Source organism: Apus apus, chromosome 3 (assembly GCF_020740795.1).
Source record: "Apus apus isolate bApuApu2 chromosome 3, bApuApu2.pri.cur, whole genome shotgun sequence".
Taxonomy (NCBI): Eukaryota; Metazoa; Chordata; class Aves; order Apodiformes; family Apodidae; genus Apus; species Apus apus.
Window position 1 is genome coordinate 85,742,891 of NC_067284.1, and position 60,948 is coordinate 85,803,838.

Consider the following 60,948-nt stretch of genomic DNA (forward strand, 5'->3'; position numbering starts at 1 on the left):
TGTTCAGATCCCTGTGCTGGCTTTGGGCATGTAGTAGATTTTGAGGTGGGACTATGAGTTAACAACTCTCCTGGTTTCGGGCTATGGCACGGGTAAGGTAGTGATTGCCTGTGCAGAGGATGTTACCTGAAGCTGTTTCCCATAAGATGCAGGTAAGAGGCATCTGACCAAATGCAGATGTCTGTATCTTAGTATTCATCTTTGTTCCCTTTATAGTCAGTGGAGAAACATAAGCACTTCTCTGGTGTGATTCATCGTAGTCTAAAGGAGACACACAAAGTAAATCAGATGATTCACACCCCAGACATGCCTATTTTTCTTCATTGAATATGAAAGGTGACTGGCTCAGATGTAGATATCTAAAGCAGGGTGAGACAAATCCCACTCAAACCATCATGTTTGGTGGAAAATATGCAGAAATAATGTCCTCCTAGCTAAGCAGTGTGCAGAAAGTACCTTATCCACCTTTTCTACAGCTTTTCTCTACACTTGCCATTTTAAGAACTGTGTGTATTGTGGAAGACACACCACATGTTGGTTTTGTTTTTGTTTTTGTTTTTTTTTTTATTTGCTGACTTCTCAAGCAGGGAGATTAGGAGATTGAGTCTGTAATGCAGTGGGGAGCAGAGGAGGTCTGTATGTCTAACCCACTTAGGAAGTATGGGGCAAAGGTGGCAAACATGGTCCTGTAGTTCAAGATTCAATACTGAGGGAAGGCAGCACTGTTGAAGCTCGGTGTTGCCATGGTGCATGTCTCTTGCATCTCACAGATTGGCCCAAGGCATGTTAAGCACCAGACAGGCTGAAACAGCCTACAAACTTTGCCCAGAATGAGGGAGAGGTTGTAGCTGGGAAAAGGAGCTTAAATTCACCTGATGCTGTATTTTATGTTGTAGAAGAGCTTCCCCTTGCAGCCATTTCAGCCTGAGCACTGGCAACATTCTCTTCCATGTCGACCTCTGTCCATCCATCCTCACAAATTTCTTAAGCTCTGAATGTGCTGAGTCAGCCAGTGCTTGGCTGCCCTGATAAATCTTCCTGTTGACAGTGGTAAGTTATTGCAGTGAGCACAACAGGAATAACGAGGCCTGGAGTCAAATGAGTGTGGAGGCAGGCTTTAGAGACATAAACAGACTCCTCTTCTTGTTTTTGCCCAGCCATATCCTATGGATGTGTGCATTTTGGAGAGTTAACTCCAAGTGGGAATTTCCATCTGGACGCAGCATTTTCAAGAAGGCAATCAAGCCGGGGCCCTGCTGGTGTGGGATGGGGAAACATGATGGCTCATCAGTTTCCTTTGTTGGACAGGTGCCACGTGGCTGCTCGCCAGCTGCTGGATAGAGGGTGACATCCTCTCAAGGTGATTCTTAAGCAGGAAAGGGCATGCAGAAAGCAGACACAGCCAGACCAGATGTGCAGTGACATAGTTTCTGATAGAAGTGAGACAGCAGTGTTGTAACCACATGAACTTTAGAGGGACCATGGTCTCTGTGACACAGTTGCTCTTGTTCCAAGGGCAGGGGGTAGTTTCCTGCAGTTAAAAACTTCAAATAATTAAAGAAGAAAAAAAGTGGTGCATGGAAGCAAAACACTCTGAGATGCATTTTTATAAGTCTTTGTAATATTACACTTCTAAGACTACCAGGCACCAATTGCGGGTCCCTCATTTGCTTCCAAATGTGCTGTATAAGCACAATGCCAGGCTCTGTGTCGGCACAGGCTGGAAAGGATGATTTTGGAGGTCTTATACAATTAACTCTGTAATGAGACAACTTAACTGCCTGCAGGCATTTGCCAGTGTATTTTATCAAGTATTATATGAGGCCCAGGATGTTGTGATGGGACTCCTATAAACAACTACAAAAAAAAAAAAAAGTGTCTGATTCTTACCAGCTGAGGACCATACTGCAGACCTGCAAGGTGAGAGGCTGTGGTAGTCCAGAGGTTAATAGGGTGCCAGACCAGCAGCCTAGTTACACAAAGGATCAGAGCACCAAGTCCCCAAGAGACTGAAAGCTGGGATACTGGAAAAACTGGACTGTTCCCTTTCCCAATCAATCCTGTGTAGCAATCAAAGTGAAAGATTGGCATGTGACTCTCAACTGCTGGCCTAAGCTCCTGCACTAGCATCCTGGGAAGGGGCTTCCAGTGGTGTTGTAAGCCCTGTGCCTCTCCCCCAGAGAGCCAATAGCCCTGTTGATTGATACTGCCCATGGGACATGGAGAAAGAGCCAGTGTTGGTGCACATCTTCCATCTCTGTGTGCCAATTGTCATGCAAGACTTTGTGCACCCTATGTTCAACTCAGACAATTCTTCAGGAAAATGGCCCCATGACCTTTTAGAGCTTAGATGCTGCAGATCTCCATAAAGACCATCTGTTGCTTTGTTGAACAGGTCCACTTTTAGTTTTTTCTCTGTCAACATTGTATGCCAGATTAGGCTGACAAAAATGCTGCATTGACTGGAGTTACACAACAAGTAAATGCATGGAATTGACATGGTGTGGTATGAGGGAACCCTCAAAGATTTCTATTAGTCTGGATCAGGAAGCTTCTCCTCAGCCCAGAACAAATTAAGAAAAAAACTCCCCCACACAACCCAAAGTATAAAGAGCAAATCAAGTTTCCAAAGTTCAGTTCAATCCTTGAAAAACAAACAAACAAACAAACAAAGAACAAAAATAACATAGATTTATACCAATATGTAAATTTTTATTATGGTTGTTTTGGTATTCAGAAAAATAATTTTTAAAAAAGAAAAAGGGAAAGAAGAGAGAACAATTGGGGTAACCTGGGGTGTAGATCAGTGCCAGGGAATTTTAACACTTTAAATACATGTTTTTTTAACCTTTTCCTCTGTCTCCAACATTTTCTTGGGGCTTTTTTTTTCATAGCAGAACCATTGCGCTTCCTGCTGCATTCACTGTGGTATGGGCATATGGATCTGAGAGCAGTCAGAGGGCAGTGAAAGTAATGCAGAGAAATTAAATTCCTCCTGAAACGTGGGAGTGTGTGTGGGGGAGAGTATTTTGTTACACAAAATCCATGCTGGTGGAATGTGGCTTTTTTCCCCAGAAATGACTACTTCATGTCATCAAGGATTGTGCAAATGGTGGAGGATTGTATATTTACTCAACAAAGTGAACACTGAGATTACATTTTGGAACATCTTTCTAACCCCTCGAGTAACGTTAACTTGTTCCTGTTCCCTACCCTTTGGCTATTACATGCTGTTAAGTGTCTCTTGTTTAATCTAACTGGCTAATGGATCATCTTTTAGTGTTACCTACTCAGTGACATGGTTAAAAGCCTGCAGAATATGTCAGTACAAGCAGGACAGCAAAGAGCGGCCAGCAGGACTGAACAGGATGGACTGGTTACAGAGGCAGTCAGGTTAATCAGATAGCAAACTGTCCAGTTGCCTTCTAATTCTCCTGTAAGGGGTGTTCTATTTGTTTATTTTGATTAATTTTTAAGCTGCACCCATAAAATTCCATTGCTTTTGTCAGAAGGTTTTTTGGTTAAAACTGCTGCTGGATCAGATACACGTTATTCATATGACTTTAGGTGCATGACTAAGTATTTTCAGAAGTACAGAATGATTGGAGGTACCTTCATTTTTTAATGTGCTTTCGTCACTTGGAAGACATTTCAGACAATTGTCCCTAAGTTGGTTCCCACAGTATGCAGTAAGAGGAGCAGTCACTTCATTCTTTATGATGGCATTGTAACCTGGCAAAAGTGGGTCCTTAGTCTCACTGTCTTCCTGACTTCTTCCACGTGTAATGGTGTATTTGCCTCCTTCTGATAGAAGTCACAGAGGTTTATTCAGTAATGCTTAAAGTACTAGGGAATATTAACAAAAAAGTAGCAATAAGTTTTGGCTGTCTTCAAATACCACGTGTGGTTTTTTGGGTTTTGTTATTGTTTTTATTTTTGTATATGTGTTTGGGGTTTTTTTTGCCAGTGAACAGCTTCAAAAAGGCTCTCTGATTTTCAGCTGGAATTAAAATTCCATATGCACTATTTTAAGTGGCTAATTATGTCATTCATTTTACAGCCTTCCTTTGAATGACTTGATTGAAATGAATGGATTTTAATCTTGGAGGGGGGGAAGGAAGGAATAAATGCTTAAATGTTTGTTCTGTTTCAGCACTTGCATTTTGGAAAGTAAGTTAGGTGTTTAAAACAAATAGGGAATGTCTTTTCTGGAATTATAAACTGGCCACTTTTGCAGTTTGATAATACCTGCCAGGATGTGGTAGTTGTATGTGTGACTGACGGGTAGTTTAAAGAGGGAATTCTCAGGGTCAAGGAAGCAAAGGAAGTCAGCAAGGCTATAGGAGCAGAGGAAAGTGTAAAGGAAAGTGTTCTAACTTATGATCTTATTAGTTTGGCCATTAAAATGTATTCAGTCATTCATTAAAGCTTATTCATAAAATTCATTATTCATTAAAGCACTTTGGGGAATGGGGAGGAAGAGCTGAACAGCAACAGTCATTATTTACACTAGCAATTTCATCACGGAATTAGATCATGGGGCCAGATTTGCCTCTGCACTTCAGCAGTTCAGTTTCACTGACATAATGGAATAACTACTGATTTAAACTGATCTGTGGCAGAACTGAACCCAGCCCATACTGCTTCTTTAGGAGCATGCCTTGAGCAATTTCTCTGCTGTTTTATTGCTGGCTAGGTCTTGGGATGCTTTATAAATGGATAAAAAATTAAAGAACTATGACAAATGGATCTTCTCACTGCACAATGTTCAACTGAATCATTCCATTGAGATAGTTAGTAGGAGATGGATGTGAAAAGCATTCACATAAATAATTAGTAGCTCATTTTAAAGAGTTTTTTCCCCTGCTGTCCTGACAATTTTATAACAAACAGTTTAGATTTTCAATCCTCACATAAAAGGTTCAGGGTGACAGCAAGGGACGGGAAGGGATCACACCAAAGCTCTTATTTTGTTAATAGGATAGACAAAACATAAGATCACAGTAGTCAGTGATGGGAAAGAACTAGTAAATCATTGAATTCATGCCTTTGCAAGAAGAAGAGTGTTAGGTAATGATAATTCTTCCTCATAGCAGCACTGAAATTATTCCTAACAGTAATTTTTAGCTGAATCTCACTGATGGAGCAGTCCACATGAGGCCGAAGGGTGACTTAACACCTATGAATTGATGCACAGAACTGCCTGCAGGCTCTCTACCTGTGGATGAATGTCATACTCTGGGAACTTCAGGCACAATTTCTAAAACTCATTTCCATTGGCAATGCCCATCCTAGAAATCTGACATGTTATTTTATTATTTGAATTCTCACTGTAAGACTGAGATGTAAGATATTCCTTTCTATCTTAATGAACTGCAGGTCAGGAGACAGTGGCCAGGGAAGCTAATGCTTTTAAAGGTGTGTTTTATCTTTACCCTGGTCCTGCAAGTAATGCAGGATGGGGTAGTTGGGGTGGGACTGGCTAGAAGGAAGCCATAGCACAGGTGCTGTGTGAGTCCTTGACTTCCTCCCTTTCTGGTGTGAGCTGAAGGACTCAGCACTGAGATGTGGCATCTATCATATGACATCTGAGGATGTGTGAGAATATTGCTCCATGAGTCTTACTAAAGCAGGTGATATTATGGAGGCACAAAATGAATCTGAGCTTTTTTTGAGTCTCTTCCTTTTCTTCCTTAAAAATCCTCCTATGCTGGGACCTTGGACTCTTGGTGTGCAGGGCAATGTTGCAAGTCCTAAGGAAACAGCCATGTGGAAAATCTGCAGCTTACAGTCATGAGGCCAGGTTCTCTGGTGACAGAGAGTGGAGTAGTTCCCCTGGAGTTAGTGGACTTACTCTAGCTGACAATCTGACCTATTGAATTTCCAGTTCCTTTTGTGGGAATAACTCAGTGCATGATTTGATGTGAATTTCTGGGGCAGGGCAAGCCAGGAAGCTTTCAGGCTTCTAATGGGCATTAGAATGTCTTTAGAAATTCAGCCTTTGCCATTTTATCTTCTGATCATCTTTCAGGCTGCACAGCTGTCTCTTGCTTTGACTCCTGTATAAAATCCAGTCTCTACTACAGCAGTCCTTCCCTGGTTGACTTTTAGAGCCTGCCCTTGCACCACAAGGAAGAGCTGACAATCTCCTTTTGGGATGGGCTGTGTGAGCTCCAGAAAGGGAGATAGCTCTGCTTGAAAGCAGGGGAGATCCTTACCACTGTTTCACTGCCAGAGGAGGGAAAGGAGACAAGATAGGGACCAGCAACTGGCATTGGATCCCTGGTTCTCTGGCTCATACTCAGTGCCAGTACAGGCATTGGATATGATGGCAAAAGAGATTAGGTGGACATGTGTCATAGGCAGCTATGAAGAGCGGAAAAAAAAGAGGCAACCCTACACTTCCCTAAAACACAGACGTTCAGAGAAGACATCATGGGTTCATAACAGGTTCTGAAGAAAATGAAAGAGGAAGTACTGGCCCTAGCTCTGCTGTCGAGTCACATGGGAAATGTAACCTCCTGCCACGGGGCTGGTAACCAGGAAGTCAAAATAAGCCTATTCATTCTGCTAGCTGTACTGGGTGATGGCTCTCACATGTTTCTGCAGCATCTGAATGTACACCAACTGCAGACTGGAAGAACTCCATGCAAAATCCTAGAAATGTCTCAGAAGCATTTCCAGTCCTCAGAAAAATGACACATAGAGAAGGTATCTGCCCCGCAGTTGTGTAATCAAGGCACTGGAGAAACAATAGATGGAGGTACTGCCAAACTGTGCAGAAAATGGCTGACTCATGCAACTATGCAATCTTAAAACCTGAAGTAATTAGTGGTATATTTGTAAGTGGGAAGAAGTGCAATGAGACTGCTGAAAGAAAAGCTGTCCTCACTGCTAGTAAACTAGAAGAGTGTCTAAAGCTGCTACAAAAGCACCCACCCAAAAGTGGAGCGTAGGTGGGGTGGACACAGTAAGCTTAGAAGGTAGAATCGAAAAGCATAAAATAATATCAAAAGCAAATGCATAAATACCAAGCAGAGAACACCAGGGAAGACCTTTAGTGTTGTGAGAAAAACGTGCACAGGATAGGAAAGTTTGCACAGCAACGACATTAATATGGTGCAAAAGGGCAAAAATAAAACTCTGAGCTATGTGCCAAGAGACAGCAGCAGCATTTAGGAGAATGAATGCTAGAGAGACAGTAGCACATTACTAAATGTGTTAGGTTGCAAAGGCTTCCTCAGAGCTATGCCAAGTAGGGAAAGGAATTATAACCATGCAAAGCTGAATTAAAGCAACTCCATGACCCCACGTCATTAGGCAGAGTAAATTGCAAGTCGAACCAGTGTTGCTGGCAACACCAAATCCTCTGCTCTCAGCTGCACCCAGTGACTTTGTCACCACATGGGGGCTCTAAGTTTGAACTAAACAATTCATGTAGGCAATGCAAGCAGAACAAATTTAAAAAAAAAAATATTAAAAGTGCTGAGCTGGCAATATTCACTAGCATCCCTGCAATGAGGCTGTTAGGAGGCATATCAAGAAGTGTTTGAAGGGGAGGATGTCTTCCAGGCACACAATTGCCTTCATCTATTTCTGTCTTTACAACTTGTGCCTCCAGGAGTAACTACAGCATAAAAGGAAAAAATAATTGGAGCAGCAGAAGGAACGGAAAAGGAAACCTCTTTAACTGATGTCGGGGGCCACTACAAGTCAAATAAACAGTATGGGTGCTGAGAAGCCAGACAACCCATCCCTTTCTGAAAAGTGAAGTAACTTCAACAAGCACTAAAAGAGTGTTCAACTGAATAGCTACAAGCAAGGACATATCCAGGTTGGCGAGAACAAACTTTTTCATGGCACATGGGGTATTGACAAAAACTGTTGGATAGGGAAAGAAACTACCTCACCATATCTAGGAAAAGAGCACATGCAAATGGTTGAGAGCACCACTGGGATCAGACGTGAGATGGGAGAGCATCAGTGCTGTCAATAAGATGTATTAAAAGGACTCTGAGGGATCAGTGTAATGGCTGCTGATGTTCTGGGGATGGAGGCAGGATCATGTGGCAGAAGCTGTGATACATCATGATTCCATCTTCATCTGTCAGTTAGAAAGAGTCAGGGCTGATCTAGAGCTGAATAAAACCATAATGGTGTGGGGATTTTTTGCAATACCCTGTGTGAGACATCTGTTGATCTCCAAAGAGCTGGGACGAACTTCAGCAATTTAGAGTAATACAGTAGCTTCCTGCTCTCAGATCCACAGGCTGCATCAAGGGTATGTTGGGATTTGCATGGAAGTCACTGATACAGCTCCTGAATAAAGATGCAATATGGACAACTGGTATCGACACAGGATGTGACTATCTCATGTGTGAGAGAACAGACAATTATCCACCGTTAATAAAGAGGCAGATATATTGCATTGCTAATGAGGAGTGCTACCCCTTAGAAAAAGAAACATTTCACTTGCTAACCTACAGCTCAATTTTACTATCTCCAGCAGAACAGAGAGATACATCCAAACAGAAAAGCAAAATCTTTCAATAATACCTACGAGTGCAAGGTGTTGTCAGTGTAACCATGAAACAGAAACCAGCTGAGCAGAAAGTGATCATAAACTACTGTTGAGCACTTTAAATTGCTGCTGGCAGCCCCACATTACCTTCAGCACATGCTTCTGAAGCATTCATGCTGAATTTTAGGTGTCCAAAGCAAAGAAAAAGGCTGACAAGGTTATAGCTGCCACTGTACACAGCCCAAAAATACAGCAGCTGAATGTGAATCTGACAGAAACAATGTAAAGACACAGAAAGCCTCAGTCAAGCCAAGTTCACCACTTAAAGGATTTGGAAGAAATCCAAGATGAAACCATGTGGTGACCTCAATTATTTTCCATTGGAAAGGCTAGAAAGCAGGGGAAAATGTCCCCATTTTCAAGATTACTGGATCTACTGTGCTAGGTTGAATGTACAGGATATCACAATACCCTGATTGTGGGGAATGGGCACCTTCTTTGGGAATTGCCCGTCTCTCCTCTGGAGCTGCAGTCTCTGCAGAGGAAGCCAGTAATAGTGCCGTGGCCAAATACGACAGAGGCTAGACAACATCTGATGGTCTGTTGTGGCATGTTTAGGGCAACCAGCAAAGAAGAACTGGAAATACACTGCTTTTCCCACTGCCCTGGGGAGAACAGGAATGCACCTCCCTACTCCAAATCTGGCTGTTTGGGCTGCTACTCAGACTTCTGGTCAGTGGATGAGTTTAAAGCAATGAAGTACTTTAAGGGGCAGAATATCTCATGCAGTGGGAACGTAAATCTGTTTGCTTGCAATACATCCTCAAACTGACTCACTCTGATCATCACCACAGCATCGCCACCAAATGGCAAAGTCAAATTAGCACTTAAAATGCCTGAAATGTTATTAATGCTGAGGAACATTAAGAAAATACATCGCATCTCCATTCTTGAACGGAGAAACAATCTCACAGAAAGCCTGGTTCAATCTGCTTCCATTGTTTGATGTCTTGAGCAGTGGTATCATTAATATGACTAGTAGCGATGAAAGGAATCACAGACAAACAAAAGAAACATGTGAAACTCAAAGCCTCCCATGAGTGATGAAATAAAGACCTCCCAGAACTACCAGCAGGAGAAGGTATTCCTCTCAGACTGTTTCCTCTGGACATATCATGTTCTGGGATGCAAACTATTTTCTTGAAAAGGCAAGTTCTTGCTCATGTAATAGAGCATTTGTAAACACATATTTCCATGAAACCTCAAATACATTAACCTGCTGTGCACAGAAGACACAGAGATAGCAGTGAACTATGTACTCTGCAGAGCGCAGGTTGAAGAAGAAGAAAAAAAGCAGTGACTGTGGGATAGATGCAATACCCCCAAATACACATTATTGAAGTACTCAAGCAGAATGCAGTCATCTGTGATCATGAGTGAGTAATAGATTGGCTCCAACACCAAGCCCACTTCCAGGTGTACACACAGGACAGTACAGTACTCTGGCATGAAAGAACAGCCCCTTCAGACACAAAGGAAAATCACCTTGCTCTCAAAAGAAGTGAACAGAAAAAAACAACAAGAAGAAAAAAAAGTGGTACGTGATCTATAAAATGATGTAGATGTTAAACATGTGCAATGGTACATTAAAGGTTCACACAGTTTGTGATATTTGTACATAACACTGTGGTCTCAAAAGGGACCAAAGGCACAAAACTGAAGAGCCCAACTGGGGCTTTTATACTCAGGCAGAGGATAGTGTCATCTTAGTGAGCACTGGATGAGATGGCCTGGAGGCCCAGAAAAAAGGAGGACTGAGCTGCAGGCAGCCATCAGTCTTGGCAGGAGGCAGGCAGCAGACAGGGAGTGCAGTAGCTGGTGATGTTCTCCTCCCTGCTGCAAAGGGCAGGAGATCACATACCTGGTGGCCCTAGGAAACCTTGGATGCCCACCTTATAAATACCTCCTTTTAGGGAACTGCACTGAGGGCAGCAATAATCAGCAGCTGTTCATCTCTGAAGACTCTAACAGACGGTGTGACGATGGCAAGCTTTTCAAGCTTGAGCAGTGGGTATCCACCAGCCATGGCCACCAAGTCTGCAAAAAGTACCAAACAAAATAAGCCCTCTTAGGGTCATTCAGCAGGAGATACATGCCCCAAACAGAAAAATTATAGGATGTCCATTAATCCAAAAAGAGCCTAAGCTCCTATGAGTTTTAAGTTCAGCCTGATGTAATAAAATATGCCTACTTGTTTGAAAACTATTAAAATAATGTATTTTTACTAGCCTTGTGCTAAGGCCAAGGTGTGCTTGGGGTGCCTGTGGGACAGCAGATTTAGGTGCCAAAAAGATGAGTAGGAAGAGGTGTGTCATAATGACACAGGTGTGTCAGACTGACACTCCAGACCTACCTCCATCATCCAGTGCTTCTTCAGAACACTGTGAGGTGGGGCTCCCCGTTGCCAGCACTGCTGCCCTGCTATTTCTGAAGCCCATTCTAATTGCTAAAAGTGCCACCAAAATTGCAGAAACACTGATAGCGTTTTTTATGTAGTAGTTGATCCTTTACAGAGAAAAATTAGGGTGCCTTTGATCTGGATCCTGTCTCAGGCGTTTAATGTCTATTCTGACATGGCATAAGCCAGACATAGGAGTTAGAAAGAGAGAATATTTAAACAATGAACCAGATAAAACAAGATGTCAGCCCCCAATTGCACGTTTCTTAGAATTACAGCAGACACATTGCTGGATTCCAGGTCTTCACTGGCACTCATGACAGGAAGCTGCTGCAGAGAGGGAGCTCTGCAGGGACTCATCACTCAGAGAGCAAATATGGCCTGAAAAGTGAGACGTATTTTTCTTCTTGTTACATCTTTGGGTAATGCAGATATGATCTTCAGCTACCAGATGAATGCTTGCAAAACACCACCACCTCCCTCCAAAAAAACAGAAAGACAAATAAAATACACTCCCTCCCCAGCAAAAATTAGACACAAAATAAAAGCAGCCACAGGCATTTTTATTAGTTAAGTAATTTTTTACTATCATTGATGTTGGCTGGCTTTAAAACAAAGCCTCAGCTCCACAGCTAAAAATAATACATTTGCCATGTTCGTCAAAATCAGTCTTACATGATCTCACCTAAATTTTTTGACAGAAAATGTATAGTCAAAACAATTCTGGTCCTATTTTTGGTTTAAACATTTATGGTGCATTATGAATAATAAGTCAGTAACTTACTTTAAGGGCTAATGTCCATAACTGGAACAAAATGACCAGCACACTCCTTCAGGATTGTGGTCTCTTGCCACCATCTGCCGGGTTTCCTTTGTTATTGCAAGAGTTAAAATCTTTTCTAACACAATTACTTATTTTAATCTTCTCCCTTTAGCTCACCTCTCAGGTATATTTTGCCACTTATGAAGTCCTGAATGAAGAAGTATTGCTAATCCTTACTGAAATATCTTACAAAAATTACTGCCAGATAGAAGTGTATTTTTTAAGATAAAGGAAAGGTTTAATTTGTTTTTGTGACTATAAAAAAAAGTAATTTTTGCTTATTTTTCTTTCTAAAGTGAAAGAACATTTTACTGACAAAAATAGGTTGCTTCCTGTCTCCAACTGACTCTTTCTTAACTCCGTATTACTCCACACTGGCACAAACAGGCTTTTTGGCTTGGACTTCATATCAGAAGCTGTGACTAATCAAGCATCTCTTGCAACATTTTATTAGCTACATCCTCAAATTAAAAGCTACACAAATATTTCTTGTCATAAGAATCCATGATGAATCTGCCTCAATGCTGTTTAGGTAGGGAAAGTATTTCTAAAACATAAACTGAGTGTATTTACGTAGAACTATCAAGAGATGAGAAATGCTGAATTCCCCTTCCATACACGAAGTCAAACATGCACTCACCTTGATGCTAGTTTTAGACTTGTTTTTCTTAGTAGCAGCACATTTTAAGATGCCTTAAAGTCCAGAATATGGAACTAGTTAGCGATTATGCGTTTAGTATCAACATGGATGTCTAGGATATTCTTGGTATGTGAGAGGATCTCATCAGAAAAGCAAAGAAGGAGCATGCATTTTGGCCTGGTAATGATGCAGAATCTAGAATAGGCTTTTATGATATTTTGTCTGAGAACTTCCTTGCAGAGCTAACCAGAAGTTGGGAGTTTTCTCCCTGGCTTTTTTTTCCCAAATGTTTTTGTCAGGAAAAATATGTACCATGATCTTTTTTAAAAGTACAGATGGTCAGAGATCTCTAGAATGGGCTTACAAATGTAACTCCGATACGAGCATGTATTATAAAACCAGTTTCCCTTGAAAAAAAAAAGATTGCAGGATCTCCAAAGAAGCACCTTTGCTCAACATTCATATATACAGTAATTTCAGTGGAAACCATAAGGGGTGTAGGCTAAGGTTAAATGCTTCTGGAAAATGCCTAAATGCCTTTTTTTTTTAGGAAGCAATTTTTTACAACACTGTTGTGAACTACAGTGGGAGTTTGCAAGAATTATGCAACACTGAATAAAGAAAGAGAACTAATTATATGCAGTGACAGTAAGTGGAAGTCGAAGAAAACATCTTAATGTCAAGATTCTCAAAGATAGTTATTTTGAATGCCTCCATTTTTTGGGCAGTTACTAGAGGAGAGCTGTACTTTCAGAAAATGATTCAGCTTCTGAATGTTGGCTTCCACTGAAGTGTTTCTATTGCCCAAAACTTGATAACCAGTTATTGTTGTCTTCAATTGTGTGATTATTGTGGTACATTTTCCTGAGTGTAAAATGTGGTAATAGATACCTCAGTGTGTTCTGAGGCTTCATGCATAATTGTCTATAAAATGCTTTAAATGGACTTCAACGGAAAACCACATAAATGTGCAAAAGACTACTATTCTCATTTTTATGGGATTGAGATTTCAGGGGTGAAGCAAAAAGGAAACATTGTAACAATATGATAAATGCCTCTTTTTTACTGTTCCTGCATCGACAGCTGGAAGAGAACCCAAGGTAGAGCTGCAAGGTCAAGGTAAATTAATTAATTAATAATTGAAAAATATTTTTAAAAAACACACAGTCTTTTTATAATGAAATTGTAAAAGTGAGGTATTTCTGAAAATGAGCTGATCTGGGGGTTTGTCCTTTGATCCCACTATCTTTAAAGTGCACAACAAAACCCAAAGAGGTTGTAACCTCTTGGAAAACCTTTTACAGCATCAAACAAAAGCTCTCCTCTAACTTTGAAGGCATCCTGCAATTAATTAAGAAGGCCCTAAATGATGTCGGAATGAGTCAGGAGTTTTGCAGAATAATTGGCAGGCTTCCACTTAGAGGGAATCACTGGGAATACGAGAAAACAGGGAAGATTAGCCATCTCCAGTAAAGACAAGAGCATTAGGAGATGTTTTCAAAACACTAGAGTTTCTTCTTGCCTAATGCTTTCAAAGATGCTGTTCTCAGCTAAAATGATGAGCTGCTCTGTCTATTTATTTTTAGCATGGGGAATTAAAAATAAACTTGGAAGAAGTTCTTTGAAGCCAAATGCACAAGTCAAAATGTAAAGATTACATCTCGACGCAACTGACTCCTGCTTTTTTGCCTGAGTTTAGCTAAACCAGTGTAACCTAAAGTACTATGGAAGATGCAGGATAATATTTTAATCCTGTTTTCCCTTACTTTACATTGATGTAAAAGATTATGAGAGATGGAAGGCCTCTCACATTTTGACTTCTCACTTTTCTCTTGCAAATAAAATACCTAGGAGCTGGTAATAAAATGAAAGCCTTCTCCGTGCCTCCTGCCCTCTCTTCCTTCCTTCTCACTCCCCAAAACAAAGTGGTGTTTTGCTCTATTCCAATGGAAGTAAGTGACAACCAGATTGGTCCTTGTGGTTTCCTTTGGTTATATTCGGGAATTGTTTTTATTTGCCTTCCTGTAGCATTACTCCCAGTAATGATACCAGGGCTTTAAAAAGACTAAGGGCTCCCAGGGTTGCAGCTTGTAAATTTTCATGCAAAAGCTACAGAGTATTTTTCCCACTACAGTAGATCCTCTTATCTGGTTCATTATCAGTAGAATCCCCTGTATACTAAAATCCAGAGGCAGCAAAATACTCAGGCATGTGCTTAGAGATAAGCTCTTGTTTACATGATTTGCTAGATGAAGACTTATAGACAAAAGCTGTTATGGAGAAACTGTGATACTATATGGACGTCCTCTCAGTTGCCACATTTCTTCCAGACCTGGATATTCTTTTCAGGGTGAAATATGAAGAAACATGGATCACATACATTTTAATAGACTTCTTGCTTCCCTGCAGAGCCAATGGTAAAATCTATTTAAGCTTTACCAACCAGTTCTGAACCTTAGTAAGGGAAAGAGGTAAAAAATAAATGGTGCGGGTGAATGGAAAGTCCTAATTTTTTATTTTATTTATTTATTTTTTTAAAGGAAAGAAAATTGGTTCAACAAATGGGAAAGCTGATTGTTACTGGGAAGCATTTTAATTCCAGGCAGTACAGCACATGCTCTCCAGCTCCATGAAGCGGATAAAAAAAAAAACTGCAGATTTCAGTAGTGTCCTGTCAAGTAGGTTAGCAAAATAAAGACAGATGGCAAAGGATTATATCTAATTCTTTTTCTTAATTTGTCATTTCCTGACCATTCCACTGCACTCAAACTAGAGATCTACCAGCTTAACTTCCCTTCTGTACCTCACAGTGACAAACTGCAAAGTACAGATTTGCAACTTCCTATCATTAGGAATGTTTAATTGGACACAACTGCTTTTCATCAGCTGCCTTTAAATGCTGATCCTGAACAAAGGATATTTACAATGTTGCAATAGTAGAGCTCTTAGCTTCGTTTTTAAAGCAAACACCCTAAAAAGCCCAGGAATATGAGGGTGTTTCTGGTAAATGTAGTTGTTCTGCTCTGTCAAAGAAGAATTTCAGGTTGGAATCTCTTAATCTAGATGCAGGTAATCTCACAGCACAATACTAACGGCATTGTCCTAAAGGAACCTTATTGTTTCTTTCCTGTGCTCTTTTTTCCTGTGCAGATAAAAAAAGGAAGCCATGTAGTGCAGCCTCAATAGTGTCAAACCTGCAGTCCATGATTCAGCGCAAGAGGCCTTGGTCTGCAGTCACAGATTCTCATTCTCCATCTCGTTCTGTTCTTCCTCCTTCCCAACTCAATTATTTAAAGATTATTTTATTTTATTTTTAATTCCTGCTGCATTTTGAAATCTCTGATTTCAAATGCCTGGCTTGAGACATACTGAGTTTGATCTTCCTGGGTTTTGATGATCAATAATAGCTCCTCACAGAGTGAATGGGGTATTCAGACAGTATTCAGCATCGTCAGGGAAATGGGGAAGAGTGAATCCAGCATAAGGCTTGTGCTGCCCCTCTGCTTCTTCTAATCACTTTTATACCTCCCCTCTGTACTAACTCCACTTGAAAATTCCAATCTGGGCTTTCTTTCAGATAGTCTTTTTGGTTTTCTGTGCATATATCATTGTTCTCTTTGAGTTTCTAAATTTCTACAGTAAAAAATCCAGGAAATAGCAGTTACCTTTCTTGCTATACCTTTACTTTTACTTTCCCCTCCTCTTTTTGTCCAGTGTCTCTTGCTTTTCACCAGAAAAAAAAAAATTGGAAGGCACATGTCAGTGACAATAGCACCATCTTGTGTTCTGCAGAGATTACGAAGGTTTGGCTCACGTTTCTGTGAGTCTTTTGGATATGCATCGGGTTGAAAAATTTGGAGCAAGAGCTGAACTAACTCTTCATAAGTTTCAATCTCTGAACAAGTCTGAATGTAGGTGAGGAAGTATGTGTATGAAAGGCTACAAAAACTTCAGCTCTCATAGCATTTATCTCTGTGAACCACCTTTACATTTGTCTTTTATTCTCCTCCTCATCAAAGTTCAGTTGAAAAACTTAGGCTACTTTGGTTTGCCTTCCCTATGGGTTGACTGTTTTTATTTATATGTTTGTTTATTTATTTATCACAGTTAGTCATCCTTATTCTCTACTGAATGTACTGCACTGATTGTCACTGGGGGAAAAATGCAGCCCAAATAGATGACAAGATACACACAGACCAGCTTATCCGTCCACATAGAAGGCCACAGACCACAGGTCATAGACCATGTGCTGCCTAAAATTTGTGTCAGTGTAACAACAAAGGGATATTTGAGATATAAAAGAGGAAAATGAGGTGGGGGTTAGCATGAGAAAAAGAATGAAATACTACTTGAAAGTCTAATATAGGGACAATCAGGACTGGCAGCATGAGTAAGTCAGTGTGGAAGACAGTGTCTTAATATTAGTAAATAGGATGGGGCAGGATAGACTAATGGGAAAGGGAAAATACACAGCACGTGTTTGATGCAGCACAAAGGAGGGAGCCAGCAGAGGGACAGAAAGGAAGCAAGGTCAAAACAGCATGCTAAGAAGTAGATCTTCACAAAGGCAAGATCTATTAAGGGTAAGATTGCTTTTGCTAAGCCAAGGACGGGGATGTGGATGTGGTATGACGACAACCCAAGCAACAATTCAAAGTGTGTGGGTAGATAGGAACTGACCTGTTTTGGGGAAAATCTGCAGGTAGAATTTGCAAGATACGGAGTTTGTTATTTCACAATAGAATTTGGTGATAGAAACATGGAGATAGCTACTCAACAGGGAGCGTGTGGGCAGTGGCAGCTGACATACTATAATAACAGTACACATACTGTTAGATTGGAATACAAGAATTAGACTGGGATGCAAGTGTTGAAATTAACACTGAAATGGAAGTGGAGAGCTCAAACTCCAGACTCCCTGTAAACAGGTAGTAAGCTCAGAAATTAAAGGGAGGAGAGAGAGAAGGGGATAGCTGCAGGGACAAGCTGAATCTCATTTTAAAATGGTAAAGATTAAGACATGTTTGCATTGTGACATGAAAGAGCCAGAAGAAAATTTAGAATCAATGTAGAGGGGGTGTGAATGAAACAAGTATGAGGATCGGGAAATAAGAGCACAGCCACATTGTAGAAATGTTGTGACCAGCTTTCCTGGCTGCATATTGATTATTTCCTCTTTTGAACACTTCTGCTTCTACACCTCTTAGCAAGGGGCTTAAAGGACTTTAGGGCAAACTGACAAAAACTAGGTGACATTATTCTTTCCCTTTCTCACCCTTGTAACTCTCTTTTTCCTTATCCCCTGGCAGAAAGGAGAAGTTTCTCAGTAACCAACCCTTCCTAATACTTCCACCCATCTTGTCCAGCTTCACCTAAGCCTAGCAGATACGTGGATGTCAGTACTTGGGTATGAACCTTTACCGTGGCACCTGGTCCCCTTGTCCCATGTATGCTCCTCACAGCAAGTGCTGTCTTGGAGTGACATTCATGTAAAAGCCATGTGCACTGCTGGTTTTTTGAACAACAGCACTGAGGAAATCTGAGAGGACGTGAGTATACTTGACTGTCTGATAGGTTTTATTGTATGGAGCACATCTGCACTTTTCATTTTGTTCTCCCAAATAATTGTGGGATAGGGATGTGGTGGGAAATTTTCTGCATGACTCTTTTGCAGAAATCTCTCATCTACTTTTCTGGCACACAGTGGGAGAGGAGAGAAAAGGCTGTGGTATGTACCTGGTGCCACTAGAGATCTTACACTAATGCAGACATGCTCCCATGGACTTGGGCAAGGAAAGAAAATAATGCAGTGTCAGCTAAGCCCTCCTCTTTATAAACTGTGCAGAATTACCTGTAAATGTGCAAGTGGTAGGACAGGACTGTGAGAGTTTTCATGAGAAGAGAGATATTTTGTGTGATCCAAACCTACCATCAACATGAACCTTTTCAAAGACATATACTTGGCCTGGGCTCTCATAGTCTAATGTGGTGGCTCAGATCAGCAGTGGATTTATGGCAATGGCATAACACATTTCCAAAATTATAAGTGATTTCCAAGACTTACAATTAATTGTCTGCAGCTTATACTGTAGTTTGGTCCATGATCCTTTTCCATTACAATCAACTGCTGGGATGATCATCCACAGATTGTTCCTTGCACAGAATTGCTGAATTATATTGATCACAGGGGAAAACTTGTACATCACAACAAGCATTCATTTGTCTAAAAAAGTGTGCAGTTAATTAAGGCTCTGATTTTTTTGACTAGGCATGTAAGGAAGGAACCTCAGACCTCTTGTATTGCTAAATTGGTGTAGCACTGTAGGTCCTGATAAAAGTCAATAGGTTATTACTGGTAAGTATCTGAGTTGTGAAATCCACCCCAACTTGGTCAGCTAGTGTCAGGTGCTGGGAACCCAAATAGTCAGAAAAGGTGCTGTTACAAAGTTCAGGTAAGAGTCAACAATAATATGTGTTTCTCATTTCTGACCTGCTTCCCACAGGCTCAGTAATAGTATTAAACAGCACAGAGAGACTCTGGATAAGGAAGAGGAGTGTGTAGTAGGCCCTACATTTGCTATGGTGAGTTGAGGAATATTTAATGGCCTATAGATAGTAGTGGTCTGTGAAGAGAACACGTCCAGATGGGCCACTTATTTCAGGGCTGTCTGCTATTGTGCTGGACTGGTTTTAATGTTTCAGGTAATTCCTTAGTCTCTCATTTCTAAACCAGATTAAGCTGATTGAAGGATAATATCTCATATAGGAGAAATAAAGACAGTAGCTGCAGGGTCTTAAAAAAACCTCTCTTTAAAAAAACCCAAGTCATTCCAACCTTTCAACCAAGCCCCTATGGTAAGGTTGGAGAGGACATGGATAGGTCAGGGAACACGGAATATCTTCTAAATAGAAGTGCAGAGGATATGAGAGATGGGCTGGTGTGGGGTGCTCTGAGTGCTGAGGCTGGTGCAGTCAGCCTAGGCTGAAAGGGCTTTGGGATCCTAGAGGTGGCTGCAGCTGGAAGGCTGGTGGCCTGTGAGCATGGCTGGCTTGGGAAGAAGGTGGGAAATGGTTAGGATAAGCTTGGAAAATGGGGAAAACAGAATGGGATGTGGTCTTTGCTGAGGTAGGGTTGTATATTGGAAGAGTAGAGCTGGAAAGCAGAAATTTAGGGTCCTAGCATGACAGTAATGAATAAAATACTAGGGTGTGAATGTTGTGGCTCTTGACATTTGAAAATTACAAAATGCTGCTCCTTTCTCCTTTTGTCTCCCTCAACTCCACATCCACCTTTCTGGGATGGTTGTTGTTGTTTTTTATCTTTCTGCATCATGTTCCACTCAGAAGCTCCCCAGCTGTATCTCCCATGGGCTTAATTTCTCAGCCACTTCTTGTCTGATAAGACAATCTGCAGTGAGACAGCTCAAATTTAAACGCTGATGTTTATTCTGATGTAGTAAGACTTTAGATTTGGCACCCCACTGTGATAAAAATGTAGGCAAGGCAGAATTCAGACAATAATGGAGAAACAGCACAGCATCTAGTATTTTATTCTGTTTTGATTATTACTTGTAGCGCAGACCTTGAAGACTTAATTTAGTTAAGTCTTACAGGTGCCTGAAAGGGAAGCGAAGGTGGTTACAAAGAAGGGATACCCTTCTTGGCATATTTTCAAGCCTGATAAAATAAATACTCACAATTCATCAGACAGCATTCTGCATGTAAGAAATGTAAGAATCACTAAAGATTCAGAGCAAAGGGAAAGTAAAAAGAAAAATATATTATGGCATTAAAGGGGCTTCCACTCCAAGCATCCTGTTTACTAACATACGTTACACTCATTCCTCCTCTGAAAAAAATGTTTTTGTGTGTGTGAAACAAAGCGTTGGGGTTTACTTTAGGTTTAAGTAAATGTAGAATTTTGAGGTGTTTCCTTGAGCTTTTTCTATATTCTGTATTTTATTTGTGACTGCACACATGCAAAGTGGTAAGGCATATGGAAATGGCATTAGCTAGCAGCTTTAACATAACTCCTTTCCACCTTCTTTTTCTAGAATACCTCACATATATAGTCACACTATGGGGCCACTTCTAAATAGGAAGCTTCAGCCATTTTGCTATAAGTTGGCTCTCAGAGACGTAAAATTTCTAAGAAGTTTTGGGGAAATGAATATCCAGGAAAAAGAGAGACCTGTATTTGTGTGATTTGGAGAAAGTGGTGAAGTGGGAGCTCAAAGTCTTTTTTCCTCATTAAATGCCTAAGCAACTATGGCTTAGCCAAGGTAACTCCTTTCCTGTTGGAAACCATGCTGTATCCATGCTGCTGCACGGGGAATTCCCTGTTCATTGCTTTCACAGGAACAGAAGGTTCCAGATTTGTCCTTTCCTATGACTGTGTCTTCTAGGAGAGCAGTTTGTTCTCACATCAGCTGTTGTTGATGTGCCGATCTCTACGTTTTTTCATGGGAACTATAATCTTGCAGAGTGAATTTAGTTCTTAGTTAGGCTTTGGCTGCACTAGTGCACTCCTCAGCTGCTTGGGGGTTGCTCTCTGGCCCCAGTGCCAGTGGTCTGGACCCTGCTAACAGCCCAACAGCACGGAACCAGCCCCCAGAAACGCCTCTGATCTTTTTCTGAGGCAGATGCCAGGCATTCAGATAGAGGCGTGCTATGCTGTGATGACAATGTAGACTGGTTTCTACAACTTACATTGGCATAAATGGTAACAACTGATGGGAAAATGGAGCATTTGGTGCATCACTGCTGCTTGATCTTGGCATTGTAACGTGCATGAAGTGGAAAGACTTTCTAAGGCACACAGTGTTCAGTCTGGAGAAAAGAAGGCTTAGGGAAGACATTTGTGTTCTAATATTTAAAGGGTGGCTACCAAGAAGATGAAGACTCACTTTTTACAGGGAGTCATGTGGAAAAGACAAGGGGTAATGGATGCAAGTTACTGCTGGGGAGATCCAGATCGGACACCAGAATAAAGTTTTCCATTATGAGAACAGTCAAGCATTGGAATAATCTCCCTGAGGGAGTGGTGGATTCCCCAGCACTGGACGCTCCGCTTGGCAAGATGCTGGGCCATCTCAGCTAAACTGTACTCCTACCTAGAAAGGTTGGAACAGATGACCCCCGAGGTTTCTTTCAACCTGCCATTCCATGATTCTGTGAAGTAATTTTACCAACACCCTCAAACACGGTGCTGACCCCTTGGATGTCCCTGCTCGGCCTTTCCGTGCTCAGTCACAGGCACTCAGGAGTTCCCTCAGCAGCCAAGACGACTGGGCACATTCGCAGCGGTACCGAGAGCCCTGCCTGTGCGGGGTACCGCGCCCCGCAGGCCGGAGCCTCCCAGCTGCTCCCCCAGCGCTTGCGCTACCGCCACAAACCTCGCGTCACTTCTGCTGCGACCGCCCCGCGGGACCTGCCGGCTCCTCCGCACACCCGAGCGGGCTGCGGGACCACGCCTGAGGCCCCCGCCGGCGCAGGCGCTGCGCGTCTCGCCTCGCCCGGCGCCCGCGCCTCCCCGCAGGATGGAGGTGGTGCTGGCCGATGCGCTGCTCTCCCGCTGCGGGGACCCGTGCGCGCTGCTGCGGGCCCTCTGCGCCCCGCTCTCCGCGGAGGGCCTGGAGGCGCTGCGCCTGCTGCTCCAGCGCCTGGCGGCGGGCGGCCCGCAGCTGCCGCCGGGGCAGGCCGAGGCGCTGCGCGGGGCCGCCTGGGCGGTAGCGCTGGAGCAGTGCCGGCCGCTGCTGGGCGGCGGGGAGGGGCCGTGCGGGGAGCGGGCGCGGCTGGGGCGGGCGGCGCGGGGGGCGCTGCGGCAGTGCGTGCGGCTGTGCGGGGCGCCGCTGGCGGCGCGGCTGGCGCGGGACGCGCTGGCGGAGCTGGCGGCGGGCGGCGGCGCGGCGGGCGCGGAGGCGGCGGTGGAGGCGCTGGCGGCCGCGGCGCCGCGGCTGGAGGAGCCGGCGCTGGTGGCGCGGTGCGTGGCGGCGGCGCTGGCGCTGGTGCGGGAGGAGGGCGAAGGGGAGGAGGCGGCGGCGGGGCTGGTGGCCGGGCGGCTGCTGCCGGCGCTGGGCGGCAACGGAGCCGCTCTGCCCCGCGTCTGGGAGGGGCTGCTGGGCGCCGGCGGGGCGCCGCGGGCCGGGCGGGCTCTGCTGGCCCTCAGCGCGCTGGCCGACGCGCTGTTGCCGCGGGACCCGGCGGGAGCGGGTCTGGATGCGCGGCTGTGCCCGCGGTTCTGGCGGGTGGTGCAGGAGGGCCTGACGGAGCGGGACGGGCTGTGCCGCAAGCGGGCCCGCTACCTGCTGAAGAGAGCCCTGGAGCTGAGCGGCGGGCAGGGCGCCGAGCTGCGCTGCCCCCCGGACGGCCCCGACGGTACGGCGGGGTCTGGGGGGTGCGGGGCGGGGAGAGCGGCTCCCCCGGCCCGGACGGCCAGGAGAAACCTGTGCTTTTCTTGTTAGAACCAAGTCTGTTTTGGTGGTCTGCCGAGAAGAACGAGGAGCTCTTGGAGTTCTGGGAAACTTACATTTTGATAATGGAAACTTTGGAAGGAAACCAGGTAGGAGCACCGTAAAATCCACCGGTCACAGTTAGGTGGGATACCTTCCTGCCGGCACACGTAGGTATTTTTATTGGGTAAAATGCTTCCAGCTTTGGTGGTGGCGGATGTCTAAGCATTAGCAGGGATATTTCTGTTTCTGGTTTCAAATACTTAAATCACAGTACGTGTAATTCGTTTGGAGTCAGTGCAGAGCTCCGTCTTTCCTGGTTAAAGCCAGAGATTGAAATAAGAAAGAAAATCCTGGATTGTATCCTATTGCAAGACTATGGGTAACCTGGTTCTTAGTGAAACTCAGGCTGTTGCACTTAATAATCTCTTTCCCATAGAAGGGTTTACACATATTTACCAAATTTTAGTTTTGGAGATTTGTGCTGTTTTACTATAATTTTGATGAATAGAATTTTTGGTTGTTAGGAAGTATTGTTTGTGTGATACAGTAGCCTGGAAGTACCAGTGTTTCTCCAGTGCTAAACTATAACTGCATGTTACGTGCCAGATGGCAGGAGTAGCTGCACAGGTGTTACAGGTTTCTTTAAATGCAATTATATTGTCAATTACTATATTGATGCTATTGATAGTAAATTCTAGCCCACGAGAAGGAGCCAGTTCTTGGGTTTGAGATGTAAACTGACTACTTTCATCACATCCTATTTACATTTCAGATCCATGTCATAAAGCCGGTATTACCAAAACTGAACAGTTTATATGAACATGCTATATCCGGGGACAAAGGTAAGATACAGCTTTTTCTGAAACATCTCCTAAATATTAGGCAGTTAAGTCACACTTCTTTTTTTTTCCCTGCTGTTTTAGTAGCAGCTTTTTTATGTTTTGTTTCTCAGATTATCTTTTCTGGGTGACTGTTCAGTTTTTGTTGGTCTGCTGTATGCAAGGTTTGCTCAGCAAACATACACAGGCAGTGCCCTTCTCAGAGAAGAAGAAATCCTAGTACATGTTATCTTTAATTCTGTAAGCAAACCCAAGTATCCCTTTTCCATTACATTTTGCTTTTCTTCAGCTAATGCGAAAATAAAACAATGCCAGAGATTTTTAGGGTGGGTCATGTGAGACAAGTCACCTGCACAACTCTGTAAAAGGGAGAAAAAAAAAAAATCTCAACTCGTTGGAAGCAGGGAGAGAAGAAATAAATAGAGTGCTGAGACAGCATGTTGAAGGATGCAATGTTATTTTTTGTAAAGTAAAATGGAGCACATCTAATTAGGTAGTGCAAGATGTTAGAGATTTTTAAAGTGTTGCAGGTGAACACAGTGTCAGTATGCAGAGAGTTTCAGGGAAGAGGCTTTGTTTTTTGCACTTGTTAGTAATTTTAATTTTTAACTACTAAAATTTAGAACATAACTTTTGAAAGCCATGTTAACTTATTTATTTTTCTGTGTTGGAGATTTAGTCGAGTATTTTTATAAATCTGAGAGCTATAATCGTGTATTTGAAGTGTCCTGTGAATTGATGATGATGATGATATCCAGACTGTTGGTATGTTTTGTTAGTATATTACTGGGTCACTGTGATTTCTGTGTCAGTTTAGAAGAATTTGCTTTTTTAACAGGTTGTTGGTTGCTTCACCCATCATGGCACATGTGCATTTATAAACGAATGTTTGAGAGTGAGAATAAAACACTGACAAAGGAAGGTGTTCTTCATTTTCTGGAACTTTATGAAACAAAGCACCTTCCAAATTCACTTGGTTTTTCAGAGGTAAGGGTGTTACAGTTACTTGCCAGAACTAACAGATGTTTTAATTTGTGGCATATCTTAAGACTGTTTGCCTCTACAGTGTTATCATTTGATATGTTCTGTAAAATTACCCTCTTATTAGCTGTGCAAGTAATAGCAGTATTTGTAAGTGGTGTCAAATAAATAATTACTTGAAAAGTGGCCAGGCTAGAAGGGATACATTTTTGAGTGCATTCAATCATTCCTGTATTTCCAAGTAATGTTCTCTAATTAAAGTTGGCTGCCAATGTGTGAGATTTGTTACCAGAAGTTAAATTCTCAAAGGAGTGATTGATGCTTCAGATTTTCAGAGCCCCCTGAACTGTTCCAAAACTAATAATTAATATTAAGTGATTGAAAAGAGTCTTGGATAAACCTGGTCAACAGACTTCAAGTATGTGCATATTGCTTGCTGCTTAATGATGGATTTTGAAGATCCATTACTAAATAACCCTGTGGGGAGGTGAATGTCTCTTATTATCAGGATATTGGTGTATCCCATGAAAAAACACACTTAAAATATTCTACATATGGGAAGAAATATTGTAAGTTTAAAGTTCTTAATTTTTTTGTTAGTAATGTGCAGGTTTACTCCCCAGGCAGCTTACACCTTAGTAAGGGATGATCTATGCTATACTACACTACTCTTTCTTCCTTTTCTCCTTCACAGAAGAAGTGTTACCCTCAGAGGTTTTGCATTGCTGATTTAGACAAATTGAGTCAGCCTCTTGGTGACTAACTTGAAATCCAGTTAACCTTAAAACACTCTCTAGATCTTTCTTCTTGTGTTGGCCCCTAGTCTTAATTTTATTTCATGATTAAATAACTTTTCCCAGTCTGTTTCCCAAAATAATTTATTTGCCTGCACCTCTCACAATGCTCTGTGAAGCGTACCAAATGAAAAACTTGCTTTGCTTGTTTATTCTCCAGCTCCCCCTTCTCTTTGGTTTCTTCCTCATTTTTCTCCTACTATTTAATAATAGCAAGAGTATTCTCTAATTTCTTAGTCTGTCCCTTTGAAGTCTGGTGAAGTAAGTCTAGTTATCCTCTATGTAACGGTGTCTTGGAAGTGTACGTTTAGATATCGTTCTTGTTTCCGTTGATCAGTTTGTGATTGGACCATTAATGGATGCCCTCTCAGAAAGTTCCCTCTATAGCAGGTAAGCCACCAATTATTTTTTTAAAATGTGTTGATTATGGGAAATGTTGTTTAATAATACTGCTTCAAATAGGTGGGTAAAATCTTGAATAAAGGAATGCACATTAATAAATGATGTTGCTAAACTTGCTGACAGGTAAAGAATTTTTCAGGAAAGGTGGGTGGCTGTGTGTACGATGAAGTAGGTTCAATTTTATCTTAGGACTCCTCAAGGAGGCAACACAGGGATGCCTCAAGGTCCTATTTTATACCTGGTGTTGAAATATTTGTAAATTAAGTGGAATATGATTAATGAATAACTTAGTGAATTTTTTTTTTTTCTTATTTTATTTCCACACCAAAAGGACTATTATAACTGTTGCCAATTCATAACTGACTGGTATTTTTTCAACAGTGCTTGATTATCTTTTGGGAAATTAATACATCTTCACAGGAGACTATTTGTGGTCAGCAGATGACAGTGGCCTCCCTGATTGTAAATATGTAAAGAACAGATAAAAGTTTAAGGCATTGCAAGCTGTGTGTTAGTGCACTCGTGGCATTCAGTCCTTTGTGCTAGTTGCATGGAGAGTACTGAGAAAGGGGAATAAAGTGCTGAATGCTCTTCATGCACTCAGCATTATGGCAGATGCAGTGTCTTGGGTGATTCAGCTAGCAATCTGAAACTCAGTTCAGAATGATGTTGAAGGAGTCTTCACAAGCTGACCTTGGCAAGCAGCTAGAGAAGTTGACACTGTCTCTTTATGCACTTCTTGGGGGGGGGGGAAATGTGACTGTTGCTTATTTATACTGGTGCTAAGTTTGGATTGGGTGATTCTGGATAAAGTGTAGTCAAAATAAGTAATCTCATTTAAACATGACAAATGTTTAAATTTGGGCTTTTTCAGCAGTTAGGTGTTCTTATCTCAGCTGGCTGCATTAGGCTTTCCACGGGCATACATGGGTAGGAAGTTAGAAGTTAAAGCAAGTGCTCAGTGTTTCAGTGTGTATGTTAGAGCTGTGTTGGATTGATGTTTCATAATCTTCTCTTCTAGCTTCTGTATTTCTGGTGAAACTTGTTGGCATATGGAGAGGAGGGTGCATGTTTGGCTATACCAAGAACATGCAGAGTTATTACAGTTGTTGTCAAGCTGTATGAGAGAAAACTGTAAAATCTCATGACTGTCTAATGCTAATCCTTGATAGCCAGGATCTTGAGATTTCTGTTGCTCATATGGAGCATTTCTTGCATCTTTACTTCAGACCTTCTCTGCTTGTCGGTGTTTTGTTTATACTGGCTTTATAACCTGTTCCAGGGAGAAATCTTTGCTCCCTAGCACACTGGTGTAAGTAATTTGTCTTCATTGTTATGCAGATCAGACTGGTCACATCTCCACTGGATACCACTGATCTTGTGCCATAGGCCTTGGCAGCCTGTTCCCTGAGGCCCGTGTCACTCTGTAGGAGCAGGGTTGAACTGACAGTGCCATGTCTTACTGTGGGCTCAATGTAAGATGCTGTCAGTCCTGAGTAACTTAACATGAGGCTGCACGTGAATGCCAGTTTGTGCCACCACCATGTCCTTAGGTGGCCAGGAAGAGTCCCTGCTGTTATGACCATCCCCATCTTCTGTGTGTTTGCTGGTTACTGCTGGAATTATGGGCTAAGTGGAGGATGCACCATCTCTGGCCTGTTGAAGCAGTCCTTGCAGAGACCTAACCACGGAAGTGCACTTTGTTTTTGTTAGGGGCAATCCTACATGTTAACGTGCCAGTTGTGTGTTTGATGTTTTAAAACCCAACAGGATACCAGGCCAGTTAATGGGAGCCTGTCCTCCTTTGGGAATGAGGCTACAGAAGTTTTTGGCTACATATCTCATGCTTCTTCCAGAGAAAGAAAAAGGTATGTTTCAATTTTGCAGTTATCTTTTTTTAAAATAAAGAAACCAAATAAAACCTGTGGAGCCAATTTCCACGTCTTATGTAAGCTTTTACCACTATTTTTTTTACATTACTTGAGAGAAAAAAGGAGTAGTTCTCCTTGTGGCAGTGGAGTTGCCAGAGAAGAGAGGTCTTCAGAGGTTTTGAGGGATTCTGCACTACGAAACTACAAAATTGTTTTATGGGCAGACTTATTTTTTTTTATTAAACAAACCAAACACCTAAGTTCTCAAGGTCAACAGTATTTACAGGTTCCTTTTTCTTTATTTGTAAATGTAGATAACACTGTGCTGAGCAAAAATCTTTATAAGTTGTTTTTTTTATTGTTATGGGAGTTTTGGGGTGGTTTCAGCGTGTGTTGTGGTTTTTTTTTGTTTGGGTTTGTTCTGGATTTTTAAACCTATCTTCCAGACTTTTTTAGTCACAACCTGTGTAGTTGGGCATTCCAAAGAGCCAGTCCAAGTGCTAAAGCAGAAGCTGAAAAAGGAAAGACTTCTATGATTGTTCCAAATTGTGGTGATGATGTAGGCCAAAATTTAATATCTGGTCTAATTGGCTTAAATAAGAGTATAATCAGCTCTGTTCAGTACCCTGTATCTACAGGTACCTATTCTGGTAGGAAACACCAATTCTGCCATGTCTTAGATGCCCTGTTTCTCTGCCCTGCCCAAGGCCTATATTTTATCACAGAATGGAGGGTCTGTAATTAACAACCCTGAAACAGGGTGACCTGCTTCTACAAATTGCAGCTATGATGTCTTTTTGAGTCTTCCTTTGACCGTGCCACCATCCATCAAACAGGTTGAATCGCTGTATATTTTGTTGTGCCATCACAAGGACTGAGTAGCAGCTTTAAAAGGCATTGTCAAGTACTCAAAACAGTAGGAGTTAAAATTTCATTACTCAACATGGTCATTAGTGCAGATGACCAAAGCCAAATTATGTTTATTTTTTGTTATCTCCTTATCATATTGCCTTACTGACAGTCTTATTTGGAATGTACTTTTTAATTGAAATAATTAGGAAATTATTCTGTTGTCTTTAATTTACCTTTTAGAAATTATCATAACCCTCCCCTGCTGGGGTCTGTGTCATTTAAATGCACTGGAGAACAAGAAATCACTCTGGATTGTTTGTTTTCTTCACTTTTAAGGTAGTTTCCTGTTAAAATTTATTCAGAAGATGACAAGTAGGCATTGGTGTGCTGTTCCCATTTTGTTTCTTTCTATGGCTCTGGCATATATCCCTGCATGTAAAGTACTGGGCACTGAAGGACTTCATGCTTTAAGGTAAAATGGACATGGCATTGTCTTCTTACAGACTTCTTTTAAAGAAATGTGCTGAACGTCTGGAGAGCCAGGATTTAATTCATACTTGTTACTTCTGAGAGGATGTGGTGGTTGTATGTGGGAATGGAAGGCTCTCTCCTTTATGTCCAATTCACAGAAGAAAACCATTTAAGAACCAATGTATTTATATCTCCATGTGACTTACAAAATGATTGCTTTGCATTTCAGTCCTGTGTCATCAATTCTTTTTTGGCATAATTTTTCCCTGGTCTTCCATACTTCATAACTGTTACATACCAAACTTCTTCCTTTTCTTCTAATTACATTACGAGCTTATTTAATGACAGTTGGGAGGGACAGTCCACAAAACTGAAAATGGGAAGACTTGTGAATAAAAGGCTAGCTAAAAGTTCTTGATATGTATAACGTCCTTAATTGCACTTCATGTTTCTTAGGTGTCTTACTTTCACTTTCCAGAGCCACAAAAATCAGTAATTATTCCAGTTTAATCAAATTTGAGCTTTGAAATAAAATCTTACTGGTGGCTGGAGTATTGGATAAAAATAATTAAAAAAATAAGTCAAAGACACCTCTGCTGATAAGAATTTTGAAGGTCTCCTTCAGTTTTTTGCTAGATTGAGGATTTGATGGCAAACATTTCTATATTTGTTACAGGTAGAAATGCAAATGTTATCTGTTTGAATGGAGGCTATCATGGTGATTGTTACTTTAGTTGGCTTTGTTTGCTCCCCCCCATGCTTTTTATCTTGTCAGGTATATGCTTATCCAAGTTTCAGTACCAGTTTTTGAAAGTACATACAGTGGTAGTCTTGCTTCTGGATTGTGTAATGTCTGATCGGGTACTGATTGCGTAACAGTCAGTAGAATATGCTTGTTCGATAGAATCCAGTGGTATGAAAATGGTTAATAATTAGCAAATACATGAAAATATTAAAACTTCCTAAGTGTGTTTTGTGGAGCACCCATTTTTCCTCTTTGCAGAGATGTCCTCCAGTGTACTATGATTACACATCAGATTTTGTTGCGTGGGGCTGCTCAGTGCTATCTTCTTCAAGCAGCTATGCATTTGACAGATGTGGTAAGTTTGCTTTTGGTTGAGGGTTTGTTTTTTGGGGGTTTTTTGTGGGTTTTTTTAAGTTTTCTGGTGTAGTAGAACTACACTAATACTTTTACTGGGTAATCAGTATTCAAAAAATTGCTAAATAGAATACAGAACAACAGATTTTGCTGGATTTGCAGTTTTTTAAGTGACTAAATAAACTGTACTATGTAAGTATCAGTATGCTTTTGTTAACTTCTGGTTTTAAGATAATGTACTTTTTTCATTATCTTATTTTAGTTGATGTTTTCTTGTATGGCTGTCATGCAGTAGTTATGCAATAGTATCCTATTGTCATGTCCACTGTTTAAATTCGGAATCTAAATGGACTTTTCTGAAATACCAAAGAGAGCAAAAGTATTCTAAATACCAGAATGCTAAAACCACTATTAATGTTGTAATAGCAAGACCTTAATTATTCGTAGTCAAAGTATTTGTGGTTTTGGTTGTCTTATATCATGCTTGCTTTCTAGATGAGTAGTATTATCTGTTGTATATTGTGTTGGAAACTCTTGTATCTCAATCTTGTATATTCTTCAGGAGAAAGTGTCTCTCACTGAGGTTTCAAGCTTTCTTCTGTCCCTTAGACCAGAGGAGTCCCTAAGGAGAGATACTATGTTATGGAAGGAGGTGAGGATTGAAGCTGGTTTTATGTTCACGTTACATTGTATAATAATAATAATAATATAATAATAATTTTATTTGTAGGATATACTAGAGCCAGCTGAATATATAGTTGTAACTTCCATTAGTTGTACAGCAATACGATGATAAGTGATTTTTTGCATAGTGTCGTCTTGTTATGTATGCTGCACTTTGCATCCTATTCTGTTCTTTTTTGGCATAAAAGTTGGCTTTTTTTAGATAAATACACAGCTCTCACTAGGTAACACTTGGCTGTGGGAAGCCTTTTTGAGATAGGAGAATTCTACCGTTGATTATTTGCAAGCGTTGTTTTTTTCTTACATTGGTACCAATAATATTTTGTTGGGTATTCTGAATTACTCTCTGGAACAACCTTTTTCATTATTAACTAGAGGGGAATAGTCTGTTAAACCTCAGGGTAGATACAGTTAATACCTCTTATGATGTCCCTTTGCTTATGTTACAGCTTGTATTTAGTAGTACTGTAGTGTACTGTTCTTTTGGTAATGTCAGGACAGAGCTGGCAGGTATGGTCAGATAGTAACATTTTAATTTAGCTTTGCAGTTGGTTGCAAGTGAATGATGTATGCTTCAGAAAGTCAATAACCTCTGATTTTGAACATCAAGAAACATCATCATTATGTCAGTACGTACGCAGTCTTGTGGGAGAGTACCTTAAGACACCAGCATCTGAAAGTAAGTTAAATCTTTATTATGATGAAGATTTTGAAGATAATTTTTAAAATTATAAAAATTCTTTGCATTTTAAGAGCTCCTTCCTTACATTATACCTATTTGAATTGCACCTAATTTGTGGAAATCATGATTCTTAAGTTTGGAGTTTTATTTTCTAATTCCAGTTTTCCTTCATGAAATACAGTTCTGCAGTCTATTGGGAGCTTCTGCATCATATATGCTACTACATAAGATAACACATTGCCTAAAATTGATTTCAGCATAGAGGCTAAGCCTCTTTGAGGCATAAAGGAAGAGCAGTTTGTGTTTGTATCTCAGTAATAGAATTTTAAAAAATTGTAGTAGTATTCTTGTTAGCATTAATTTTTGTATATACTACTAACTTATTTCAGTAAGTCATAAAACCAAAGGTTGTAAAAATCAATATGAAGTTATTCTTTTTTAACAATATGGAAACCTTAAAATATCTTTAATTAGGAGAAAATTGTTTTATGCCTGACTGGTTTGAAGCTAAGCTTGTCGCAACAATGATTCTATTGGCTGCAGATGTGGAGCAGATGAGGAATAAATACAGGTAAGTATGAAATACCTTGTTTTTCCATTTCTCTTTTTCAACCCCTCTGCTCCTGAAGGTAGAAGCCTTACCACGTTGGGAAGTGGTCCATTTTTCTCTGTAGACTTTTGGTTAGCCTGGCAATTCCTTAGACCTTGTGCAACTGTTGCTACAAACATACTGGGTAACATTTCTAAACGTACTGAAGTGACTTGGAAACATGTTTACTATTTATTTCCATAAGTGACTACAGCACTTGAGGCAGATCCCAAGAAGAAGACTTTCTTTTTAATTTTTGTTTTTGTGTAGTGAAAAAAGCAACATAGAATGGATTGAACTAGAGACTTTCTTGAACCCTCTTCTGGATGTCTTGATGAAACTTGGCAGTAATGCTTACATACCAACACTGAAAACAGATAAAAGCCTACAGCTTCTCTTGAAGTTATTGCAGACCCGTTCGTTAAAATGTTCCAATACACAAGATGGTTAGTGATATCTTCAGTATACTGTGTCTTATATTAATTATAGTCTAATAAAAACTAAGGTACCTAAAGTTTTATGGCTATATTGTCAAACTATTACTAGCCTAGAAGTCATAAATGTGAAAGTTCACTATCTAGCATATCTGTTACAAAATTGAGCTGTGGGTCCAGTCTTACAGGAGCTCTCCTCAAGGAATCCTGGAGACTGGGAACAGAGAATGTGGAAGATCTCTGAGAAAATGATTAATACCCATCAGGATTGGTTTAGCAGTTGGCTAAAATTTGGAGAGTGTCTGTATTACAAATATTTATAGGCCTATTCTTTGCCAATATATGTATTCTGTAAATCGTTTAGCCATTTCAAAAAGAAGTTTGTACAGAAAGTCAGCCTAACCTGCTTAGTTACCCCAGCTTCAGCCAGAGCCTTCCCAGAGTACATCAAGTGATCCTGCTGTAGATACACTGTTTTCTGAGTTGGCTGGTAGATACTTTTGTTTCAACTAACACTGTTTAGACTGCAAAATATAGGATACCTCAGATTATTTCACAGTATTTGGCTTTATTTCAGTAGGCATGCTTGACTGACTTCCCTCAATTTGCCGTTAGTTAAAACACAGGCAGAGAGGAGCTGCCCACTTAAGCACAGACCTGATGGTCTGTCTGGGAGTTTTGGTCCCCCACATAATCAGCATTTTAACTTTTAGACCTTACAGGAGAGTCTGAACAAAATCTATGGAGTCCTTACTACCTTTATTAGAACTTTGTCAATTTATAACCAGAACAGATGAATAATTTTTAAAATATTTTTTAATATTTTTTTTCTGGACAGCAAGTTTAAAAATTGCATTATTTTTGTGAATTAGGATGCTGAACTGGAACAAGAGGGATCTTGGCATCTGGTTTCTGGTTCCTAGCTTTTTTTTGAGATTTTTTCATTATCTTTGTAACAGAAAATAATAGAGTCTTTTTGGACCAGGAGCCACAGCATTAGGCTCTTATATAAAAAAAACTTATTTCAGGTTCTGTATCCAGGTTTCATAAAGGTACTTAAATGTGGTCTTGAGGTAAATGCTTAACCTAATCTAAAATGTACTTTATACAGCTACCCCTGTCTTGAATTTTAGCTCTTTGACTGAAATACTGAACATTGTTAAAATTCACATTGTGGAGTCTCTGTCTGCTGGAGTGGATTTTTTCAGGTGAAACTAAACAGGAAGGTGTGCCCCAGCTGCCAGTGTGCATTCAGTCCACAGCATGATGGTAGAGCAAGCCTGATGCAGAACCCTCCAAAACGCATGCGAGCGCATGTTAGGTTTTTAGTATCAAATGTGAATTATTTCATTATGTGGCACTCTGCTTGCTAATGTAGATGTATAATCGATTGCTCCTGTGTTGGAAGTTTGGATACCTGAATTAACATGTGAAGTTCCACTGTCACAGAGTTCTGCAGGCATGGCAGGGCTGAGCATCACAGGGTCTTCGTCCTTCTGAACACCCCTGTAGGTACTCCAGAACAGCTCAGCAGCAGCAGAGTCTTCCAAGAGGCCTTCAGAATTGGACTTGTAATACTGTCTTTTTCTGTGAAGCAAGGATTACTTATTATTTCCTGCAGTGTTTTTGTGCTTCTTCCTCCTGCATGAGAGAGCCAAGTAGTAAATGTTGTTTCCACAGCTGTGAATTGGCTGTGCTGAGTGAAGAGCAATGTTATAAAATACAGGGGATTTGTTTCTGTGTTGACTGAACAGGAGGAGAAAAGTCCTGTCTGTCAAATGGAAAATGGTAAAATGGTAGGAAAGAATAAAGGAATGTAAATCTTGCAAAACAAAAATTATAACAATTGGGAAGAATTTTATTTAAGAATCCTTTAATGGAGATAGAAATGTCTACAATGCATGCTGAAGGCTGCAGCATTTTTCTACAGATTCTGTCTCTACTGTTGTTAGACTTAACTATTTTAAACATTAAGTTTTTGCCAGTTATTTTTTCAACAGTGTTACATTGCCCTGGGTAGTGAATTGGATTGTACTGTCGTATGTGTTTATATAAAGAATTTCTAGATGTTTTAGTGTTTTGAAACTTACAATGAAATGTAAAATAATCTGACAAAGTTAAACTATTCTAAACAAATTAAGCATTAGAAATGCAGTCCAATAAGCCATTTTAATAGAGAACATTGAAAGTAAGTGCATCGTAGATTTGAAATGTCTGGAAATTTCATCCCTTTTTATATCTCTACCTTTTGAAGGTCTGCCATTTCATAATCATTTAGCTACATGAAATGTTACTTAGGATCAACTTCAGAAAAAAACCCAGCAGATACAACCTCTGGGTAATGCTTCTAAATATGGAAACTAATGACTGATACTTTTAGAACAAGATGGTCATGCCGGGTGTTTTAATTCAATTTTCATATTGGTATGTTAAATCTTTGGCTTTCTGCTAGCCCTTACCCTTGAAGTACAGATTGAAGTGTGCCTGTGGTTAAATGTTTCACCAGTGATTGAATTCCTCTTTCTAATAAACTTGTATCTTTTAGTTTGTGACATGCTATAATATCCTTTGTAGCCTAGCCTTTTCATAGAGGAAGTATCACATTTTGTGTTACAATCTTGCATTTTCATTTACAGTGTTAAGCCAGGAAGCTACTAAACTGAAATCTTGTAAGATTAGTCTATATTATCCAAAGCTCAGTTATTAGTAAACAGAAAAAAAAAACAAAAAAACACCAAACCAAAAAAAGTTTTTACTTTTGTATATATTAGAAATAACTCCCTTTTTATCACATACAATAATTGTTGGGTATGGGAACTTTTTCTTTATTAAATGGCAAGTTCATTAATAAGCTGTCTTTGCAGAGGGTTGGGAATAACACAAGTGTACATTAAAAGTTGGAAAATTATGCTTTGGATTTCTGATTTTATGTGGGTTTTGGTTCATAATTTATGATAGAGCTCAGGAAATAGTATCATCAGGAAATGATAGCATTTGATTTTTTCGGCCCTATGGCTTATATTGCTAAAGAATAGAGACCTGTTTTAAGGTAGTCTTAAGTATTTGAATATTTATTGCTGTATGACTCTGTAACTTTATTATATCTGCATCATATAAATTTCTTAAGGAAAGTGTATTTCTGCATGTTAATACTTTTTTTCCTTTTCACACAGATGGGGTATTGTTTTTTGTTTGGAAATCTCTAACAACACCTGTGGAGAGTATTCTTGAATTTATTCTCCGACGGCTTACTACAAATGAGTTAAGCACTGTAAGTAATGAGACATGCTTTGGGGTTTTCCATGTTAATTTGATTTACGAGTATTCTTAGCTGTTATATAAAATCTATTTAAACACCTAGAAAATTAATTTGCATAGAAAAACTTCTGCTAACTTTTTTGGATGAGCACAGTAAGAATACAGCAAAAAAAAAAAAGTGTCTTGACAAGTAGCGTTTAGTGTCTCCAGTCCATATTCCTTGTTTCTTTTCAAATCTAAGGAAATCCTATAGTAAGAAATCATGACTATTGTATCATATACTGTATAGTATCTACTACTACAGTTGTCTACATACCATGTTTGGACACTTTCAGTACTGAGCCTGCTTAGCATCTTTATTGACTGCACTGTGTGTTCTTTGCTGTAGCCAGTGTTTAAGTTTAGATCCCAGAGAAACTTGTGACTTTTGAAGCAAAATGACTTGATGCTAGAGGAGTTTGACCATGTTGAATGTTATCGGAGAACTGCACTGCTTTTTTGGAGGCAAGGAGGTTCATCTTTCCGTGTCTAAAGAGAAGGAAATTAAAAAAAAAAAACATTTACTGACATTTCCAGATGGAGAAAGAGGAATTAGAATGTAATGTTGATGAGGATAATTTTATTTTTTTTGGAAGAAAACAGATTTGAGAGAGAGATTAGTGAAAGTTCAAAAGGAGGCTAATTCTCAAAACATGAAGTAGGAACTTTGAAAGCGAAGTAAAAATAGATGCGGAGTTTCAAGAAGAGAATATGGAATAAGAGAAAGTGAAAAGTTGTAAGATCACTACAGTTCTTATAATTGTGAGCTTTAATTGTGTCATCTTAATTTTTTTATATTAAAAGGCAGAAAACTAAAAATAGAGATTTTAAAATAATACTTCAGTTAAAACATTGCTAATTTAGTGAGAACTGTATTTGGATAGAATGTTGGGAAGAAGAGACAAGACCAGAAGGATTTGAAGAGGCAATTGTAGTGAGGGCATAAACAAAATGTAAAGTTGCATTTTTAGAATTATTTAGAGAAGAGTGAGTAGGCTTCATGGAGAAAGTTACATGGACAAGTGTGCATTCCTGCATAATGAACAGAAGTCAGATTTGCTTCTTGTTTTTGGGAGAGTGAAAAAATTCAGTAAGCTGGAGGAGAAAGGAGAGCATGTGTTTCTGCAAAGGTGGAAACTTGGAGGGGAGCATGGGACTCTGTGGTACTTTCTGAGAAATGGTGTGGAAAGTACAATTCAAAGGGGAAATAAAAGGAAAAAAAATCTGACAGCAGGCAGTCCTCAAAACGTAAGTGCAATGGAAGACTGATGTGAAAGTTGGTCCTGCGTTAAAGCAGAAGTTACGGTTCAATCAGGAGAATTATATTCTCCACGATCCTAAAACTGAAAGAACCTGTAATATGAAAAGTTTTAAAAAATAATTTTAAACATCCCAAAATTAAAGAAAAGGTTGTTCAACCGCAGTGACTACTATTGTTTTCCTTCTGCTATCATTGTTACTGTTAGTTTTGTTTCTTTTCGGTTTAAGTTTCTTCCTCTTAATGCTTCAGTTTACCTTTGTTTCCTCCTAAAAAGGTTGGCGATCTGGATCGTTGTGATCTCTACTTAGCTTTAATTCCAGAGATAGTGAATTTGTGCTTGCAAGTCAGCTGGAAGAAAGTACCTTCTGTCAAGAATTTCATTTTGTCCCTGACAAATGCGTCTATTCGTAATCTTCAGGAGAGAAATTTTGAAGAGGTAACTTAACATTATTTACAACATTAAATATGGATATTAAACTGGCTAATATTAGTTAAAGTAAATATTTCTGTAATGCTTATATAATTATATATAATCTAAATATTATGTAAGATACATAATACTATAGTGTTATATGAAATACGATATATAAAACTTAACATAGATATATTTATTCACATTATATTTTTATTATACATAATAATGTAACTTCATTATAATATAAAATAAAATAATACAAGTTTATGTGAATGTGTATATCCTAGCTCTTGTCTAGTTGACAGTGTAATGGTAGTGTAAAATATTTCTAGTTAAGATTGTTAGTACTTTTTTTTAACATTGCATGTTTTAGAAGTCTGTATAGCTAAAGTAAAACTTTAGTTGTAAAAATAGACTATATGTACTCAAAAGCTTTTTCCTTGAATATGAACTGATCTTACTGAGGAAGTTACTGGTAAATGGAAATGGTTTTTGTATCAATGATCTGTTGAACTTCCAAGCTAGAACATAAAGAGATAAATTTCAGAACTCAGCATTGCTCGGGCTTTTTCCTATAATTACGTTCATTGTTCCCTAGTTCTATGTATTAGGCTAATATATCTGAGATAGATATATTTTCAAAAGTTGAAGAGACTAATAACTTCTACAAAAGGAGGTGATTTAAATTAAGATTTGTTGGGCAGTATAATCTTTGCTATTTTTCTAGATTTAATTATTGGTCAAGAACAGTTAATAGCACATTTAAAATAAAAGTATTTGAAAGTATTTAATTTGCTAGGTTTACTTTTCTAAGGAACAAAGAGCAAGACTTTATTTTTTTCCCTCTGTTAAGTGAATTATGTACTTAATCCAGTAGTTTCAAAGTAAACATTTAATCTTTGAAACTTAGTGTTCCCTGGGGAGCTTCACCAAAGTCTGTTGATTTTGGTGGAGTTACATTGTCATGGCGATTTCTTCAGATGCACATACACAGCATGTCTTCAGTAAGAAAAAAGGAAATGCTAAGTAGTTAGGAATGAGATATTTTCTGTGTTAGAGACAGCTGAAAGTAACTTGATATTTAAATAATACTGAGCTTTTATTACTATTAGGGAGCTATACTGTTGACTTCTTAAAATTGAGACTTTTCATGCCTCTTTGAATATATGTGCTTATCATACAAAATAATCATAAGTGTTGTGACCTTTTAGCCTCTTGGAGCAGTTAACATGTCATATTCCATATTTCAAGAGTCTTGTTGCATTTGGTTTCTCACTATATGGACCTGCTGTCCAGCAATATATATAAACTTCTATTTGGCAAGATAGAAGTGTTTCACCACAGTCGAGCTAGGTGCCTGCACTTAATAAAAAAGTGACTGTAATTTGCAAGATTTGTATTTTTTTCAATGCTTACAACTTGTGATTGATTGCACTGACACAGGCAAGCAAAGCTGTGACGTGCACAGGGTAAGAATATAAGGAAGGAGAAGAATGTGGAGTAGCTGCCTTAGGATGTCTGAAGTGATACGAATGGGAGGATTATCAAATGTATCAGTAGGCTGTTTTTATCATATTAGAAGAAACTGGTGCATGTTTGTTTATGTATGATTTGGTTTTAATTAGGAGCCGAAGCTTAAAGAGCAAATACAAAAAGTAGCTAGCATGGCTTCACTTACAGCAGTTTGTGAGATAATGGATCAGAATCCTGAAGCACACCTTGAATCTCTGCCTTCTGTGCGTGCTCTGAAGAGATTTGTTTCCTTTTCTCCATTAAATGATGTATTAAAGAAGCAATCTTACACTGAAGAAAAAAGTAGGTAGGTCTGTGCTTTACCTTCAGTAATTCTTCAGAATTAATTTTATTACTGTGGAGCAGTGATTAAGATGCTTGCTTTTCTTTTAACACCTGTTCTTGTCCTTTGATAACTCTTCCCTAAAACAAAAATGAAGATTTCTGAACACAAGCTAAGAATTCAGTTACTCTTATGTCTTAACACTCAGGTTTTACAACATTAAAGCAGCTCTACTAGATCAGACCAAAGGTTCTTTTGCTCAGTCCTCTGGTGCTATGAAGCTAGAGCTAACTTTGAACATTGCTTACCTTTATGCCAGTTAAATATGTATACACTGCACAGAGCCCTAGAGTGTAGGCAAGCCAGTTTAAATGGGAATTATTTTCTGTTAGGGAAGAAGGCCCCAGAGTAAGCCTGAGAGCTGAAAAACAAATACTTGGTTAACAAAAGAAGATGGCCAGCATGTAGTAATGTTTCCACTGAATACTCTCCTGGATGTTTGAATAATTAGATTTTCTGAGCCTAGAAATGATTTTTCTGTGTTTTAAAAACTTTATTTCTAGTTTTCTTTTTCATTAACTTGTCCATTCTCTCCTTGAACTTGTGTAAATTTTAGCATCTTGAAGTAGTATAGTGAGTTTGTACACTTAAGCTGTTCCTGGTAGAGTAGGAATGTGCAGGATAAATTAATATGATAAATACTTAAGAATAATTTTCTCCTTACAGCTCCTGTGAAGAAACAGCATCTCAAGGGTGGGGAAAAATTGTTGCACGCTATGTTCATGACCAGTGGGTTTGCCTTCGTTTCCTTCTAAATTCATGTCCATCACTGTCTCAAGAGAATGAAGAAACACCAGAAATATCATTACCTACAACTGAAAGGTCAAGAAACATTCTAGAGTCTGCATTAGAAGCCCTGACTATTCTTCCTTCAGACCAAGTTTTACCTGTGCTTGACTGCATGAAAATTCTTGTTCCCAAGGTAAAATATAAAACAACTGCATGATATCATTAGTCTTGGGGGTGTTTTTTGTCAAATGTAACAACTCTGTCTTCTCTTTGTTCTCAGCTTCTGGATTCAGCAGAATCTCTCTGCATAGAAGCATTTGACTTGGCTTGGAAAATCGTATCCTCTTTGAGCAACACACAGCTAATATTTTGGTCCAATGTAAAAGCTTTTGTTCAGTTCATCTTTGACACTGAGGTTCTGGCTGTTGCTGCAAGTGCAAAGGGTCAAGCATATGCAAAAATAAAAGAGGTCAGTTTAAGAGTTCTTCTTTGGGAAGTGAACATAAATGTTTGGATATGAAAATGTATTTTACTTTTAATTTTTCTTTCAGCTATTTTATTGAATTTTTCATTTCCAAAAAGGTACCAGTCAAGAGAGTGAGAACAAAAGATAATTCTTTTGAGGATAAACAGATAGGTTATTTGTTCTTGTAACACAGAAAATGGCAAGTATGATTTCTCGTATTTTTCAGACTGTTCAATATCTTCCATATCCAGCAAATCAGTTTTTTTTACTCTTTATTTTATTTTTACATTATGCACTTACTCTTCAATATCTTGTTCAAGATTTGCCACCTGAGCTGTCAGAAGCTATTAACATTCTGGAAAAATTATGCCTTTTCCTAACAGTTTAGTCTTTGTGAAAATACCTTTTGAAATGAAAAGTTAGAACCATTCAAAACTTTAATACATGCTATTGAGTAAGTCAAATACTTCTTTAAAGTTGTTTTTTTTCCTCTGGGCATCCAGGTGTAGAAAACATAAAAATCATAGTCATCATAGAGTTCATTTTAATACTATGTGGTAGAGCTCCCTTCATGGTTAAGAAGAGAAAAAATTAATTTTTTACTCTTTTTGTAAGATGAATGCAGATTCCTATACTCCATAAGTTCTTGTGTATGTCATGAATTTTTTTTTCATTTTAAGTCACTAAAACTGCAATTATTACTAGGATGTTGGTTCATCTTGGCTTTATACACTGGGAAGTTGTTTACTGTTTCTTTTCTAAGGAATCTTTCTTGGGTTTTTTTGCTTTTTTATCCTCTGATCAGCAGTTAAATGTTTGTGCAGAACCATCAACAGTGACTGCAGGGCTATTTACCAGAACAGTAATACATTATAAATTAGTTACCAGTGTATATGAATACTTTGGCTTCAGCTCTCATGCCCTGCTTTGCACTGGGAGGGGTTGCAGTTCTGCTTTGAAATCACTGTAGTTAGTTCTGTCCTGGTGTCACACTCGTAACTGAATGAATAGCAAATATCTCACTTTCTTTTCAGCTCAGACAGTCCAAAATTATTTTTTTTAGTAAAATAGAAAAATTGACACTTCTAAGCAATTCTAAATTGCTGTGATATCTCTCTATTAGCCTTAAGTATCTTAAAGTATAGTTCCATTTATTTTTTGTTTTTTTTGAAAACTTGCTTTGAATGAATATTACTGTTGCCTGTTTTAAACAGTAGATAACACTTCACGTTTGTAGTCTTGATGTGGACCCAAACTAAAATATGTATGCAAAGATGGTAAAATATCTCTTCTGGGAATCTTTTAGCTTTTCCGTTTAATGAATGTCTGTAATGGATAATTGTGCTTGGTGTTGTAGTAACTGATGAGCTGTAGTTAGGGCTTTTTAATTTTTCTTTGATCTTGAAATATGTTTAAATTCTTAGTTATTGTCTTAAATCCAGTGTTACTATTTCAAGCATCATGTGAAGGTGTATTTTGCCAATGTTGAGAGTTTTGAGTCTGTGTGACAGCTATGCCGTTGTCTGCAGTGGGACATGCCATGACAGCAGGCATCCAGGAGGTAATGAAGGTCTATTCAACAAAGGGCATCTGGTCGAGCCACTTTCTGCCCCTTCATAAGAAAATGAAGATAAAGTTCCCAAGCAAGTGTCTACTTATATATATTCTTATCCCACTCGTTGGCAGTCTCTGTTGGCATTTGACCCCTTGTGCAATGGCTATATAGTTTTAGCTACAAAGGAAGAAAAAATGTGACTGCCTTATGCTCTTGTCTTTTGAGTAATAGTTAGAAGGGGTGGAACTAAGAGGTATTTTTTAAAAAAGGGAATATTACTATGGTAAAATCCAAAATGGCTTCCACAGAAGTGTCCAGAACATTGTGATCTTAGGCTTCTTTTCTTCTGCTGCTTTTTGCCTTTTTCTTTGTGACTTACTCAGTTTACTTAAATGTCTTAAATTTGTGTAGTGCATGCTGGACTTTGACTATATTAATAAAACAATTGAAAAACACGCCAGGATTTTGAGAGATGTGTAGTAAATGTCATGCTGCTTCTCCCTAAGTGAAACACAACAGTTCAATTTTGGAATTATTAGGAAAGTTACAATGCCTGTCACAGCACTAAAAGAAAAGTTTGAATTCATTGTAAAAAGACAAAGTGTTTCTAAGATGTTGGTTTTCATTATTTTGGCTTTTTTTTTTTTTTTTTTTCCAAAAAGATGTTTCTTCGGACTGTGTTGCTGTATTTCAATTCAGGCTCTTAATTAGGTTTTTTGTGGTTTAAACCTTAGCAATTCAGAACAACTTTCTCTATAAAAAGAGTTATTGTCAAAGAATTGTCATGTTACCAAAAGTATCATTTCAGAGTGGGGAAGAGAAGAAGCTTTGCCTTGTAAGAGCTGTCACACCTTCTGGAAAACCCTTCTCATGGACAGCTCTAATTGATGTTGTCTAAAAAAGTTTGTACGAAAACCACCTGCTCATTCTGAATCTCCCTGTCATCTCCCAAATGCTTGCAATTTGTTAGAAAAAAAATCTTTTGTTAACATAAACATGTCCTGGGCCAATTGTTGCCCATTCACCTGCCATTAAAATCAAGGGATTGTAAGTAGATTGAAGACAGCATTAACCTGAGCAGATCTAGGATGTGGAAGGAGATCAAACCTGCTAAAACATATCACTAGAATATTATTTTATTAATTCTAGCACTTCTGAAAAGTAGATGTTGAGTCTTTTATTTCTTCTTCTTTTCAGATAATTTTCAAGCTCATAGATATGTCCACTACGAAGACTGGAGTTTTCAATGTAGTCCTTAGACATTGCTGTACATCTTGGATATTTCCCACTGTTAACGGGAGAGGTGCCTCGACAAATGCTTTCTTAAATGCTGGAAATTATTGTGAACTTATCACTGAGGCTTGTCTCTTTGGAACTGTATTTAGGAAAGATCAAAGGTGTGAAAAAAAATATTTGTAATTATGTTATTAATAATTTTATGCTCTGTTTTCTTTAAAACTTTGATATAATTAAATAATTTTTGTGTGTTATTCTGCTAATTTTGTTGCTTTGTTTTCTTTCATCCTTCAAGACTTATTCAGGAGGTGCATGCCTTTGTAGAAAATCTTGGAGAAAAATGTGCAGCAAACATTGTTACAGAAAGGTAATGATTTTGAGGATACATCTTACAGTATTTGGTCTGAGTTGTGCCTTCATCATGATTGATGCCACAAATAGGAATGATGCTGGTTTTGAAGTCAACTTTTTATGAGTATATTAATAATCTCCTTAAATACTGCTAAAAGGGATATATATCGCACTACATTCATAATTCAAATTTAAAAATGTACAAAAATACTCAGTACTTTCAGGAAAATGTATCTCATTTCTTAACCTGAATGGAATTGAATTAACTACTTCCTCATTGTTTCACCTCATAAAAGTGATACTTTTTAGGATGCTGATGTGTGTCTCATCATTGTAGAGAAGGCAGTTAAGAAACTTCAGGTTTTGTGTAGCCAGATGTGGAGTTTGGCTTTTTTTAACACTTGTTGTAGGCCTTTTTATCTTGTGTGCTGCCTCCAGTTTTTGAAACGGGCATAACTACTGGATTATTGAACTTTTTTGTAGCATCACTCCCACCTTTTACTCAGTGGAAAGAAGTCAGAAAAGCAGTCTAACATGGTGCTTTGGGAAGTGTTAGTAGTTGCTAAAACCTGAGTTTCTAATAACTTACCACCACTTCTAGGTCAATACTCCAGTATTTTCTCCCAAGAACTTCTTGGTTTCTGAATGCCTGGTTGATACAGTCTGCAGCTACGTGATGCTTTGTTACCTATGATGTCATTAATTCTACTCTTGGCATTAATTATTCCAGATGTCCCTGAATTACTCTTAATAGGAATCAAGTGTTCTGGACTAGAATATTTGACCAAAACTGTAAGCAGGAATTAGTTGTTTTTAATATTACCGTTTACAAAACCTTTTTATGATACAGCTATTTCTACAGAAAAATTATTTTAAGCACTAAGATGCTATTAAAGACCTGTAGATAGAAACAGGGGCAGGTTATCTGGAACTCACTAGTTTTCTTCATCAGCAAGGATGAACAGACCTTAAGATTTCCATTCTGGGTATTTGCATATTGTCTTACTACAGGCAACTTGTTTAAGATGACGATTGGTGCTTTTTGATAATTTAGGAAATTACCTTTTTGTCTCAACAAGAGTTTGATTTTTTTAATTGTTATGATTATTTTACAGTACAAATCGAGATGATCACTATGTTCGGGTTTGTGCCATTAAATTTCTGTGCTTGTTGGATGGATCAAATATCTTGCATAAGACATTTATGGAAGACATTTTCATCAAACTGCTTGATAAAGTAAACTTCATTTCTCTTGGTATATAAATGTCATGTTAGTACCATTATTAAATTATTAAAATGCAAGTTATTTACAGTTGACAGGATGTATTAGAGTTTTTGTATAGCCTGTCTAGATTTGCCCAGTAACTTAATTTTTTTGTTGTTGTGATGAGATAGGAGTCAATTCAGCCAAGCCAAAATAGTAAATATTGTCTTTTGGGTTAATTTCTCTCTTTTTAGTGCATTTCCTAACTTTATGGAACATAATCCAAATTGTAACCATTGTTCCATTTTAAGAATCTTCCTTTAGGCTGCATTTTGAAGCACTGCATTTCACTTCAACAATTGCAGACTAGCTTTTGCATTGAGAGAGCTGTTGTATCCTTAGGAGACCTTAATAAATAGGATTCTAAGAGAAGGCTGGGGTCTGTTTTTTATTTATCGTAGCTGCTTATGCATTGGCACTAGTGCAAAATCAGTGGTAAATTACTTCAGCTGCTATTAGAACAGCACCCATGCATTCTGGTATTAAAGAATTCTCCTTTTGTCTGAAGAACAAGAAATGGGTGGTCCTTCATTCCTGGCAATTAACTACTGGAGAAAAATGCTTGATATGTGTTGTAAGATGTATGAAATGGGAAAAGTGAGCCTTAAAAGTTATTTCCTTACTTAAATATGAAGTGTAGACATGTAAAAATACAGTGTATTTGCATTTTAATATTAACATTGGACTTGGATCACCAAAAAAATTTTTTTTTAAAAGTTGAGGAAAAAGTTTTGGATGTCAAGGTTTTGAAGGCAAAAGCAGAGTGCCTAAGGAAAGAATAAAACCTGTATGAGAATGTGAATTTCAAATGTTGTTAAAGCTCCATTTTTCTTACCTATTTTCTTTCACATAAAACATCACAGAATATTAATTTCTGTCTCAAAACCAGAGCTGTAGTTACAAACTGCTCTAATTGGTAGCATGACTAAACCCCTTTTAAAATGTAGACATTAAAGTAGGTATGTTTTAAATTATACTAATCTCTTCAGTTAGGATCTTTACTTCTTACGTAATTAAATTACAGCTTGAGTCTTCGTGCTCCATTATATGTAGTATTATTTTAAGTGATCATATACGTGGGTGCTGTAAATTCTTCAATTTTCTGCTGTTTGAAGTCGTGATAGCTAACATTTTTGTTCTCTTAAGTAAAAATACTAAGTAGAATCATGTATTTTTCAACTTTTGGAACTTCTCACAAACAAGCTTCAAAGTTTAATTCTAAATACATGAAATAAATATTTATTTTCCTAACTTTACATTAATGCTATACTAGCTGCTCAGTAGATGCTGCTTTCTCAGTACAGTGAAGTATATTTCCATATATTCGATTTTAAAGGAAGACTAGGTAATAAACCTTTTAATTTGCTTTTAGGATGAGTTGGTATCCAGATCTAGAACACGATACTATGCAAACTCTTTACATCATAGAATTAAAAACCGAGTATGGCAGACACTCCTAGTTCTTCTTCCAAAGCTTGACCAGGTATTGCTTTTCACTGTAAATTCTTAAATAAATACATGCTTTCAATAATAATAATCTGATGCTATGCAAACTGCATATCTTAAATTTCAGCAGGCTATAAAAGGCGTGTAATCTCTGTGGCTGATGTAGAAGTTTTGTGTAGTTTGATTATTTCCATCTGAACTCATGGACTTCTCATGCATTTCTAGAAATCACTGAAAATTGATTCTTGAATTTGTAAATTAGAGGAGACTAGATTGTTCCTGTTAAAACTAGCTAAACCTCTGTACTGACTGTCTCGTTTAATGCTTTTAATTCAGTAAAAATGTTTGCTACTTTATGAACACACAGAATAAAGTATTTTAAAGTAGAATACAGAAATTAGATGGTTCTGAAGTGTGTTCATCTGAGTATTAAAAATATTTCTAATACTACCTTAAAGCAGAGAATGTTCTTTTTTAATTTGAATTTTTTTCTTCATGGAAATAACATTTAACAATACACTAAATAATTACCTGGTTTTGTTTTCTCAGAGTTTTTTGTGTAGAACCCTTGACAAAGTTTTCCAGGCTGGATTTGGTAACAATCAGGCATCTGTGAAATACTTCATAGAATGGATTATTATCTTGAGTCTACATAAATACCCCCAGTTCCTTAATAAATTCTGGGATTGCTTTTCCTATGTAAGTAAGAAACTTGGCATTTGCTTGAAGAGTAACTTGAACAAAGAGGTGACAGTTTGTCTTCCTATATGTTATTTTCTGTGTATTCTGATTTTCCTTTGGAAGTCAGGGGTTGTTGAGCAGATTGAATTATCCTGGAAGTGAGTCTGGACTATAGTCTGAGACATTTAGACATTTGTGATCCAGAATTGGCTGAGGACAAGCAAATTCTTCAGTTGAGATTCTTCCTTTTATATTGTACTGCTCTGGTCAGAGTAGAGCTGGCATAGTGAGTTGGGGTATTCGTGGCAGTCGCCAGTGTGAGAGCCATCAGGAACATGTGGATGCCCTAGATTCTGGGTTTGGGAAGATGCTGCCAGTTCACTTGAGGTTTACACACCCTGCTTTTGTCTTCTGCATAATTGTATTTGTCAGTGGGAACATGACTTGCATAACATACTCAAATTGCAGCTTTTTGTATGGACTTGGAGTTCTTGGCAGTGGAGTTTTGTGATGTGGTTCCAAAACTGGAGGTGGGGTTTGAATTACATTTGGGCTGAGTAGAAAATGTATGTATTTGCATCTCCTCTAGTCTATAGGAAGACATGACTTGCAGTGGTGCCTGTGCTGAAGCTCACCACTCATAACAGTTAAATGTAGGTGTCATCTTGCTTATCAAATACCCCAGTTGCTACTGAAGGGTTTTTTTAAAATCCAAACAGTAGGACAAGAATTAGAATTAAATAGAAGAATTGGAAAAGTGCGTATTTAGATGTTTTGCCCCAAAACAGGCATGTCTTTAAATACTGCTCTGAATCAACAGTGCTTGCTACTGATGTGTATTGTGGTTTTTGTTGCCTTTCGGGGAAAGGCGTGACGACCTGGTTCAAGAACGGCACGGCGGCCAACCCCAGGCCGCTCGGTCCATCAGCTCACAGACACCAATGTGGTGGATGGCAAATGGCGTTTATTAGTGTTTACCGCGGTGTTTATATGAGTTAGGTCTGTGGTGTCACTTCCGTCTGCTTACATCGTGAACTAAGTGCTATTGGCTATTAGGAGAGGGGCCTTATCTTTCCGTACAGCGCGAAATCTTCCGGCCGCCGGACCCTAACTACCCACAGGTTTTTTAAATTTTCTTAGTTTTTTCTGCACGGGGGAAGAATTTCTCTTTCAGTTTACAATTTATACTATTTTTAAAATGCGTAAAGATGGCATGTCATGCCTATCTGAACTGATGAAAAGTGCTGTAAGGGGTATATAACCTCTTTCTATTTCAGGGTTCCTTCTGAGAGCTCAGGCAGTTGGGATTGCTGTCATCTTAGTAGATGAAAATCTATTAGATCAAAATGGTCTTACGCTGATAACAAATGAACTGAATCACAGACTATTCAAACAATCAGAGAACATGTAGATTTAAGAAAAAGGAATACAGATTGTATTTTCAGAGGCTATCCTAGGTAACAGTGACTCTCAAAAGAATTGTCAGGATTATATTGAAAAATAAGCTGAACTTGAGCACACAGTGCAATGCTGTGACAAAATAGATTAATAGGAAGCATTTCACTACAAGCCCTTGTAAAAAGCCCCTCCCCAGCTTTCCTGCAGGCCCCCTGCAGGTACTCGAAGGATGCTGTAAGATCTCCCCAGAACCTTCTCTTCTCCAGGCTGGACAGCCCAAACTCTCTCAGCCTGTCTTCACAGGAGAGGTGCTCCCAGCCCTCTGATCATCTTTGTCGACCTCTTCTGAACTCATTCCAAGAGCTCCATGTCATACTTATGTTGGGGGCTCCAGAACTGGACACAGTACTCCAGGTGGGGTCATACAAGAGCAGAGCAGAGGGGGAGAATGACCTCCCTTGACCTGCTGGCCATGCTTATTTTCATGCAGCCCAGGACACAGTTGGCTTTCTAGGCTTCAGATGCGCTTTGCCAGCTCATGTTGAGCTTCTCATTAACCAACAATCCCAATTCCTTTTCCTCAGAGCTGTTCTCAGTCCCTCCCGCATCTTGACCATACCACACAGCTTGGTGGTGCAAGCAAACTTGGTGAGGGTGCACTCCATTCCACTGCCCGTAATATTAATGAAATATTAATATTATTAACTTGGGGTTGTAATAAATTTTGCTGTGGAAACAAATATTTTTTTTATTGGTGTTGATATTGTTGCATCTGCAGCACATGCTGTGAAGATTTATAGGGTATACAAATGTTTTTTGTATGCATGTTATTAAATTCTCTTTTGCTTTAGGATGAAGAAAAGCTTAAAACAAGCATCTGCACATTTCTATCTGTGTTATCACACTTTGACATAGTTCTTCAAAATACCTCAGAGAAGGTAAGTTTGACTACAAGTTTTACTCTTTATTTAGTTTCAGAGTCTATGGATTTCTGAAATAAAAACCGTTTTTGCAGTCTAATTTCAAAATTTTTTTAATACCTACTCCCTACTAGGCCATCCTTTGGTATGGAAAACACTAACTCTTCCTGTAACCTCTCTTAACATACTGGACTCAAGAAAACTAGCTAAATGGCAGATGTTCTGGATACATAGGCCTGATTACCTGGGAGTTTTTCTAGAATAGCTTCTTCAGTTTAGAATAAACATGGATGCACCTGGGTTTGTTTTTCTAGCTGTTCTTGTTTAGCCTGCATTAAATTGAGCAGAGATAGATAACCTGGAAGAAGGTGATCTTTCTATAGGATAGCAGCACTGAAGTACGGAGTACTTTGGCAATATTTAGTCCATATTACATTTAGAATTATTTATTTGGAATTCTCAGGTTTCTTAATTGAACTTTAAAATAGACAAACACAGTCAGATGTTACATTAGATCAACTACTTCACATTTGTAGCAATACAGTAATTTCTGTAATATTTTTTACTGTTTACATACGTTTCAAGATCAGCTTTCTAAGTGCTAGAGAATCAGAAGTTAACAGAGGCTTCCTTGTATGCAGAAACATAATTTGCAAACACAATAAATACATTTTCAAAACACCATTGGGGCTTTGGGTCTGAAAAGGAAGAACGGAAATCAGGACCGTGTTCAGAAGCCTGTATTTGCACATATACTGTTAAAGCTTTGGACTTTCTGAAAGGCTTTTTTTTGAGGAAACCACTGTTCCTTGGGCCACTCTTGATTTTCTACTTCTGAATGGTATGTTAAGGCTTAACATAAATTCAATAAATTTGTCTTTGTTTTTTAGAAGCCAGCTTTGAAGAAAGCCCTCATTGTTGTTCTGCAATGGTGTTTCAACCATAATTTCAGCGTTCGTCTTTATGCATTAATTGCCCTTAAAAAAGTCTGGTCTATGTGCAGAATGTTGCAAGTGCAAGAATTTGAAGCTCTGACACCAGTTATTGAATCTAGCCTTCAACAAGTGGAAAACATGCATGGCACAGGGTTAGTAACATCTTTTTGACTGACAAGTTAATATTGTTTTTCTGAACCATTTGGAGCAACTCAAATTTTCCAAAAAAAACCAACCAAACCCACATGATAATTTTATATCTGTTTGGTTTTTGTTGTTTGGGCTTTTAGTTTGTCTTGGCTTGGGCTTTTTTTCTGGGGGGGAGGGAAGAAGGGGAGAGGTGGGTAGTTATTCTGTTTAGGAAAACCCCAAGACTTGGAAATTGAAATCTAACTATCAGCAAAGAAAATGAAGTGATGATTCAGTGTAGCATTACAGTCTGAAAGTACAACAGGAAAAAATCAAGGCATGTTTGAATGATGCTTAGTTTAGGGGCAGGGTAAAAAACAGACAGTCAAGAGAGGTTAATTTCCTTACTGGTTGGGTTTTGAAGCAATACAAATCATTCTTCCAAACTTCCTGGTACCAGTAAATTCTCAAATATAACATCTGAAATGTGTTGTCAGTGTTAGTATTTGAAAAGGCTTCTATGGGAGAAAAATGGATAGGGAAATTAATTTTGGGTGATGAGTGAATGAGCTTTATAGAAATGGTTCTATGCTTACGGATTTGAAAATACAATTCAGTTAAATTTTGTACAACCTGTGTGCTTGTATCCTCCTTTTTAACCCTGTTTTTTTTGAGTAATTTAGAATAGTTTAGAATATCTGGCTGTTGCCAGCCAGTAGAAACTTGGGGCTGCTGCTGATAGGCTTTTTTTTTTTTTCTCTTTTTGAGAACATGTGTATTCATTTCTCCAGTCACAGTCACTGTTAAATCACTCATGTCAAGACACAAGATGGAAAAAAACCAGCAGAGGACTAGTCTGTCTTTATTTTTTTAATTACGGCTAAAAGTTGTCACTGAACCATAAGCTAATGTTCAGTTTGCTTCAGATGCCTAGATGGGATACCCTTTCATGTGAAACTTGCTTCTTGCAACACTAGAATTTGAAGACATGTTTTGGGCCTTTCTCGAAACATAAATAAAACTTCCCCAATGCTGATTTTTTGTTTTTGTTTTGTTTTTTAATGGGTCTCTGCTTAACTGTTAAGGTATTTTCTTTCCTATACAATAATATAGTAAATATGAACAGGTCAGGTTACTTTATCCCAATTGACAAAAAAATGTAATACATTGCCTGTTTTGTACATCATGCATTATGTTCTGCAATTGCAGGAATGCTAAAAGGAACTGGCAGCGAATCCAAGATCACTTCTTCTTTGCAACATTTCATCCACTTGAGGATTATAGTCTAGAGGCAAGTCCAAGGCTATTGTTCATCACTGTATTTGTGTACTTTTACAACTAGTTTTCTTATTTTTGTATGATCTAACATAGGATGAATAATGATCAACTATTATTCATATAAAATTCTGAAAAATTGCTTCAACTAAATTGTGATGGATTTTAGGCTAAGACTGCAGCTTAATTCTCTAATTATTTCTGTGTTAAAAACCTAAGTCAATTAAGAGGAGATATGTGTGATGAATGTGCTTATCTGTGTGGGAGTTAATCGGGTTTTACTTCTGTGCCTGGAAAAGTTACTTTTAATAACTGAAGAGCATCTACTTAATCACATGTAATTTGTTAGGGTTTTTGAGACATCTGTTCTTAGGAGTAGCTTGAGGTTGCTTAACAAAATTTTCTTGTGAACAGGGTACAATTACATAACTCTTATGGCATCTTTTTCAGCTGTCCTTTTTGTTATAGCTTAAATAACTGAGAGCTTAATAAACACTGAGGCAAGGCAGACAAAAATAAGGGTGCAGATAAAAATAAGAGAGGAGCTAGGCTGAAAATGGAAGATAAACATGAATGTGGAAAGAGGAACATGTTTTGGCACAAACATTGCTGTCTTCAAGAGACATTTTAACTGATATTCCTTAAGTATGCTGGATACGACTTTGCAAAATCAGGAAGTTAAAATCATGAACCAGTTAAGAAACAAAACAAAAGAAGGCTAATAACTTCTTAAGTATTTAACTGTGTTCAGGGTGCATCTTCAGCTTCATCTTGAGGGTACATGGGGATAAACAAAATGTCTGGATTTTAAACTCATCTTACACAGCCTTTCCCTTGGTGTGTGTTTGTTCCTCCTTGCTAAGTTGTGGTTAGCTGCATCAGTACTGCTAAGTTGGATTTTACCATTAAATTGTAATGCTTTTGACTGTATTGCTTTTGACACTTTATCAGTCCTCATTTTTCACTAGAAGGTCATAAGAGCATCTGAAAACCCTTCAGTGTTATGTGTAAAACATTTTCACAAAGCCTCTGTGCTGAGAAGCATAGCATTAGTTCTTTGCTGTTTGAAATTCTAGAACAGCAATCAATGCAGATAGTTAAAAAAAGTCTAATCAGATAGAGGCAGAGACTAGATTTATGAAAACTTGAGATTGCACTGTATGTAAAGTGCTTTGAGAGATACATTGAGTGCCAAGAAAAATAAATATTAAAAGAACAGAACTCTAGATGAAAGATGCGTATGATAAAATTACCAGATATTAAACAATTATCTTTTTTTGTTTACTGTAGTGGTGCTTTTTTCCAATAGCACTTTGTTGCATTGCAGACAATATTTTACACTCTTCCCCGCCTTTCGGAGCTTGCTGAGGATGAATGGATCTCACTCTCCAAATTTGACAGATTCACGGACATTCCTTTGCCACCAACATTTCAGTGGTACCACTCTCGAGCAGAACTTCTCGATCTGAAACCAAGTGACTGGTCTCAGCAAGACATGGGTAAAATAGAGCTAATCTATATTAAATGTCATTATTTGTATGTAGTAGGTGTATATACCTGTGTTCAATCTGCTCTCTGTGGTTTTCGGCTGAAGTAGCCTTGTGTCCAAGTGAGCAGAGAATATACCATAAACTAGATTACTACCATAAACCATAAGATTACTAACAGTGTCTTCAGTATTGACATTTAGACGATCTTCTTTACTGAAGCAGTAGTTTCACTGCCACTTGCATATCCATACGAATAACGCTTGTTTTTATAGGTTCAAATTCAGTTGAAACAGATGGCCAGACTGAATGGACTGATGTTCAGAAAAAGATAATACCCTGGAAGAACAGTACTCCTAGTTCAGACCTGGAAATGGTATTTCAGGATCGTGCTGCTAAACTGGGTAAATCAAACAGCAGACTGATTGTGGTAGCTTCACTTATTGATAAGCCTACCAATTTAGGAGGTAAGGTTGATTGCACATTTTTTAACTTTTATTTTTAGACTTTAGAGCCCACTTGGATAATAAGAATTAATTTTGTCTTATGTTGATAATTAGGATATTATTAGCGAAATAGATAAATATCCTGCAAAAAAAAAGGTAAATGAAAATAAGTACTACCTGTTTCAGAAGAAGTGGTCTTACATTAAAAAACCCCAACTATTTACACATAGCATGCAGTAATTAACTAGAACTTTGGTGTAAATCATGCTCAGTTTCTTGCTGTTTTTATATTCTTTGTCACAGTTGAGTTTTTCAACTATGTAGACCTGCTGGTTTCTCATGACGTTTAGACAGGAAAGTGTCCATTCCTGATTTAAGTACTCCTCCACAATATTGTGCATGCTGTGATATAATAAATCCTACGAATACTTTATTGCATTGTGCTCGCTGTTGTCAGCAGTTTAAAAAACTGCAGTGGGACTGCTGATGAAAAATTAGCCCACAAGCTGGTGCTGTCTGCATTATAATGCTGTAATATGTCTTTCTCTCAAGCCTGGCACTGGATTTTGAGCTTAAGCTTGTGTATGTGTCCATCCAGCTCTGCTGAGGCTTTTACACTGACCCCTTTGTGTAACTAGTATTGTAGAAGTACATTGTCAGACATAGTGCTTTTATGAATTTTATCTTTCTGCTAAGTTACAAAACTATTTTGTAAATGGAAGATGATGTGACGTGGAACAGATGTAAGAAGCACTTGAAAGTAATTAAAAATAGGGGACTAAAGTAACCATTCCTCACAAAAATCACTCTCATTCTTCTGTTTGTAGGTTTATGCCGTACAAGTGAAATATTTGGGGCATCTGCACTAGTTGTCGGCAGCCTTCATTACATACAAGATAAGCAGTTTCAGCATCTTAGTGTTTCTGCAGAGCAGTGGCTCCCCCTTGTTGAGGTGAAACATTTTAATAGATAAAACGTGTACTGTACCTCTTCATAGAATCACAGAATCTTCAGTTAATCAGCTGCATAATTGGGAGTCCTAATTTTTTTCTCTTGCAAAATCAACTTTTTATTGAACAGAAGCTTCCTGACAGAAGTCAACAGACTTGATCTTGAGTATTTTGGAATAAACTTTTAATTTCTAATTGCTGTCATGAACTGATGATGTGAGCTGTCATTGTTAAATCTTACTGTGTTTCATAGTGGTGTGTTGAAATTTTGTACTTATTTATTTTATATTTATAAATTTATATTTATTTATAAAAGTTGAACACCACTTCATCTATCTAGCTTGGTCTGTTGCTTTTGGTAACTTAGTGGGGATGATTGAGTTTGCCTGAAGCTAACTTGTGACAAGCTTTTAGAACCTATTGTCTAGCTGATATATATGAAGGTTTCAACCTGTATGTTCAGTATTTGGTAGAAAATATGTTTGTGATATTTTATATTCATTGTTTTTTTCAGTATCAGCTTTGTTTGTTGTTTGAAAATTTCAGTTCAGATTTTTGGTTTTTCCAACCTTGTGTATTTTCAGCCTATTAAGGTTTTTCTTCAGAACAAGGTACTTGTAGTATGTTTTGCCTAAATCAGAATGCTGATGGACAGATGTTGTCATGCCTAGCCTTTGTACAGAAGTGTACTGGTGATAAGAGTTCCTGTTGCATGAAGAAATTGGCATTTGCTACAATTAAGCAGCTTAGTAGGGTGAAGACAACTAAGAAATTCTTCACTGCGAGCTATCACAGCTTGTGTAGTGCAGGCATGGAAGGCAACTCGCCCTCAGTACCAGCTATTCTATTATTTTGGGAAGAGATTCCAGGTTAAATAACAACTAGGCACCTTGTCCCTGTGCAAGAGTGATTCTTTTACATTCAGATGTATTCAGCTTTTACCTGTCAGAAGCATACAAAAGCCTTTGTTCCTTGTATCCGTGGAGTGCACTTTTGTGGCATTACTCAACCTTTTGTGCTATTGCTAAAGAGCTTTTAAAATAGCACACTGTGTATATGGACAGAGTCTTTGGGGATAAAAGTCATTAACCTTAAAAACAGTCTAAGTAAATTGGTTTTTACAGTAACTTCAGATGTGTATACACGGCAGTATTTAAATAATTTGTATCTTTCTCTCTGCTTTTGATGGACAGGTGAAACCTTCTCAGCTCGTTGATTATTTGCAGCAGAAAAAAACAGAAGGTTACACTATTATCGGTGTGGAGCAGACAGCTAAAAGTTTTGATCTTACAGAATATTGTTTCCCAGAGAAGTCACTGTTACTGTTGGGGTAAGAACACGCATTTCTCTGTAAATCTACCTCTTGCAGTCCATCCCTTCTACCAGAGTTTGGTTGTATGAAACCCAAGTGACACTGGTAAAGGTGGGTTTAGAAAAAGTGATTCTGGGAACTGCAGAACTTGGCTTTGTGTGCTGAGGAGTGGCAAGTACTGAGTGATCCTTCTGCTTATACTTAATAACCTATCCATACACAACTCTTGTGGGTTTTTTTATGGGTGGAGGTAGCAACAAGATGGATTATAGTTCTCCAGATGTGATGGAGGTGTCATCTGTTCACTTCAGTAACCTGGGGTCCTGGAGCTCAGTGAGGAGCGGGGGCTGCCCGTTTGCCCTGCAGAACTAGTGAGGGCTGGGGTGGAACTGAAGGAGCATGCGTAGCTGGGAGAGGCTTTAAAAATAAATGATGAGGCACAGGATGAAGTAGCAAGTTTTTGCAGTAAAAGTAGAGGCTGGGAGGACTTAGAAGAAAAGCCATAATCAATTTCTATAGACAGGCAAGCCTCAGATGTGACAAATCTAGAGAAAAGTGCCAGAAAGCCACTGGAATTACTGGGCCACTGAGACTGGGAGGGTCTGCCTGTCAATCCTTTTAGGACAAAGTGGGCAGAAATATCTGTTTTTCAAACCTTTTTTATATGTATCTCATCTTCAGAATGGAGTTCACATAATAATTTTGTTCTTTTCTAATTAAGAAGTTTTAATTACTGATGACCTTTGGTATTTGCTGGTGTGCTCATTCTGAAGAGGTGAAACATTTACATTTCAAGACTTCCCTCTGTTTTGATATTCCCTCATACTGAGACCTCTCTGAATGGGAAGCTGGCAGTTGAGCTTCCCTGCTGTCCCTGCAGCTTCACGTCCTGGTCACTTCCTCTACAGCTGGCTGTTTCACTACATAAGGATAGTTTTGAAATCAAGGCAGAGTGGGAGTCCTTACGTTGGGTGTTCAGCTATTGCTGGACCACTGAATTAAAGACTTAAGTGCTCTACCACTTTTCCTACATCAAAGCTTAGACAGGTTTCCCATGTTTTCTTTGTATCTGCAATGTATTATGCCTTTTAAAAAAATATAATACTTTATTGTCCTCACCAGTTGTATTGAGGACAAATGCCCCATTTGTGTATTTTGATGCTGCTGTGACTTTTGCATCTGCTGCTTTCTGGAATACTTTCTGGAACAACTGTCTGCTTTTGCCTGATAGAAGTTACTTCTTTACTAGAAACGAACATGAAGGAATCCCAGCAAACCTGATTCACCACCTGGATGTCTGTGTGGAAATTCCGCAGCAGGGTATTATTCGATCCCTCAACGTCCATGTAAGCGGAGCTCTGCTGATTTGGGAGTACACAAGGCAACAAGTGATCAAGCAAAACCAACAAAAATAACTGCCAAGAGTTTCGTGCCTTATAGTACAACTGGGTGACTGACTGTGGTGCTATGGATCAGAAAGAAACTCAGGGTGAATGAGGACTCTTGACTTTTGCATGTTTTGTTCTCTGTAGCTCAGTCTGACTTTTAAATGCCTTAATACTTTACCTCCTTAAGTAAAACTGTTGTGTTGGAAATAAATATATTTATATTGCATGTGGTGTGTGTGATTTTTCTATTAGAACATCAGCATAGTACCATAAACAATCCCAAACTAAAACACAACATTTTTACTGCAGTTACTTCAAGTGTGATGACCATGGTTCAAGTTGAAGTGGTGCCTTCCTATAATCTCACTCAACACTTACTGTAGCCAGAGTAAAGTATATAATACCTCCAGCATCTAGTTACACTATGTAATTTTTGCAAGGTAAATTCACATCAATAAAAACTACCTGTGCTGTCCCGTTTGAATGTCTTCCATGGCCAAGCTTACTAATCCTTCTGTAAACAGTCTGTATCTTCAGTGGACTTGAATCATAGTAAATAGCTGCCACAATTCTAACAGAGATACCAATTGAAAATTGACTTATATGAAAATTCCTATTACTTACAAAAATATTAGTGTACTCAAAATATGTAAATGGCATACCCTATGCATGGCATGCATTAGGTTTTCTAATGCCTGCTGTTTCATAAACTGATGTCTGACACGAAATGTATTTTAAAATACTTGGTAAATAACAAATACAAATTACATTATATCACCACATTCTTATGATGAACTTACTGAAAGACAATTTTATTGTTTCTTTAGAATATGTACATTACAATTAAATAACCATTTATTCCTCTGAAACCATTTGAGTAATCATATGTTGAAAAACTTAATTTGTGAATGCTCCTGCACCAGATTTCTTTGACTTAAAAAAAAGCTGTCCCTGACCACCTTTTTTCAGCAGATGCATGAGACCTTGCACCAAGAGAGGCAGCCTGCATTTCAGGGAGATGGTCAGGTTACCAGTTCTTGGGTTCAAGCAGCTTCTGTCACTTTCTCATGCTTCTTCCTTCCACAGTTGTTCTCACCAGACTTATTTTGAGAGCGGAGCACCTAAGATTTCCCAGCAGCATCTGAAGGATGAAAGCCTTCTGTTTCAAGCTTTTTTTTATATTTTAAAAAGTCTCTTCTTCTATCAAAGTATTTAACCTGATTGAAAATAGAAAAGACATTCATCAGAAGAAACCAGCAAAGGGGGCTTTGTTCATCACAAGACTAATGAATAAACAGCCTTTGATCACTGAACCTGAGGATTTCAACTGAAGATGCTAGTTAGGAGTTTCTCGCTCTATTGAAGACCAGGCAGGTTGGGGTGTGTTTGGTTTTTCTGTTTTGTGGGTGTTTTTATAATTTTGAAGGTGAACTCCACATTCCTGTAATAACCACTCCCATTGCTTCCACAGACATCTAATAAAAGTAATTTTCTATTTACTATTTTCACTGCTGTGAACAGACTATTGGTAACAAAAAGATAAATCCATCAATTTTTCTGTGGTGACAGACTATGTGACTTCTGAACGCAGCTAGAGCCACTGATGTGTTTGGTGCAAAGCACTAGCAGATGAAACCACCACTACTAGGGATGACAGAACTGCAGTGCTGAAAAGTGTAAGTCAGTACAGCAACTGTGGACCTGTTTGTTTTTTCTAACTGACTTCAGTCTACTAGCTCCAACAGGGGACTGTTCAGCTCCTCAGTCACCACTGTTACTGAACAACACTTTAAAAACTGTAGCTTCGTCTCAGAAAACCAAAAAGCACACAGGAAGGGGTTACACGTTGGCAGGCTGCTGACCACGGCGTCACACTGCACGAAGAAGGGTACTTCTGTGCACAAGAACTTACTGGATGCCAGTCTGAAGACGCCACACGGCCTGTGTCAGCCCTTCCGTATCAGCCTTTTCTCGCCAGTAATTCCTGTGCGCTTCTAAAAGCTTCCAGCTACCTTTTGGAACTTTTTAAATCATTAAACAACAAGCCTGCATGCTGGCATAGTAGCGCGTTTAAGTGGAAGTCTGAGATGAGCTTTTCCTTTCCCTTCATACTACTTTTTGTCATGCCCGGGCCAGTCAGGCTCTGCTCAGGAGCTTCTACCTTGCCGGCACGACTGACGGAACGCAAACCTCGCTACGTCTGGGGAGGCCGCAGCACAAGCAGCAGCAGCACAGGCAGCAGCAGCACAGGCAGCAGCAGCCGCAGCTGCCCTCATGAGGGAGGGCACGGCCTCCCGGGCGCAGAGCTGCTCCGGGCTCGGGACGCGGCTGCTCACCCACTGCTGCGGACACAGCGCCTCGAAGGATCCCCGCAGCTTCTCGCACCGGGAGGCATCCTCGCCGTGGCTGTCCAGGCACTGCCAGAACTCGTCCCGGGCGCCCCAGCAAGCCTTCCTCTCCTGCATCGTCGGCGCCGACATCTTCCCCGCCCACCTGCGCACACCAACGGGCTGGGCCGAGCGCGCCTCGGCCCCGCCGCCGGCCCTCCCCGCACCTCGCCGCTACCGCAGCGAGGCCCCACGCCGCCCCGCCGGCAGGGAAGGGGTGTCGGGGCCCGGGACACGCACGCACCGCCCCGCACCGCGCTCACCCGCCCGGCCTGGCGCGGCGAAGGTCGCGCTGCGGAAGCGCCCGGGCGCGGCGCTGCCCCGTGCGCAGGCGCGGCCGGAGGGGCGGGCGCTTGTCCCGGCGACCCCGGGGCGGGGGCTGCGGGCGCGGCCGGGGCTGCCGGCCCCTCCGCGCGGGTCCTTCGGGTGCCCCGCCCCGCTCAGCCGGAGCTTGCGGAGGGCGCGGGCTTCGCGGGCAGCGCCGCTCCGGAGAAGTTCCTCGCGATGGGCCCCGTCGGGAGGTCCAGCTGGGGCTCAAAACGAGGGAGGAGAACTGGTTCAGCCCGGTGGAAGAAAAATGTGCCCGTAGTAGCGGCGGTAAAATAAGCCCGGGGGGCAGGCGGGTGGGCCCTGCTGGGCCCGGCCCAGCGGCAGCAGCTGCGCAGGGCCGGGGAGAGGCACCCGGGGCCGGGCTGTCCCTCGGGCCTGCCTGGCAGCCGCTGGCCTTTCCCTCTGGGGAGCAGCGCCCGCAGCCCCGGAGCAGGCAGTTCCCCGGCAGCGCGGAGCGGCTTGGCGGCTCGGAAGCGGCGGCTCCGGGAAGGACGAGGCTCGGGCGGCGGAGAAGAGCCGAACCCGAGCGGGGCTGAGCGCCCGGCCGCCCGCAGGCTGGTGCCTGGTGCCTGAGGCCGCTCGGAGCGGGGCTGGCTGCCGGCCCGGAGCTGGGCGTGCTCCCCGGCCCCAGGGCCGCCCTGGCTGCTGGCGGTGGCCGTGCTCCCCCCGCTGTCCTTGCAGCTGCCTCCCTCCTCTCAGTGCGAGGAGAGGTATTTTAAGGGGAGGCCGAGGGTTTGCACTTCGTCAGCAGAGCCCTTGTGGGGCAGCCATCGCAACCAGCTTCAGAGCCTTGCAGCTCTATACTTCTGGGAGTTTCCTGAAGCTCCCTTTGTCTGTCAGA

At 39.6% G+C, this 60,948-nt stretch overlaps 2 protein-coding genes across 4 annotated transcripts; one reads left to right on the plus strand and one right to left on the minus strand.

Moving 5' to 3' along the window:
* Positions 1–21,899: 21,899 nt before the first annotated feature.
* Positions 21,900–57,616, plus strand: TARBP1 (TAR (HIV-1) RNA binding protein 1). Of its 3 annotated transcripts, none has more exons than XM_051614218.1 (30): positions 21,908–22,819; positions 22,906–23,003; positions 23,669–23,738; positions 24,574–24,722; positions 25,848–25,900; positions 27,683–27,780; positions 28,972–29,107; positions 30,110–30,206; positions 30,768–30,857; positions 31,430–31,568; positions 32,046–32,142; positions 32,431–32,606; positions 35,768–35,865; positions 37,427–37,588; positions 39,193–39,386; positions 40,089–40,344; positions 40,432–40,620; positions 43,370–43,569; positions 43,704–43,775; positions 44,875–44,995; positions 46,396–46,506; positions 47,019–47,168; positions 49,400–49,486; positions 50,359–50,555; positions 51,742–51,823; positions 53,135–53,306; positions 53,570–53,761; positions 54,568–54,692; positions 55,884–56,020; positions 57,252–57,616. In XM_051614218.1, exons 1-30 carry the CDS (start codon positions 21,982–21,984, stop codon positions 57,415–57,417), a joined length of 4,752 nt encoding a protein of 1,583 aa, XP_051470178.1. In that variant the 5' UTR covers positions 21,908–21,981; the 3' UTR covers positions 57,418–57,616. The 3 variants fall into 3 exon arrangements, with proteins under 3 accessions (XP_051470180.1, XP_051470178.1, XP_051470179.1); XM_051614219.1 differs by having other exon boundaries at positions 32,115–32,142; XM_051614220.1 differs by lacking the exons at positions 53,570–53,761; positions 54,568–54,692; positions 55,884–56,020; positions 57,252–57,616 and having other exon boundaries at positions 21,900–22,819; positions 53,098–53,264.
* Positions 57,617–58,172: 556 nt separating this feature from the next.
* Positions 58,173–60,108, minus strand: LOC127382507 (cytochrome c oxidase assembly factor 6 homolog). The gene is made up of 2 exons (XM_051614229.1): positions 59,727–60,108; positions 58,173–58,607 (listed from the first exon to the last, which is right to left on the minus strand). Exons 1-2 carry the CDS (start codon positions 59,868–59,870, stop codon positions 58,512–58,514), a joined length of 240 nt encoding a protein of 79 aa, XP_051470189.1. The 5' UTR covers positions 59,871–60,108; the 3' UTR covers positions 58,173–58,511.
* Positions 60,109–60,948: the final 840 nt, after the last annotated feature.

Bases quoted from the DNA above. Each gene is read 5' to 3' on its own strand.
- TARBP1 (XM_051614218.1), top strand. From the start codon at position 21,982: ATGGAGGTGGTGCTGGCCGATGCGCTGCTCTCCCGCTGCGGGGACCCG. The intron at 24,723-25,847 runs GTAAGGGTGTTA...TCCGTTGATCAG, and splicing joins ATTCACTTGGTTTTTCAGAG to TTTGTGATTGGACCATTAAT. The intron at 53,307-53,569 runs GTAAAATAGAGC...TTGTTTTTATAG, and splicing joins CTGGTCTCAGCAAGACATGG to GTTCAAATTCAGTTGAAACA.
- LOC127382507 (XM_051614229.1), bottom strand. From the start codon at position 59,870: ATGTCGGCGCCGACGATGCAGGAGAGGAAGGCTTGCTGGGGCGCCCGG. The intron at 58,608-59,726 runs GTGAGCAGCCGC...ATTTTCAATCAG, and splicing joins CGCTGTGTCCGCAGCAGTGG to GTTAAATACTTTGATAGAAG.